We start from the raw sequence: 58037 nt of genomic DNA on the forward strand, positions 1-58037 counted from the left end.
ATACGGCTACCGTTGGTTAGGGATAAGTGCTTCCTAGAGAAAAGAATGTCGAAAATTGTGTTAGGCCGACTATTACTCTGGGAAAGTTGATCTGAAACGTGTTTGTGCATATATGCGAGGTTTTTCAAGTGCTATGAAAACCGAATTCTTCGGCTCCTTGGCGAAATTCTGAATGCACCGAACATTTACATCGGTTCTAAAATTTTTCTGCTAATGTATATAAAGCAGCTATTTAACAGCGCTGTTAGCGTTTGGTACGCAAATCCCTGTGTGAAACCTTCTGTTTGTTATCCCCTAGTACCACATGTGGATGCAGTAGAATACTTGCTTAATTAAACGCAAAAAAACGCCAAGAAAGATTGTTATAAAAAAACATGCAGGAATTTTCGTCATGTTATTTAACTGTGCCAGCAGACACACTTCAGTATGCGGCATACTGCATTAATCAATACGAGACCGAGCAAGTAACGTTGGGTTGCCCAATATTGAGCATAGTCCCCAACAGCCTCTAACAGTAAAACGTCGACTGTCATATGTGGTTGCCTCTAAGCTCTTATCCTTAATAATCTTGAAAGGCTTTCTCTGAGGTTCACGACGTTGAGCAAGACACGCTGCCTCTTGAAAATTTTGTTTTCGTAATAAGGCGCGCGGGAGACTGCCTTGGTATGGAGCGCATCTGCGTGTTAACGACCAGGAAAACGAGAGCGGAGCGATATGATGTGGACAGAAAGCTTATAAACAACCATCAAATGAAGAGGGACTCAGCGTTTTGTCCGGTATCTTTTGCAGGTGCCAGGCACACCAGTGGGAGCAGAGACAGGTGGAGCAAAGACGATGCAGCTGATGCGGGCGTCCGGTGTTTCGGCCGGCAGGCAGTAGCTGCTCTCCCGTGACCGCTGTCATTCTTGGCACTGACGGAATTCACAGATGGCGCCGAGATGCGTGGGTCCTCGAATGCCAGAGACGACGGGGAGCAGGTCCAGGAATCAGCATTCCGGCCTAGGACTTTCGCCATATCCTCAAAGGGAAGACTTTCGCGGTTCACACTGCTTCTGCTGAAAGGTCTGGGGGATGGACGAAGGGCCGAACGTCTCCCTCTATCGGTAAGAACAGTCTTCACTGAAATCTGAGTGTCACCACGGTGAAGCTACTGCTGGCAGAATAATCTCTATAGGCTAGTTCAACGGTTACAACGACCTCACCTCAACTCAGCCCACGGGCAAGGGCGATTTCGCTCACCAAGGTGCATTCGTTTTTTTTTTTGTCTGTCCCACTTGGCATCTTTTTCCTTCAATTATTTCACTGCTTCCGTTCTTTTAAACCGGCAGCTGTGTCAGGGAGGGCTTCCGGCGTCGGTGGCAATGGTGTCGAAAATCAGTGACGTCACAAGACCACGGGAGCAGCGGAGGCCACCGGTCGAACGCATGCGCAATAGTGGCACATTTGCCCGTAGCCACAGAATAATCTGACGTCACAGGACCGGCAGAAATGGTAGCATGCTTTGAAAACGTCATCTTGCCGTTCTCTGTGCGTCACTTCAGAGTAGCTTATAACTTTCCTGCGTTGAGTATTTATATTTTCGCGTTGCTGGCGTTATCTGCCTCCGGTGTCAGCTTTGAATCCAATTCTTTAGAAATCACCCCACAAAAATTTGCGACATTCCCGTATATAAAAAAAAAAACACGAACCAAACGAAATGCACAGAAATTCAGGATTAAGTAGAGGGAAACATCGCTTTAATATAATTAACATAACGCTGCCATCGAATGACACGCTTCTCTTCAGTGTTCCCTTCCCTGGTATGTGTCCGCCTCCGACTACAAAGCGACTGGCCTCCATCTACAGTGTGCTGGCGAACACGTGACTAACTTAATTATCACCATTTACGTTCAAAGCCTGCAGCTTTGGCTCTGGGGCACGCCATTGCAGAATTCGGGCTTTGTTCTTCTTTCCTTTCTTTTTGATTAGCGAGGCCCTCTTGACATACTATCAGTCATATGAAATCCCAAAAAGGTATCAAAACGACAATATTTTAATCGAGGGAGACAAAGCATTAGTGCATTTGATTTTTACTTCGGTGACATGAAGACCTCTGCCTAGAGGTGTTAGTGAACGCTGCCTGTATTTCTTCGCCAGCAGCTCATATTTTTTCGTTGCGTTCCCGTTGCAGTTATCATGTTCGCGTTTCATTTGCCGCTGACTGTAAATCGGATTCTTGGCACTTGAAAACTTCACCCCCCCCCCCCCCCTAATTACCCTTTATTTAAATAAGGTTGCCGCTGCCAGAAATCGTACCCATGATCTCGTGGTCGTTAGTAGGGCAACAAATTAGTTCGAGTGTCTAATGTCGGTATCTTTAGCAGGCAGGCCGCTGGGATGCCGGAGTGAAACTGGGCAAGTCCACGGGCCCTCCTTTCGGCGACAGCCAAGACCCGCACCTTCCGTTTTTTGGCACTAGCACATTTTTGTGTTTCGATGCTACGACAAAAATTGTGGTAGTGTCAAGCAATAGGAAGAGTTTACAATGCAGCGAGACTACGACGCCATCTACTCCCCGTTGGTTAGACCATCGCCTTCTTACCACGACCGCCCAAGGGTGAGGAGAAACTTCTTCCGCCTTTTCTTTTCCTTGTCTCTGTGCGGGTCCCATCAGCTCTGCAGAAATCCACAAGGTAAGGCGATGCTTATAATGAGATCTGCCTTCAGCCGTTCATGCCATTAGCGGAGCTTCCGGTGGGTTTTTAGTTTAGAATCACAATTATTGACCCAAAGCTGGAGGTTTTATGACTGTTTTTCAGATGTTTTCGCGTATTTATATAGATTGCAGATATTCATCATTGTTTGCTTTCCAGCATTTTTTATTAATGAGCAAGCTTTGCTACCCCCACTTTCTCAAAACATGTCCGTCAGTTCTTGTGTAATGCTTTCGCCCTTCAGAAGGCCTCACCCACTCCCCGCCCACCTTTGCCCATCACCCATCTCCACCCTCCGGGAGGCCACCACCCACTACCCACCAAACTTTAGCCTCCACCCAATAACTCTCCAGAAGCTTCCACCCACCACTAACTACCTACCTCCACTCTTTAAAAAGGCCTGTCCCACTACCCATACACTTGTCCACAAAAAGCCCACCTAACACTGGAATGTAAAAGTGACGGCGAAATACAATTCGACGCCACCACCGGAAGGCGACCATCGTAGAAGCGAAGTGTACAACCTGTGCTGCTAACGCAGATTTGTCGCATCACCTCGTATGATCGCCGGTGAACTTTATTTCGACTACACGACATTGCATGCCCTCAACCAACGCCGGATTCATATCAGTACCAGCCAGATTGACCTGTTTCAACTAATCGAGCCCTCCTTTGATGTCTGTCTTTTATCACCCTCTTTCCATAGCAAGACTTCGGGCCTGCATCGCACCGGCGAGAGGGAGAGAGAGCACCCCATCACTAGCGACATGGGAGAAGACATTGGCGAACATTCTTCTTCTTCCTGAGGCTAAGCATTCAGTAGTAACCCACCGCTTCATGTAAGTGCTGCCGCGTCGAGACTAGTAAAGGAACCGAGGTATCCAAACGGTTCAATGCCACCCATATCGCTTCGCTTCGCAAAAGTATTAATTAATTAATATAGATCGTCGAAATATTAATTAATTAATACAATTGAGGAGGGAGCGTGGGTTGCATTGAAAGAGAGAAAGCTTTGCCTTTTTCTATATGAACTGCTAATGTCTTCGAAAGCTGCAAGTCACCATGCTGGAACTCGATCCTGTACTGCCTACTACTCCATCAACAGGACTGATTCCCGAGCTTCAAATCAACGTTGCCTAAGTGAGCGCAGTCATGCGACAACGTAATAAGCACGTTTACTCCGATAGCAAACAAATTAGAAAATTTTGAGGCCTCTTTTTTTTTGTACTGTGCCTATCTGCAAGTGAAGCTTCAAGCGATAGGCAGGCGTCAAGTTCGAATGGCACTTCATAGACTTGCTTTATTTCAAGAGAAACCAACGATCACTGGAGACCTGATTGCATATGCTAAATACTCCCTGAGGAATCCGGTGGAGGCGTCTCCTCAGAATATTTTTTCTTCTCATTTCCTTCCTCAGCAATAGGCATAAGAAACGCCTGATAAGGCTCTCTTATGTGCGCAGTTAGTTTCGCTTTCACTCGTCATTATGACTGTCATCAACCAGGCATAGCATTATTCGCACCAGAGGTTTGAATTTAGATACAGCCAGCTATCGGATCGAACAGCGTGCGGGGAAGGTGGCTTTTTGTGCCACCAAAGATCCTACTTTCCAGTCCTTAACCCCTTTCCTTCCCCAAACCGGACGCATTCCATTGCCTTCTGAAATAATTTTTTTCTTACATTCATTCGTTACGCGGAACGAATTCCTTCACTGCTGGCAGAATGGCGATAAGTGGAGATATCCCATGCAGAAAATGCCCCCTTCCCTCTTAGGGGGAGAAACAGTGGCCATTCATTACTGCACGAAGCAATTTTCTCTCCGGGTGCAATACGCTTTCTTCACTTAGGGATGAATTAAGAAGGGTAAGAAAATAAATGAAGTAATTGAGAATAAAATTATCGCAAGAGAACGCAGCGCCCTCTAAGCGACTGCGCACCGCTCGCACAAAGAAAAAAAGAAGAGGACCATCAGGGACGCTCGCGGCATCGCCGGCTCCGGAGGCTCGTCGTAAAGGCCCAGTCATGTCAGGTGAGGCGCCATAGCCGGTTCTCGCAGCCCTGACAAATGCACTGATCGTTGCGTTGCGCGTCAGACAGCGCGGCAGACGACTGGCGATCCCCATCACTGCCGTATACACACGTGGATCGTCGTTGCCACTGTGCTGCAGCAGCAGCATACCAGCCGAGTTGTCATAGCCAACTGGCACAAAGGAGTGGAACCAATGCTGTGACGTGTGAGAGCTATGGCGAGTCGCGGTAAAAGGAACTGGATTTGGACTTTATTGTTTTTCATGACACGTTGGCTTCACAGAGAAACGAGTCAGCGGATGCAGTCTTGTACACTCTCGATAAAAGTGAAAGCAGTGGAATGATCACTAACGCAACCTCTGTTAATCACAAATATTCATTATAGGCACACACATTGAAGGAACACCGAGGGGAACACCGTCCAATTTTTGTGCCTGAAAAAAAAAACTTTAAAATATTCTTGTAAGTTCTGCATTACTTCGTCTTATGTCACATTTACTCCCTGCGTTGCAGTTAACGGCTACCTAGATAAATTAGTGTTCATCTCTGCAAGAGAAACGTTCTTAAACAGCATCAGGCCCAAGTGTTCAGAACCGCAGTGTGAGCTGAAAGCAGAAATTATGGGTTGTTCAGTGATTGTAGATATATGGCCGCTGAGATTGCCAACATCTGCTTTTGTCTCGAAGGCTTGATCACATTATCGGTAAGCTAAGCATTTAAGAGCACGAATCTCGTGTGAGGCCTGCCCACACGATTAAATGAAAGCCGACCAACAGCCGTGTTTTCGCCGTCACAAAGGAAGAAGCTGCTGAAAGTTAACGAAGCAGTGTTATCGTGTTTACTGAACAGTGATTCGCCTACTGCATTTACTCAACGCTAAATGACATTGGTTGTAATTAACATGCACCGCTTTCTATGCAGCGCAATAATTGTTCTGAGAGTTGGTACACAGTCCAGGCTAAAAGTTTTCGAGTCGCACAGTAGAGCACTTACGGCACCCCCAAAGACCAAAGGGCCTCTAAAATGAAGTTTACAGCTCGACGGGTGAAGTTTGCAGGTTACAGGTGCCTCGAATGCTCCACTACATGGCTGACAAAGCAAACCCTACGTCCTGAAGATTTTTGACGGAGCGTGTTCATAGTGATTCAATTTGGGGCATTTAAAAGGGAGAGACCAAAGCATAGAGTGTTCGCGTAAAGTTGAGTCAAGTAGCTCCGCTTGCGTTATTTACTGCGTCAAAACGGGCTTGGGAAAGTGTGCGCTCTCAGTCAACCATTTAAGCCTTCGATTTTCAAGAGCCAATCAAATCATTACCACCACATTATGCTAGTTAATGTGAAATAATGTGAATTCAAAAGAGAAATATCAGCATTTCGTTAGCGACGCTAAACTATGAGAGGTCGGTATGTTGAGCATTCGTGACAAAGGGCATTTGGCCAATTTTGTGCACTTAGTCCGAGTTGAGCGAAAGGCGAAATCAAAGGCTTCGGACTAAGTGGAAGGCCCAGCGACAATAGGCAATCTTTTATCAAACAAATGTCTTCGTGTTTTTCCTCACAAAACGAGAAAGGAGGAGTGATTCAACGCTGGCTGGTAGTTGCCCATTCCCAAACCTTTTTCTTCACAAAGCTTCCTCAAGGTGACGCCAGACATTCTGAACGGAGAGCGCTGACTGCTGATAACATTTTAGCATCAAACTTTGTACGTAAGCTGATTTTCGGGTAATGCCTTTCGGGTGAAGACATTTAGGCAAAAGGTTTTTACGTAAAGGCTCTTGTGTTAAAGGCCTTAAGTTCAAATGTCTCCGGGTCAAAGGCCTTTATGAGTAAGGCCTTCACGTCAAAGGACGCTTTCGCATTCACAGCACGGACCTTAAGTGCCCATCGTAACTTTTTTGTACAGTGAGGTAAAGACTGAGGTCACTTGGGAAGAGAGGAGAGAAGATCCTGTCTTATGTCAAAATGAAATTGAAATTGGTTTTTCGGGAAAGGAAATGGCGCAGTATCTGTCTCGTATATCGTTGGACACCTGAACTGCGCCGTAAGAGAAGGGATAAAGGAGGGACTGAGAGAAGAAAGGAAGAAATAGGTGCCGTAGTGGAGAGCTCTGAAATAATTTCGACCACCTGGGGATTGTTAACCTGCACTGACGTCGCACAGCACACGGGCGCCTTAGCGTTTCGCCTCCATCGAAACACAGCCGCCGCGGTCGGGTTCGAACCCGGGTACTCCGGATCAGTAGCCGAGCGCCCTAACCACTGAGCCACCGCGGCGGGTACGTCGTCTGTCGTCTAATTTCCATTTCTGCGCCACGCTATCTTTTCGACGTCAGTTTGCCCTTGAAGGGAATGCGAACACTGCAGGACCACTCGCTGGTGCATGAGAACCGCCGTTTTATGGCGCTGTTAGCGGCGAACACAGACTCCGTGGATGTGCAGCAACAGTCTACAGCGGTTTCTCAGTGAGCGCGAAAGAATTATTGTTTTGTTCGGGGCCTTCGCAGAGCCGTCCGAGCCGTCGGGGACGTTGACAACATCGTCGCGAGCCAAAGATGCGTCCGAAATGCGTAAGTATTTCCGTATCGATTGCTGTCGTGCAGGAAAGACAAATAAACGAGGCTGCATACAGATATTGAGTGCTATAGGGATGTGCGAACTGACGATAAGGTCCGCTCTGGTCACTACTTTCGTTGGAACCCGTTTTCCCGTGAAGCGTGTTCTGAATCAATTGAGAGGTACTAAGGGGGGCAGTTTTGACTAATTGTGCAGTCTGAACAGAAAGCAGTAAAAACGAAGTAGTCTGTCGTCTAGTCCACTCGCTTTTATGAAAGAAAGTGCACAGTAAGACAGACTACTTTCATTTTACTCTCATATTAGCGTGTTCGTGTTTAGAGTGTAGTTAGCTTGTAAGGATATATTGCCACGTTCTGACAAAAAACGCTGCTGTCACTGGAAACTGAGCTTTAATAAGGTCCGTTTGTTAATATCTGTTACACTGTCAAGCTTTGTTAAGCTCTCTTGATAAGGAAGAAAAAAGCAAAATACAGGTTGTCGCCACTACGAGCCGCTTTTGCAAGCAAGACTGCAGTTACGTTTAGTTAGTTTTTACACACATCCCGGAGGCTAGGCCACTCTGCCATCAATTCTAAACTGTGATCACTGAGCCCCTTTCAATTCAATTCGTTTATTCAACATTATGAGGATGTTGTGTGCGCTGGCAGAAAGCCAGAAGGAAGGCTTTGCAGAGGTCTACGCACCCTACAACGGCTTGACAACAGTATCATAGAATATCATACAGTATGTATCATACATTCATAAGTATCATTCAGATACACGAATACGGAAATAAAACATGTAAGCGCTAGAGGCAAAAAAAAAAGACTACAAATCACAATGACATAACAGTGTCGGCGGTACATAGGCGCACATCAATTCAGATGCATAACCTAATGAGTACGGAAGAACGTAGCACAGTATTTGGCAGCCGTAATTCGGATTTTAGGCACAAACCTTGTGAAACTAGGGCGAGTGGTGTACCTTAGTTCTTTGCACTGTAATGTGGACAGGTGTATCATAACTCAATTATTTTTTCTAATACTTCCTTTATACCACCTTAGTATATAAGTAGCTTCGTACAGCCGGGGAAGAAGGGCGGCGCCAAGTTACGCAAAGGTCGGTTAGGTATGCCAAACCGCCAAGTATTAACAAGATTTCGAGCAATTTACTTGTGAACTAATGCTACCGTTTGATATTAGTAAATGATGCTGTACCTCAGACAAAGAAACAGTAACTAAGAGCAGAAGAAAACAGTGCTGTGAAGGGATCGAATGGGCAGCTGCGTTGAATCACTGTGAGGTCGATCACGCGCCCAGTCCGTGGGCTGCCAGGACGCGTCCCCAACACACTCTCGCCACTTCCGGCACATTATGGTTCCTGCTGTCTCTGCGGCAGTGATGAACAGCCCTAATGGGGGCCCACTCGGCTTCGAAGGTCAGGCACCTGCGCTGCACAACGCTGCGCGGGGACCGAAAGGCCGACGCTGCCCTCGCGCAGAAGGTTTTCATTACGGGAAAACGGGGTCTCTTTCCGAGGCGGGAGCATTTAGCTGCTCGCCTTAAACAAACACAGCCGCGTCCACCGCCGATGGCTCGCGGCGCCGCGGCCCGCCGCCCTTGCCGACACCCGACACACTGTCGTTGCGTCTCGCGGGGGGGTCCCGTGCCGTGAGCTAATGGGGACGTCGGTTTCGGGGAATTGTCCCGGGCGGCGGACGTCCATTTTAACCCCCGTAAACAACAGATGCGGATCCCTCGTTGACGCCGCCGCGTGCATTAGTGGCACCGCGGACACGCCGGCGCCTCCTTGAAGCATCTGTCGAGAGACGACTCCCAGTTGTTTGGACCCTCCCGGAATGTTGTCGCGCCTCGTCCGTAACAGCGGCAAGCTAAGCCGCGTATGCGCACGAGAGGCGCCCCGCTGTGGCCCGATGACAGGACTAAGTGCGGAACAGCTGCGGGCCGGACGAGAGTCAAAGGAAAACGATTGCACCTGCGGGCACAATGGGAGGTTGTTTTTGCTTTTTCTTCTGGGGGCGAGAGTGTGAGCAATACTGTGAAGGCATGGGGCGTGCCACCTAAACCTGGTGGGCCAATCATTTCGAGTGTCTATTCCCGGAATGCCATGTTCGTATAGCTATTTTGATGTTCTTTTCGTGTTGGGCATTTTAGGGAAAGGGTTTTGAACCTTGCCGAAGCGGGAAGGCGTGCCATACAGTTTTTGAACCAATCAGGTGTTAGTTGTTTGTGATTGGGTGATGCAAGGGGTGGGCCAGTCTCCTAGGTCTTTAAAACCAGGTCCGGAGCCGGGAAAAGGCGTTCTGAGCTAGATTTAGATCCCTTGCATCTTTGGCGATGCCAAGGAGGGAAGATTTTCCCTTAGCCAGTTCCATGTAATCATGCTTGCCGTTTATTCTGTTGTAAATATGTGAATTCCTGTATAAAGTTTCAGTTTTCCTTCCTTCAGTCAAGTTTTGCCGGATCTCGTCTGTTATACCGTCTCGTCTCGGACGGTGGGGCACCCGGTGGTGGAGCCCGGTATACGAGTTATACGAAATCTCACCACGACCAAGAAGAACGAACCTATCTTTACTGGCGCAGTCGAGCAGGATCCTTTCGTTATCAGGAGATAGCAAAGGAGGAAGAGACGACGTTCCGGCAACGGGCCAAGCATCGGCGGCTGAGGAGGAGCAAGAGCTGAAGGCAGGAATCGGCAGCTTCCAAGGGAACCAGCAGCGGAGACTCCAAGGGTGGACCAGCAGCGCAAGGCGGTAGCCGGTCGGGAGAAGCTGCGTGGGGAAGCGGGCGGCGACAGAGAGACAGCGACAGCGACGAAAGTCGGACGCCAGCGAGGTGCATCTCATCAGTGGGTGAGTCCTCTTTGCCTTTCACCTTGGCGGGGGCATTGCTGTCTGGATAGGCGGTCTGGGAGTGCATGAACACCCGGTTCGCACACTTAAACCCGGACAGGCGGAAAGCGAGCACGATGAGTGAGGGAGAGGAAACGGTTGTTTCGGAGGACAGTTCGTCTGTGTCTGACGCTCAGATTAGCAAGATGGCTCTGGAAATTAAAAAAGAAGAGGCCAGAGCTGCTGAGGAGCACCGTCGAGCTCTCGAGGTCCAGCTTGAACTTGCAAAATTCCAAGCAAGCAACAAAGGAGTAAGCCTGGAGCAGAACGCCACGGCGTTGGAGAGAAGCGACTCGCGAGCGGAGTTCTGTCGGTACTCGAAATGGTTGTCGGGAGTGCTCCCGAAGTTCCCGGCAGAGGCAGAAGTGCCTGTCTGGTTCGAGTCGATTGAACACACCCTGGAGGCCTACGCGGTCCCGAAGGAACAGTGGGGCCAAATTGTATTTCCGCTAATAGTGGATAAGGTGCGGTTCTTGTCGACGCGCTTGACACCTTCGCAGCATAAGGAGTACGAAGTCCTGAAGAAAGTGGTGCTAGAAGAGCTTAAGCTCTCAGCGGGAGAATATCGCAGAAGGTTCATAACATCGAAAAAACTGCCTAATGAGAGCTGGAGGGCGTTTGCGACTCGCCTGCAGAGTTATCTCAATTTCTATGTGGAGGAAAGGGGGGTGAAAACGTTGGAGGAAATTGTTGAGTTGCTAGTGGCGGACCAACTAAAGAACACCCTGTCTGAGGACGCCCTTCGATACGTAACTTTGCAGGAGGGTGAGGGATGGAAGAAAGCGCCAACGTTGGCGGCATTACTGCAGACGTTCGAGGAAGCGCAGGGAAAGAACAGCGCAGTGAAAAAGCACGAGCAGAAAAAGGGGGAGAGCTCAAATGGTCGAGACGGAAAGCGAGATACGTACCAACCCAAACGGGAGGCGACAGGAATACAAAGGCCGGACACGAAGCAGAAGTATAAAGGGTGCTTTTCGTGTGGGTCGATGGGTCACAGGAGGGCCGAATGCCCGCATGGCTCGGGACGAACACCCACGAAAGCGCTTAACGCTAAAGAGGAAATCCTTACTGCACGGGTGGCGACACAGGCACGAGCGGCCGCACAAAGCGAACTAAGACCGATAACTCTGTCGTGTCAGAATAGGCAAATTAATGCAATTCTGGACACAGGCGCAGAAATCACGGTTGTGCGGGAGAGCATAGTACCCCCGGGACTGGTGGAGCCACATGGGTCCATCGAATTGGTGTCAGCCTTTGGTGAAAAGGTACGGGCTAAGCTTGCAGTTGTGCCCCTGATGTTAAACCGCGGGGCAGGCATTTTCTCCGAGATTAAAGAAGCGGTGCCAGTGGTATGCGCTCTGACCGACAAGCTAGCGTCGAGAACGGACTGTTTGCTTTCGGAGGAAGCATGGGAGTCACTGAGGGAGGAGTGTGATATGAAGGGGCTAGTAGAGGCGAACGACGGTCAGGTGGCAGACCACGTGGGGGTGGAACGGGACAAGTTACACGGGCCGCTAGAAGAGAAACCAGTCAAGGAGGGCGTAACTCCCCACGCGGAAGTGCACGCGGTGGTCGGCAGGGCAAGCGAGAGCGGCGCACTAATCGCCGAAGACACAGCTTGTAGTGTAACCGAGGAAAGCAGCGCTTCGGCGGTTTTCAGGGAGGAGCAGCGCAATGACGCCACATTGCAAGAAGTGTGGAAAAACGCCAGGGCTGGGAAAGGTGGCATAACTGAAGTAGACGGTCTCCTCTACCATAAGGAAAACTTGCTTGGGCAACCAGTAATGCAGCTGGTGCTCCCTAAATCCCGACGTCAAGAAGTACTTAGGTTAGCCCATGAATCAAACTGGGGCGGTCACCTTGGATTCAGGAAAACTAAGGCGCGAATCAAGTACACGTTTTATTGGCCAGGTATTGAAGGGGATGTAAGGGCATACTGTAACAGCTGCCATGGGTGCCAGACAAGGGCGGATCGCCGCCAGACGGACAGAGTGCCGATAGAACCGCTAACGAGGCCTCGATACCCGTTCGAACAGGTCAACGTCGACGTTATAGGTCCATTGGATCCACCCTCAGGAAGGGGTCACAGGTACGCGTTGTGCATCATCGATTTGTGCACACGATGGCCTGAGGTGGTGTGCTTGCGCTCCCTCAGTGCGAAGGCCACCTGTGACGCGCTCCTGACGGTGTTCAGCCGGACGGGAATTCCGGAAGTAGTCGCCTCAGACTGCGGGACAAACTTTACGGCCGAACTCACACAAGAGTTTCTGAAGAGGCTAGGCTGCTCGCCAAGGTTTTCAACGCCGGGGCACCCCGAAAGTAACGGCGCGGTCGAACGTTGGAACCGGACATTTAAGAACATGCTGTATCATATCATCCAGGAGGAAGGAAAGGAATGGGACAAGTTTGTGCCCTTCTTGTTATGGGCGTACCGCGAGGTACCACATGACACGACGGGCGTCGCCCCGTTCCAGATGCTGTACGGGCGAGAACCAACCGGTCCGCTGGTGGTTTTAAAGCGCAGCTGGGCGGGACAGATAAGTGTACCAGCTATGCTGGGGCCGTCCCCATCACAGTATATGCGGGAGCTGAAGAGGCGCCTAGAGCATGCAGCGGAAGTGGCACAATTAGTGAGCTCGAAGCAGCAGAACGCGTACGCGACCCAGTACAACAGGCGGGCGAAGGACAAAACTTTTCAGATAGGAGACAGTGTGCTGGTGTTTGACGAGCAACGTCCTGGAAAAATGTTCCCGCAGTGGAAAGGGCCGGGCAGCGTTGACGGAAAGTATCGCGAACACTCGTACTTCGTGCAGATGCCAGGAGGTGCCCGAAAATTAGTACACGCCAGCAAACTACGGCCGTATCAGAAGCGCGTAATGACAGTTGGGGTGATATTTGATGAGGACAGGGCGTTTGGCGAAGTAGAGTACGTGCCTCGATCGGTGTCAACGCGGGCTACAGTATCGGTCCTCCCCAAGGACATGACGGCCCATCTGAAGGCGGAGGAAGGCGACCTCATTAGCAAAGTGTTCACCGAACACCGAGGCCTATTCGACGACAAGCCGGGAGTAGCGAAAATAGGAGAACACAGGATCGTTTTAGAGGAGGGCTTCACACCGAGGTCAGGTTACCCTTATCGAATGCCCGCAAGCCTAAAAGGCGAAGTGGGCAAGCAAGTAGATGAGCTACTTGAGATGGGTCTGATTTTTCCCTGCGAAAGCCCCCACGCCCATCCCGTGGTCTGTGTCCCCAAAAAGGACGGGTCGATGAGAATGTGTGTGGACTTTAGAAAGCTCAATGCGGGGACAGTGGCAGATGCCTACCCGATGTCGTTGCAGCAGGAGCTCATTCTGAGCGTAGGAAGGGCTAAGTACATTACGCTCCTCGACCTTAGAAGAGGGTATTGGCAGGTGCCCCTGGCACAGTCGGCTCAGCTACTCACCGCTTTTGTCTGCCATCGGGGGCAGTTTGCGTGGACGGTAATGCCGTTTGGGCTGAAAAACGCGGCCCAGACGTTTCAAAGAGCCATGAACGAGCTTTTACTCCCGCATTCTGCCTACGCGTGTGCGTACTTAGACGACATCGCCGTGTTCAGCGAGGCGTTGCCTGACCACATACGACACTTGCACGCCGTCTTCGCAGCGTTAGAGAGGGCGAACCTGAAAGTTAAGCTGGAAAAGTGTCAGGTGGCGAGAGGGTCAATCCGTTACTTGGGACACATAGTGGGCTCGGGAAATCACGCACCCGATCCCGAAAAATTGAAAGCCATTAGGGGACTGAGGGCACCGAAAACGAAGAAAGAGCTCCGTAGCGTGCTCGGGCTGTGCGGTTATTACCGGGGCTATGTGCCCAACTATGCGGAGGTGGCAGCGCCGCTGACAGAGCTAACGGGGAAAAGGATTCCTAACAAAATTCCGTGGCCCGCGGAAGCTGAAAGTGCGTTTCAGCGACTCAAGGCGGCACTCTGTGAAGCTGCGGCTCTCGGGACGCCCGATGCTGGCAAGCCGTTTTGGCTGTACACGGACGCCTCAGCGGTTGCGGCGGGAGCCTGTCTCTCCCAGTGTGCCGCGGATGGCTCCGAGCGGCCGATTGCGTTCGCGAGTTGCAGATTTTCTCCAACGCAGGCTCGATGGTCAACCATAGAAAGAGAGGCGTTTGCAGTCATCTGGGGGCTGGGGAAGTTCGACCTCTGGTTGTTCGGCGCTCAGGTTACTGTGGTGTCTGACCACAACCCCCTCTCCTTTCTTACTCTCACCACGCCTCAGGGAGCGAAGCTGACGCGTTGGGCACTTGCCCTACAGAGATATAATGTGTCAATAAAACACAGGAAAGGGAGCGCTCACGGTAACGCTGACGCGCTGTCTAGGTTGCCGAACGACAGCTGGGAGGCAGACAGCAATGATCACGCCGGGGGGCAAGGGAGAGAGGACATGTGTACCAAAGAGCAAACCCAGTGACGTGTGCTGTGGCAGTAACTGGAACTGCGGTGTAATCCGCTCGTTTGGGTGTTTGCAGTGTCGCAATGTGTTTGCAGTGTCACAATGTGTTTGCAGTGTCACAATGTGTTTGCAGTGTCGCAATTTGTTTGCAGTGTCGCAATGTGTTTGCAGTGTCACAGTGTGTTTGCAGTGTCACAATGTGTTTGCAGTGTCGCAATTTGTTTGCAGTGTCGCAATTTGTTTGCAGCGTTGCGATGTGTTTGCAGTAGTATCCCCACTACTTAGGTCGCCCTCAGAGCGATTTTATAGGCGAAAAGGGATCCCTCGTTGTGTTATAATTCTACAAGGTGCCATTTGGGCCCCTGGTAGAATCTTAGGGGGGGCGTGTGAAGGGATCGAATGGGCAGCTGCGTTGAATCACTGTGAGGTCGATCACGCGCCCAGTCCGTGGGCTGCCAGGACGCGTCCCCAACACACTCTCGCCACTTCCGGCACATTATGGTTCCTGCTGTCTCTGCGGCAGTGATGAACAGCCCTAATGGGGGCCCACTCGGCTTCGAAGGTCAGGCACCTGCGCTGCACAACGCTGCGCGGGGACCGAAAGGCCGACGCTGCCCTCGCGCAGAAGGTTTTCATTACGGGAAAACGGGGTCTCTTTCCGAGGCGGGAGCATTTAGCTGCTCGCCTTAAACAAACACAGCCGCGTCCACCGCCGATGGCTCGCGGCGCCGCGGCCCGCCGCCCTTGCCGACACCCGACACACTGTCGTTGCGTCTCGCGGGGGGGTCCCGTGCCGTGAGCTAATGGGGACGTCGGTTTCGGGGAATTGTCCCGGGCGGCGGACGTCCATTTTAACCCCCGTAAACAACAGATGCGGATCCCTCGTTGACGCCGCCGCGTGCATTAGTGGCACCGCGGACACGCCGGCGCCTCCTTGAAGCATCTGTCGAGAGACGACTCCCAGTTGTTTGGACCCTCCCGGAATGTTGTCGCGCCTCGTCCGTAACAGCGGCAAGCTAAGCCGCGTATGCGCACGAGAGGCGCCCCGCTGTGGCCCGATGACAGGACTAAGTGCGGAACAGCTGCGGGCCGGACGAGAGTCAAAGGAAAACGATTGCACCTGCGGGCACAATGGGAGGTTGTTTTTGCTTTTTCTTCTGGGGGCGAGAGTGTGAGCAATACTGTGAAGGCATGGGGCGTGCCACCTAAACCTGGTGGGCCAATCATTTCGAGTGTCTATTCCCGGAATGCCATGTTCGTATAGCTATTTTGATGTTCTTTTCGTGTTGGGCATTTTAGGGAAAGGGTTTTGAACCTTGCCGAAGCGGGAAGGCGTGCCATACAGTTTTTGAACCAATCAGGTGTTAGTTGTTTGTGATTGGGTGATGCAAGGGGTGGGCCAGTCTCCTAGGTCTTTAAAACCAGGTCCGGAGCCGGGAAAAGGCGTTCTGAGCTAGATTTAGATCCCTTGCATCTTTGGCGATGCCAAGGAGGGAAGATTTTCCCTTAGCCAGTTCCATGTAATCATGCTTGCCGTTTATTCTGTTGTAAATATGTGAATTCCTGTATAAAGTTTCAGTTTTCCTTCCTTCAGTCAAGTTTTGCCGGATCTCGTCTGTTATACCGTCTCGTCTCGGACGGTGGGGCACCCGGTGGTGGAGCCCGGTATACGAGTTATACGAAATCTCACCACGACCAAGAAGAACGAACCTATCTTTACTAGTGCATTGTACAGCATCTGCGCAAAAAGCTTCCGCAAGAATTATCGCAGTCTGGACAAGATACCAGCAACCTCCGACCACTTGTCCCCTACCATTTAAACGTGTTCACCTCAAGAAAAATTTTTATTAAAAAAAGCACTCCTATAACTTTGACTGCAGGAGCAATTTGAATGAGTGAAGAACCCAGCTTTAGGCAAATTTGTGTTGTATAAGGAAACATTGTTGCTAGGCCTAAAATTACAGCTTCGCTTTCTTCCGTGTATACGATTAGTGAATTCGATTCAGACCATTCAGAAAGTATGTGCAAACAATCTGTCACTTGTTCTCCAAGTTCCCGTACATGTACGGCCCGGGGGAAAAGTTGGAATCCTACTAAAGCACAATATGTCATTGACATAAAGAAGGACGTTAAACCAAATAAACCAATAAACCAACCATAAAGAAGGAAAAGCAGTGGTCCCAAAACATTGCCCCGCGGAACGACAGAAGAGAGGCATTTAAAATTTGATAACTCGTTGTTTACTGTTGCTTGTTCCACACGGGAACAGACGTAGGATGCAATTATATCAAGAAATTTTCCGATAAAACCACAGTGCCTTCGAAAAGTCAATGAAGATATCAAGAGTGAAAAGCTTTTGTCCAAAGTACTCCGAAATTAGTTTTTGGGTTAGAAGTGCAGTGTCTGTAAGAAGATTTTTTCTAAAACCATGCTGGCCAGGCGTTAGTATGTTACATTTATGGCAGAAACTCGACATTCACCTTTATAGTACTTTTTGACGTCACTGCTTAGAATCGAGTGGTGGGGAAAATTGCTCTATTTTTAAATCCAATTTTTTCAGCAAACAATGAGTTTTTTTTTACTGCCAAACTAACATCACAGAGAACTAAAGAATCGTATTAGTTGCCCTCACTGTCAATTTAAACAGAGAAGGAGACGGTGCAAGATATCAAACCTATCCGAGTCGTCAGTCCTATACTAAGCGCTCAGTACTGCGTTATAGTCGAATCTCGATCTTTCGAATTCTTAGAGGGCCGGAAATTTGTTTAGTTGGGCAGAGTTCGAATTGAGGGTTCCTCCACTGGGCTACCCTTACAGTGTAATGATGAAGATATCAAACCGCCAGAATAAACCAAACTTTCGAATTAATCGAGTTAGAACTGACGAGATTCCACTATAATAAAGGGGGCTCACACACACGCACGCACACACTCGCTCAATCTCTCGAACATGTGCCTTAGGCCTATAGGCCAACCTCTGAGGTTGGAACGATCTCTGAAGATTGTTTTAATGTGCCGACTTAATAACCATCATTTGCAAGATTTTGGTCGCCTAGTGGTTTGAGCACCCGCCTCGCATGCGGAAGGCGCGGGGTTCGATTTCTAGTGGCCAGTACCGCTGGACACACACCGGTGATACAATGAGTACAAGCTTTCTCCTGGACTGATGCTCGGCTTAAATGGGGTGAAAGGCTTGGGAAGTGGGTCTTTGACGCCACCTTGTGTAGACGAAAATACCATTGTGCCATGGCTTTCTTTGGCTAAAGCTGCCATCGCACCACACACAAAATCATCTTAATCATAATCACTTGCAATATTTCCGCCACAAAACGGCCACCTTCCCTTGACGCCATTAAACACTACAGCAGGAAATTAAAGCCTCTGATGAGTGCGTTCCTGCATCTGCTCTCATCGACGCTGACGTGCATTGCATCATCTGCAAAGATATCAGCACCGGGCAGGCGTCAAGAGAATCATCAAAGCGATAAATAAAAACATGCAATGTCGTCTTTCCCGCCACACCGCTGAGATGAAAGAACTTGAAAACGTGTGATGTGGCGCACCGCGCCTAACGAGGTCTATGCAACCTCTCCCCCTAACCCTTTCCTTTTTTTGTTCCTCCTCCATAGCGACGAACACAAAAGGCTCCAGCGATGAATCATGTAAGCATGCCGCCACCGTCTATTGACCTGTCTTCCTTGTTCTGGCATGTCCTGCCGGACCTGGGAGTCTACGAGGATTGATAACGCTCGATCATCCTCACAACAATGTACATACTTGAACGAAAATGTGTTCTTGAATAGCAACCAACATATGTGGAAACATACGTGGCGCTTATAGCCTTCAGGCGTGCCGTGGCCTCGCCTTCACCACGCCTCCCTGTTTCGGGAATGCTTCCATTTTTCTTTCTTGGTATAGGCTCAGTTTTAACGCAGAAATGCATCAGCTAGAGCTCCGGATGTACAGGTGCGGACAGAAGTAAATGGAGCACAGCGCACGAAAAAAAAATTGGCTGAAGGCTTAGCTTGGTTAAGCCTGGAAGATTGCGAAAGCAATACCCTTGGCTACTCTCCGTAGCTCGCTGATGCTTCCTCTTTGCATTCTGCTGAGCTGCCGAGAGCCGAGGAGCGGAGCTGTTTTATACAGCTGGTGTGACGTCACTCTGACCGTAGCGCCCCTGGTGAGAGGAGCGGGATTTAGGCCGCCGTTGGTGGCTACCGCCTCGCCTCGCGAGGGCGTGAGATGGGGCCCCGTTTTTACACAGCTGGTGTGACGTCACTCTAGGTCACGTGGTGTGACGTCACGCCGCGAGGTCACGCTAAAGGTCAATGGTGCCTACCACCGCCTCGCCACGGAACGGGCTGAAGTGCGACCTAAAGTAGTATTGCTTCGCAATAAAAAAAAAATTGGCAGCGGTTTTACTGCTGAACCTCGTTAGACAGCGAAAGCTGTGGTGTATCGGGCAAAAGTAGACGCGGCTTGGCGTCTGTAACGTTGAGTGCGTTTCGCGCACTGGATATCAGGTGGCAGTTAAATTAATGGTTGATCGCGAGAGGTTGGCCACCCAGTGAATGCTACGACCTACTGCTGCAGTGCCGCGTGTCTGCCACAACGTTTTCAGCGCTAATGCATGTCGCCCACATCTCTCTCTCTCTCACCACCGCACCGTACCTCAAGGGATCCAGTTGCCTTTCATTTCCTCAAAATCATCGAAGTCAGGAACGTTGTGAACGGGAACACACTGAACACAATGAACGCCGACGGCGTGTAGAAGCAGGCGATAATAATAATTGGTTTTTGGGGAAAGGAAATGGCGCAGTATCTGTCTCATATATCGTTGCACACCTGAACCGCGCCGTAAGGGAATGGATAAAGGAGGGTTGAAAGAATAAAGGAAGGAAGAGGTACCGTAGTGGAGGGCTCTGGAATAATTTCGACGCCCTGGGGATTTTTAACGTGCTCTGACATCGCACAGCACACGGGTACCTTTAGCGTTTTTCTCCGTAAAAACGCATCCGCCGTGGTCGGGTTCGAACCCGGGAACTTCGGATCAGTAGCCGAGCGCCCTAACCACTGAGCCACCGCGGCGGGTTAGAAGCAGGAGAGCGCTCGGTATTGGCGGCGGCGGCGGCTGAGTGACGTCAAAGCTGTCACGTGGTTTCTCCTCGGTTCAAGGTCAAACGCGCGCATACGCCGCACAGGGCGGCGCCCACGACGAAGAAGCTACGCAGGGGAGTAGTAAAGCTTTTACTTTAAAAAACTAAATCCCCTCAATGAGCTATAAAAAAAAAACTGGGTGCCAGCGCCGCCTAGCTGAGCCGGACGGAAGCTCAAAATCACCGCGTGCAGGTGAGCGCCCCCAACCGGTGTGACCATCTCATTGCTCCGCTTGCCTCGCATTCGGCTGGCGTCATTGTCGTGCTGATGATGATTATGATCTGATGGTCGCCTTGCCCCCGCGAGGTGCTGACGCAGCATCTGGCGCATGCGCCCTGTCTGCCTCGTGCATCACACTGCTCCTGCACTTAAACTTGCTCTTATCGCCTTAGCTTATCGCCATCAAGGCAGCGGGCTGAGTATCGAGCGGTCGCATGCGGAGCAAACGTCGGGTAATCACTCTGCGGGCCCCTTCGGATCTTATAGGGTGGCTATAAGCAGCCGTAGTCTCACTTCGCGTGAATGCCGCGGCAGCGGTGCGTCACTGTTGTGTGCCTCGCGTGCGAAATTCTGCTTACGTGCCTGTGTTCGCCCACTAATTCGAGAGCGATCCACGACGCACAACAGCCAGCGCTTGTAACTCCTCTGTTCAAGGTAAACTGCTGCTTCACTGCTATCTTACATTCGGACATTGATCTGTTTTACAGCATACGCGTTGCGACCAAGCAGCAGCATCTTCGGGAGCAGCTTCACTATCCTTGCGACGTGGGTTCGCGCTGCAAAAAAGCGCGACGGTTTGCCGTTATTTCGAGCTGAGCAATTAGATGAGGTGCCGGGAACAATGTGCTGTAGACATGGGGCGAGCATGCATGCATTGCTGCTGCGTTGGCGCCTCGCAAGACCAAGGCGAAAATCAGCGGTAACTATATTAAACAAACCTGAAAACTGCGGTAGTGTATGGAGTGTTTAGAGCACGTTCGGTCGATAGCGAGACGCAAATGAGAGAGGCAACAAAAGTTCGAAGCACGCGGGTTATTTGCGGTGAAAACGCGCCTACGAAGCGGCACAAAGGTACACCGCAGCAACGCGGGCTAGGCGGTTTCAAGGCAGCGGTCTTCGCATTCCTAAATACCCGCTGGCCACATAGGGCGCAACCATCCGATCGTCATCTTTAGCGCGTAGCATAGCATAGAAAAACTTGAGTTCAGATCAAGTGTCAGTAGGGCGGATTTGCCCTCCTGTCCTTGTCAGACGGCCGACATGGCGGCTTCGAAGGCTTGTCTGATGATGGTCTTCGGCTCTTCCAGACCCTGGCTGCGTATCAAAGCCACCCATCACTCCTTACTGTCCATTTTCGAAGCCTGCCGCTCTGCATGGTGGCGCCATCTGACTAAGCCCCCCTGCGGTCGAGACTGGCTAGCTCATGTGCCACGAGTAGTAAAGAACATTGCTGTCTACTCAGCCAGCGAGCAGTAATTTAAGACGGAAGTTTGCTGATATTTTCTCGTCCCTGGCTTAAGTTCCGCGGCATATTAAAGCTTATCGGCTCCGAAACTAAAAGTCATTTCATTTCCGTAATTCACGGCTCTGCAGTCAAATTTTCTCTTTGCGCTAATGTAGGAAGGCTTCAAATATAAGGCAGAAAATATAGCGAAACGCATGTAAAATATTTTAAAAGAGAATAGACATAAGCAGCCGATATAGACGGTGTTACGTTCATCAGTGGCAAACCGTGTGCGTCAAAAGTGTGGGCGAATCTTTCACACTGGCTGGCGTTGTGTTGCGTAAGGATGTTGCCCCTGGAAAGAGCTTTTGAGATACTGAGATAGAGGCTCGGAACGGGGACAGAACTTTGGATATAAGGCCATGAACTCTTCAGGGAAGCGCTTGAAAGGGAATTGAGGGAGCAAGACCAATAAGTAAACTGCGTAGCAAAAATTTAATAGCCACGTGCTCCCCTCCTGCCAAAAACAAACAAGAAAATGCTGTATATATGCAGTATAACGCAAAGTGGTGCGCGAAACAGATAGACCCTAATTACATTTCATGTCCCGCAGACTTCCATAATGAAAGTGGGGCGTGGCATAACGTGCGAGCGTCATAATTTATGCACGTTTGAAAATTACTCCTCGCTTCATTACGCTGCTCGACGATTCCTCTGCTTTGTTTTCTTTTTCTTTTTTGCTGTATTCACCAAAGTTCATTAGTTTGTAAATAAGGCTATCATTTTCGGTTCTGTTCCTCACGGGATCGTATACTATGCATGCATGGTATGAATATTGAACAACGCCGATACCTTACCTTTTAAGGGCTGCTTGTATTCTTCATGCGGCGAGTTATAAATTGTGCTCTTGGCCTCTCTTCTGGTGGGAGGGGTGACCAGTTGCGTTTAGCAATGCTTCGAATGTCAGAATCCGCGTATTCTTTCTTTTTTTTTTTTGCTCAGTTTTCGTACAAGCTCTCCTGCTTGCGTGGAGTTTTGTGCTCTGTCCTGCACGCTTCTCTTTCCAGCCGTGGACCATACATTTATTTATTTTATTTATTTACGGACATACTGCAGGCCATGGCTAGATCCAAGCAGGAAGGGCACTTTAAGCAGTAATAAAAATAGCACATAAAAATTATACAAAATTAGAGCAATTCACACGGTAATTCACAACAAAAATTGCACTTACAACTTAGAGAATTTGAAAAGTAATCAAGCTCTGAGGTGTAATATAAAAGATGTACAAAATTTGCAAGGAGCCAATCAACATAGAAGGCACTTGAAACAATCGAGGAGCCCGAAGCTCAATGAGAAAATTGCGACTCAAAAGGATCTACAAGGCGTAGAACAGTTCAGGATTACAGGAGGACATGTTCTTATCATTCAGAAACCGCGAATGCGCACGACGTTTTTAGCCCGTTCAGGATACTTGGCTGGTAAAGAAGCTAAACATGCCCAGCAACTCTGGACAAGCGCATTCTTCAGCGGGGAAATAGTTTATTGCCGCTATTTTTTCATATAACTTAAATTCTAAATATAGCAAATCAATATGCCCCCAGATCTCCCGTCGGCAGGCTTGAATTTTTTTTTCTATTAAGGTTTTTGCTATCGTCAAAAACGTTCCCCATTGGTCTTCTATGGCAATCTCAACTGGTCGAAGCGAGCGACGGAAAAACTTTAAAATAATGATCTTGCTAGGCATCGGAGGAATGGGCCATTACCTTCAATATTTCCATAACAGTACTTTACAATATCCTTTGACGAATGCACGAGAGAGGAGCTCGGCCGTTCGAAGTTTGCAGCCGGGAAAGGGCTGCCGGAGAAGCGTCGGTTGCGGATCGAGCCGGCGCTGGCGAGAGGGCGAGGGCGGGGGGATTCCGCCGGGCGAACCTGGATGAATCATGCTGCAAGCCGCGACAAGTCGCAGTCTGGGCTTGCTTCGCGCAATGGTGGGAGCGTGGCGCTGGCTTCCACGGATGACATCGGAATGCGTGCTCGGGCATAAAAGCGGTTACGAGAACAAAATCTGCGAAATGTGTTACGTCTTGCTTCCTGAGGTGTACGATATGTTAAGGAAACATCAAAGCTGAAGTAAATAAATTAAACAGCCTACTGCATTAGTCACTTTTTCGTCAGGCACGGAGCTCGTAACCTTAAGAGTGGAGACCCCAAGTTTTTCGGAGTGTGTTTTTGCTCTGGAATCATGCGCACGAATTAGTAAAAAATGGATTGCCACGTGGAATTCTTCAGTGCTCAATAAGCAGTTTTTTTTAAAATTAAATTCTGGTTCCTCTGTAGTTTCAGTCTCAATTTCAGTCCCAATACGACCGTTGCGACGTGAGTATGAGAGTATATGATGCGTACAAAACTGCAATATAATCGCTGCTATTTGGTTTTCATTCATTCAAGCCCGAACTATAATCTGCACCAGAAATCGAAATCGCAGCAAGCGAACAAAAAGCTATTATTTTGCAGTTTTTGTGTGCCTCGGGTGATCTGGGACAAGCGACGTCCCAACCGTATTTCGACAGCTGAAACCGAAACCAAAACTACATTAAAAAAAATCAGTTATATATGTTAGGTACTAAGCGTAGGTGAATCTTAGGCGGTGATTCAAGTTTGCTGATGTCTTACGCATTATTCCAAAACGAGAATGCACTACGAAAATTTTGGTGTCTTACCTTCCATCTTGCAAAACGGCCAGCTGAATTTCAGTGACGCGAAGTATGACCTACAAGGTTCGTGAGGCAAGGTAGCCACTTTCATTTGTCCACGGCGACATGCAGAGACTAGTAGAGACCATTGCACAACTGGCGAAAATGCAGATCCGCTCGTAGAGACCATATGGAGATGTTGCACACTCCTGGGAAGAGGGTGCTCTAATGTGTCATTTGAGTGCAATACCTTCAAATTGCAAAGTTATACAGCCTAGCAGACAAAGCTTGCATAAATCCCCCGTGTTGCATCCAGCCAGCTCATTCGCCATAATTCCAGGTGTTCAGATGAACGCACGCACCAAAAGAAAGACAACTTCTAACAGATGTCCGCAAAGAGGAGACGGACGCACGCTGTGGGCGCGATGTATGACAGCAGGGCAGAAATTATGCACGTGGACGATTTGGCAGGCGAGAAGCAAGGGTTACCAAAGCGATTCTTTCTACTATTCAAAGGCTTAACGTCCCTTCTCGCTGATCAATCGCACCGGTCTCTGCGCAGCGTTACAGCGGAAGGCCAGCTTGGCGAGTAAGTACAGCGCAGTTCTATCTCTCTGTCTGTTGCCCTTTTTAAAATGCCTTACAAGGGCGTTCTAAGCGTTGCGCACCTCTGTCTTTTTTCGCCGCTCACTCAGGCGTCCAGAGCGAGTGAGTACTGCGTGAGTCATCGCGCCTGATCCATCGGTTATCTTCAGCATCCAGTGGTACACAAGACTAAACATACCATCGCGCCAGGGAGTATGCTTGCACTGAATCCCCTGTAAATCTTAAGGCTTTCCAAGCGTCCATAGAGATTATAATGGGTGCTGTACCTTCTCGTATCATGAACCCGAGTATGATAACGCTGTAATTAATTTAAATAACATTTTCGCTTCCATCTTATGTTCTCGTAAACCCATTAGAAGTGACCGCAGTTAACCCCTTGGTCGAGCGGCCTGTCAGGCCTCCACAGTGCTTGCCTTCTATTCATCCCTTGTGTCTTTCCGAAGAGATCTGCCGGTCGGCAAGGAACTGACAGCCAGGCGACGCATGTACATGGCCTCCGCGATCGGCGTCATGGTCGTCGCCGTGCTGCTGCTCTCGGTGCTCACGCTCGGCTTACCCACACGGCAAGCACAACAAGGTATCGTCGGTTCAAAGCGCGGCTCTCGACGTTCCCTGCGGGCGTTTATCGCGCGCGCAAAGCCCCGCGGACACCAGCTGCCTGGTCTCGAGTTATGGCAGGGTCTTCGACACTTCGTACTGGTAACTGGTATGCAGTGCAATAGGGAGAGACTTGTACAGTACTCACGGATTGAAATAGGACATTCGGAGCGCTAACCTTGCAGTGCCACGCAGGCATGTGGTAAACCACAGGCCGGCTCATTGGCTACTGGAAGGAACAATTCTGCTTTGTAGATGTTCTCCCTCTCGCGCCATACCACAATGCACCACCTTGGTTCCACGAGCGTCTACGGGCGGCGCTCCATGAAGCGACGGCCACGCGCTCCGAATGTCCTATTTCAATCCGTGAGTACTGTACGTCGCACATAGTGACCGCGCCGCGGCGCCACTTTGAATAGAGGGTGCAACATATATGGTATTATAATATAGCGATGCCATTCAAAACACTGACAGCCTTGGTCCTGAGAGTAACGGGTGGTTATCAGGAGGCCTCACCAAAATGGCTGCTGCCGCGGTTAACAGTTATGTGGGCGTAGTGTGTATGGTAGAGTGGCCGCCTAGTTCGCCCTAGTGTTTAGTTCTATGGCTTTTCTCCTTCTAATTGACACTGGCACCTCTTCTAGTGGCCGGTTCTCGTCAGATATTAAACTTCCGGTATAGTTTCATGGCCAGTAAAGCTTCCTAAATGCACTGCTCTTGGCATACACAATTCGGCTTTGAGCTCAGAGGAGGCCGCGCGACTGCCCGGCGTTGGGAAATGGGGTTGACAATTCTGAATCGGCTGCTTGTCATTTGGTTTCTCGTCAGAAAAAAAAATCTTGCTACTCAAAGGTCCTCGCGTCGCGGCGAGCGCCTTTTCCCACTGATGTGACCGCACATCCACTGATCCGCGCTGTTGAGAAAGAAAACAACAACAAATAAAAACTGAAGCATCCGAAAATTTTAAGAGCGATTTTTTAAATCCGACATGGTAACTAGCGCTAAAGAGAGACGGACACAGAAAGGAGCGACAGAACACATGCTGCGACTTGCGACAAGACAGGGCTATAGCATGTGTCCTGTCGCTCCTTTCTGTGTCCGTGTCTCTTTAGCGCTAGTTACCATATCGGAATTCGTAAACTAAGTAGTCCAACTAATATTATTAGTTTTTTCAGCTATTTTGTAGAGATTTCAAAAGACACATTGGTACGTGCTTGAGTTTCTCTCTTGCTTGATGTTTTTTTTTTTTTTTTAGTGAATGGGGGATGACTGGCTGCTACGATTATTCAATGGTTTTAGAGCCGACCCAAAACCTGACAGCGTGTCCGTACTGCCGGCAATGAAAATCTCCGGGACGCGGGAGTGGCAGTCGAAGCCGGTAACTGCGTTATTAGCCGGTGGTTGTTAGCTGGGTTATTACTGGGTTATTAGCGTTATTAGCCACAGTTGGGGAGGTGAACGTCACTTAGGTTGTATGACATGTGATAGTGAAATCATGTCATTGTTAGAATTCATGGCAGTTATGTTCCTACAGCGCTACTCGCGTGCTCTGGAGACTTTTGTCATCGAAAACAACGTGCTTCGCTGCGTAGCGGCGGATTTTTTCAAGATGTTCCGCCTGACGACGCCTGCTACTAACTGATGCTGGAATCAATTATCCGGTTAATTTCATGATTAAGCATACCTCTAGTTTTACCAATCGCCAGTACTGTCCTAGTCTCATCCTATAACTACAGGATGATTATCCAGGGCTTTTTCGCGTTTCACTAGGGTCTAACTTTCATCGCAACCTTGTATACAAACAGAAGATGGAAAAACAAAAGGAATTGGCCAGGCAATAAAAAAGTACGGTCCCTGTCGTAAGGCAGGCCACTGGCGAACCCCTGAGCGCAGTCGCTCGATTGAAACCTGTGTACTTTGATCGAACGGCAATTGTCTGGGCGGTTTAGGGACCCGCCCAGTTTGTACCGTCTGTTAGAGGAGCGTAGAATGGGCTACGCTACAGCATGGGTGTTACCTTTGCACCGAGGCGGAAATATGCCCATTATTTTTTTCTTCCATCACGCTCTCTATCCAAGCAGACACGCTTAAGTAAGGTACAAACGCATTCATGGAACAGTATGAACAAACCCTTTTACTAAAAAGGCTATTGACAGCTCCATCACTTAGATGGGAAAGGCTTTCCGGCTTTTCGTCCTTTGTTTGTTTTCAATACTTTTCACGCTTTTCTTTCTTTCTTTCTTTCTTTCTTTCTTTCTTTCTTTCTTTCTTTCTTTCTTTCTTTCTTTCTTTCTTTCTTTCTTTCTTTCTTTCTTTCTTTCTTTCTTCCTTTCTTTCTTTCTTTCTTTCTTTCGTTATTTTCCTTCTTTCTTTCGTTCTTTTCCTTCCTTCCTTCCTTCCTTCCTTCCTTCCTTCCTTCCTTCCTTCCTTCCTTCCTTCCTTCCTTCCTTCCTTCCTTCCTTCCTTCCTTCCTTCCTTTCAGTGTGTTGCTAATTATCCAGTCTCTCTCTACTTCACGACAGGAGAGGAAGACAGCTTGACGACTTTCAGCGTATACTACCTGCAGCCGACACCATCAGGTGAGTAAGCGCGCGTACTTCCGGTGCCACCCAGGTACTATACGCGCTTTGACTGCACATAAGTTTCAATCCTATGTGCAGTGAAAAGAAAACTTGGAAGAGGCGTGGCTACCTGAACAGACATTCAGGACCAATTCAAGCTGCCCGGTATAAACTGCCGTATTCTAATGACAAAGGACTTAATTTAACGAGAAGGGAGCCTTTATAATACAGAAAAGATAGCGCAAAGAAATACAGGTTGTGACGCCACTGTGGTTTTTCACAAGAAAAGTGCGGTGACTTCAATCTATTTTTTGCGGATCTCTGAGGTTAGATCTCGGTGCTCGCGTTTTCCTGCCACATGTCACGGAGTCGTCAATAGACTCGTCGGCGCTATAGCGTCTCCACTCAGAACCAAAGCGGCTGGGAAAATTATTCCAGCGATTAATTTCGTCTGTCGCTGCCGAACAAACTCCAAGGGCGCCAAAGAAATAGGAGCTGTCAGATTTTAACAGGAACACAAATTGCGTGGAGTTTGTCCTCAGTGCACCTTCAACAGAACGAAATACTCGCCGACAGAAAGTTGCATCCCTACAAGTGGCCTATTCAAGCGTCTGAGCTTCGAAGGCCGAAAAACAGCTTGATTAGACCTTTCAATACCGAAATTGAAAATAAAGGGAGTGGCAGCTTTTACCAGTTAAGGTTAATCGGGCTTTAAGCTAATTTAAAGTAAAACTAGAGGAAAATGAGAAAACAAAATATGGGGGAAAAATAGATACAGAAAAAACCATAGAATCAATCTTTAGCGCAAACAATAATTGTATCGACTTTTCTTCATTGTCTTAACGCGACAATGGGAATAAATTTTAAGTTGTCTTGTATCGGTAGACAAACACGTTCTAAAGACAGAGGCTCCCTTCACTGCAAACGTAGCCTTTAAAAACTAGGAAAGGTAAAAAAAAAATACAGGTGTCGCCACCAGCGGCCGTCTTTGCAAGCGAACTGCAGTGCGTCAAAGCAGTTCGGTGTTCTCGGATCCCTGAGGCTGTAGGCTACACTGCCATTGGTTTCCAAACGGCCCACAAGGAGTCATTTTCGGTAATGACGTCACGACATTGAATCAAGTGGTGAAAAAATAAACTAACCCTTTTATTTGCAACAAAAACATATTTCGCTGCCGGACAAACATCTGCCTTGCCTGAAAGAGACACTGAATCGATTTTTACTGAACAAAACTCGATAGATCTGTCCGTAGTATCTCTCTGAAGCCAACTAGACTGTCAATGAACCGGTCTGTTTTGTACACCGCGTATTGGAGTACGGGCAGGTTCTGTTCCGGGCCACAGGCCAGGGGTGCGGCGCCAGGCCACCGCCACCGCCACGGCTTCGACCAAGAGCACGACGCCGGACGATGCGGAGATGGAGACCGTTGGCTGTGAGTCCGCGCTGATAGCTTTGAAGCGAGAGCTTCACTACGCTGGGTAAAGCCGATTTCGCCGTGCGTTGCCGGTTGACCTTCAAGTGAGCCAGAGGTCAAGTGTGGCCATAGGCGTCACCATGTGTGGTCCACCATGGTGTCGCACCACTTGACCTATGACCTTTGACCTTTCGATTCGCCGGTAGAGGGCGGTAGAGTAGGCCGCAGCGTTCATTGGGTGACCAACCTTTCTCGGTGAACCATTAATTTAACTGCCGCCTACCAGGGTGGCAGGGTGGGCGCGCTGCCTATCCAGTGTGCGGAACGCACTCAACGTTACAGACGCCGAGCCGCGTCCAATTTCCCGATGCACCACAGCTTTCGCTCTCTAACCAGGTTCAGCAGTAGTTAAACAGCAGCTTATTTTTTTCATACTGAGCAGTGTTTGTCCGATTGCATTTGCGAGGTTGAACACCGAAGCTTATGGTTTATGCCTGAACCACGACTCTTCGCCGAAGCTTCAGCTCTCCCGATATAACTTAAATTCTGGCAGTTTTAAAGCAGAGTCTTGTCCAACATGGTCCATCTCCTGCCTTCATCGAATCAAGCAAACTGAGCGACCGCTGATTGATTCTTAAGCCGATATAAAATGTCGATGAAGTTTTGGTTACAGTGAGATTTTTCTTCATCAATTTTATTTCCCCTCTAAGCAGCTGCTGAACTTGAGCAAATGACGCAAACTCTATTACCTGACGGCCGGACGGACGCGAATACCAACGTGGCCCGTTTTATGCAGCGGGTAAGGATTACTGGGAGCCGCCAAGGAAGACAGCGGCTTCCACCGTTAGGACGGTGCGTCCCAGCACTGCGGTCAAGTCGACGACCAGCCCGGCCCCTGCAAAGAAAGATCGAGCGCCGCCTATAAGCAGCCAGGCGCCGCCCCCATTGGCTCCAAAGACCCCCTTGACAACGATAAAGAATGCTGGATCGTCAACAATCACCAGTGAGTGGTCCACAAACTGGGCACTGGTCATCGCAGGGAATGTTAGAGAAACATAGACGACACAGGACACAAGGGAACAGACAACGAGGCAGTGGCGTTGCATTAGGAAAATACTCCCTCTTTGAGGAATTTTGAGGGGTAGAATTTAGCGAAAAGGGAGTTTTTACGAAGTCTCTGCAGGGAGTTTTAAGAGCCTAAATTTTTTCACTTTTTCCAAATAGACGGAGTTTTCAGGCTGGTGGGGGAGAAAAAGTGACTGAAATGGGGAATTTCAGGTGAAAATGAGGGATTTTTTGGTTACCGCATGGAACGTCATTGCACTGGGATTGCAATTTGCTCGCTCTGGGTTGGTAAACTTAATCTGCTCCACACCGAAGCCGCAGCGGACAATGTTTCGAAAGGAGCCTCTGAATATCACAAGATGTCAAATCTTGTCGCCGGTACAATATAATCAGTATAACCGTAAATTAAAAGCAAGGTGCAGATTGTTTCCGCAACACCTTTGGCAACTGAGCGCCATGACTTAGTGCATGACTTAGTGCACCCATGACTGCACACAAAGTAAAAGTGATCTACTCGGAAACACTCAGCGCATGCGTGCGAATTCGCCGTGGCACCGTTAGACGACTACTGACGTATCGAAAGCCATGTGCTCCGTGTTCACGGTCACGGTGATCACCACTGCACATGGCGCCCGGTTACGGACAGCGTGACAGAACCTAACCTAGCCTAGCCTAACCTAAACTAAACTGACCTGACCAAACCTAACCTAACCAAACATAACCTAACCTAACCTAGCCTAATCTAAACTGACCTGACCAAACCTAACCTAACCTAACCGGTTACTATCCTCAGTTGAAATGGACTTTTCCAGCGTGTGCCTTCCCGCAGTGATAATGCGGAATGCGCCTATTTCTTGTTCCGCCAAATTTAATGATTAACATTTTTTATGGTGCAAGGGCAGCTTCGGCCAAACAGCGTCATGACACAATGTGTTTATCGTCTACTCACGGTCGGGTTAAGGACTCACTTCCCAAGCATTTAACACCAGAGAAGCCCCCTATATTTTAGTGAACGCATGCGAACGCACAGTACATTTTACGAGGAGAAAAATGCTAAAAGCACAGTGCGAGGTAAAAGGATAAAGTGATAAACACAAAAAAATAAAACCACCAGATTCATTTGTTAATTTGCAATTCCTGAGAAATTACGATCGCACTGACACATGTAGTTACGTTCTTTTCACGCAATTTCACCAGCCTACGGTATCTCTCTGGCAGACAAATTGGTTTTTGGGGAAAGGAAATGGTGCAGTATCTGTCACACATATCGGTGGACACCTGAACCGCACCGTAAGGGAAGGGATAAAAGAGGGACTGAGAGAAGGAAGGAAGAAAAAGGTGCCGTAGTGGAGGGCTCCGGAATAATTTCGACCACCTGGGGATCTTCAATGTAACTGTGAACTGTGCTTCTTCCTAAGAAGGGTCCATCCATGTTCTTTGCACTGCTTTCAAACACAGCAGTGTACACAGTGTACATTACACCAGCGTAAAGCATGGGTACTGTAGCTGACAAAAGTAACTCTCTCCCCCTTCAAGTTCGGAACCGTGCCGCGCTGCATGCTAGTCTCGACACCAGGAGTGTATCGTCAGGTGACACCCGCATGTAGTGCGGCAAGGTTCGGAACTTGGAGGAGGAGAGAGTTACTTTTGTCACCGAGAGTACATTTTGCACCTCGACGTACAGTTGCGTCACGCTAATCCAGAAATACATACACACACATACATGTGTCTCTCCCTGTGCGAGTGTCTTGCTCCTGTGTAAGTATGCAGCGTCTGCCCCACAGCAATTAAGTCCTTTCAAGGATGAGTGAACAATGGGGCCGATTTGGATATATTGCGTCATTTCATTGAAGCGCGTATAGCCTTGCGTAGTTTTGTGCGGAAAACAACGCAGCACAATGTATGAAGACAAAAGTGAAGTGTCCTTTTCACAAGGGGCTCACGAACCACTGCATCTAAAACGCAGAGGTGGAAACGAAGTCAACGGCAGCTGCCAAAAAGAGCAACGATCGAGCCCGCATTGGGGGTGGCAGTCCACCGTCCGCCCACGGCGTGCCGGAAGTCGGGGTTGGACCGAGACATCCTGCGCCGCCTTCCAAGCCAAACCATGATGAAAAGCCGACCGGGGTCCAGCCGCGCGAATTCCGCGGCGACCGTGGACAAGTGAGAGTGCATGTGGGACTGTATGCTGTCTCATAACTTATTTCGGGCCGAATTACGCAATCCTATGCAAGTGTTCAGGGACACTGCCCCTTCCCACTCTCACCCCCGAAAACACGATATTCTTAGCACGGATGTAGCGACAGTTAACATCCACAATGTTTCTGCTGTAGGGGAACCAGGAGGCGCTCAGAAACGATGACCGAAATTTCTTTATACAAAACAGATTCTGTCCAGTTTCACTTCCTATGGTCCTGCAGCGCAGAATTCCGGAGATCAAGAAAAGATTAACGAGCGTCGTAAAATAAACAATCACAGCGATCACCTTAAACTGTGAGCCGCCGTGGTGGTGGCGGTGCTCTGCTGCTGACCCGAAAGACGTGGGTTCGATCCCTGCCGCTGCGGTTGCATTTCGATGGAGGCGAAATGTTGGAGGCCCGTGCACTGTGCGAGGTCAATGGACGTTAAAGAACCTCAGGCGGGTGAAGTTTTCAGAGTACTCCCCTACGGCGTTCCTCATAGCCCGAGTCGGTTTGAGACGCTAAGTGTTATAAAACCAAACCGAACCAAACTTTAAGCTGTTTGCACCATGGCTGTTCGTAACTCTGTCGGCGAACATCAGATACAACTCTGTAAAATTCGCTTCTTTAGTGCGAGATAATATTCACGACAAATATGAACAAGGAATCTCACAGGCAAATTGTGCATTACCCTTCCCAATGTATAATAATAATAATAATAATAATAATAATAATAATAATAATAATAATAATAATAATAATAATAATAATAATAATAATAATAATTGGTTTTGGGGGAAAGGAAATGGCGCAGTATCTTTCTCACATCTCGGCGGACACCTGAACCGCGCCGTAAAGGAAGGGATAAATGAGGGAGTGAAAGAAGGAAGAAAAAGAGAGGTGCCGTAGTGGAGGGCTCCGGAATAATTTCGACCACCTGGGGATCTTTAACGTGCACGGACATTGTACAGCGCACGGGCAATAATTAGTTTTTGGGGAAAGGAAACGGCGCAGTATCTGTCTCACATATCGGCGGACACCTGAACCACGCCGTAAGGGAAGGGATTAATGAGGGAGTGAAAGAAGAAAGGAAGAAAGAGGTGCTGTAGTGGAGGGCTCCGGAATAATTTCGACCACCTGGGGGATCTTTAACGTGTACTGACATCGCACAGCACACGGGCGCCTTAGCGCTTAGCCTCCATCGAAATACAGCCGCCGTATGGAGTACAAAAAACGCAGCCAATGTATGGATTACAGAAAGATGGCACAATCCTAGCTGAGTCACTCGGGTAGAGCCGACGGTACGGCGAACACATATTCCGACCTCCACCTCGGTAGGGGCCTCCAGCCATCGCTTTTAAGTTGCTGTGCTATCGGTCAGTCGCCTCTGAGGCAAAGATGGATTGCAGGTGACCGGGCCAGCAACGGTACCGAGTCCCAAGCCTAAGCGCACGGTCGGGGCAAGTCCAGCAGGGCTTTATAGCAGCTCAGCCGAAGCTGGCGGTGCTGCCTCTGGAGGGCACCGAGCCCGGGAGCCAGAGAAGAAGCCCGAAGGCAAAGACGGCGACGAGGCCGAAGACGATGACGATGACGTCATGGACGTCGAAGAGCACGACCTGCCGCCCCGCCTCGAACGCGGTGACAAAGAGGGAGACCACGACGCCGAACACGGCGTCGAGCACGGGAAGATGTCCCGTCGACGCACTACGTCTAGTCGCGGGACGAAGTCCAGTCACGGGACGACGTCTAGCCGCGGGATGACTTCTAGTCGCAGGACGACTCCACAAGCGCCCCCTGTTACCCGCAAGACAAACCGGCCAAAGGATACCACTGTCCACACCATTGGTAGGCATCTGCTATTCTCTGCTCACTTTTTTTCAGGATCCATCTGTACGGTGCGTGCGTTTCAGTTGTTTCCGTGCGTCATATTCCACTCTTCACCCATTGTCACAATTAAGGTCTCTAGTTTTCCGTGGTTCAGCGGTTCAGCGAAAAAGTGTAGATTTGAACACTTTTTGCAGAATTGCAAGTTAGCAGCCGTACTCTTTTTTTTTTCATGATATTGTGTTTGTGGACGTCAGTAGGAATAGTACAATAATAGGAATGGAATTAATTTAATTTTATAAACGTTCTCCAAATGTAGAATGTCGTAATGAAGAAGCAATATTGCCGTATTTGCAGGGATAATATAATGCGGAGATTTTCTCTTCAAATCGCCTGCCTCACAACGTACCTCCCGTTACATGTGGAAGCAAGCTCTGTATACAGAGCGCACAATTCTCACAACACAGCGCTGCCGTTCTTTCGTGTTCCGTCTATGCGCGTTGGTTCCACTTCATATGAACTCGTACCAGCTAGCCCAGATAGCCATGATGTGAAGGCAGTGAAAGAGATACAGATAATTAGAAAAAAAGATGACCTACTGCACGTAAGGACCCATTCGTTAACGCACGAGAAACTTTGCAGTGGTCGATACTGTCGCCTCTCGAAAAACGTTGCCGAATCACGGAATACGGTGCACTGCTCGTGCATAACGCTCAGAGTTGGCTTGAACGTCCTGAAGTCGAGCTATATTCATTAAACTTTTTGAAGGCTGAGACTTCCAACATGGGCTACATTCGTGGCCGCGTTATATTCCTGCAAACGCGGCAATACAAGTCAGAATGTAGTAATTCAGTAGAACCAACCCCGCAAATATCCCCAGCAACATTCTGAAACATTAGTTTTGCCGTTTCTGAAACAGAGTAACTTTTGTTCTCTGTCCAGGTAAAATTTCATCGGCGAAAGCTACTACTACGACGGAAACTACTACTACCACCACAGGCAAGATTTTCTATCGTGATTTCATATCCACCGCCCAAGCTTCTGTCGGTGTCCAGGGCATAACGTAAAGCGCATACACGCCTCTGGCTATTTGCATTCTATCTGCGGCAGATGCGCTTGTAACAAGTGTAGGTACTAGGCAGCCCCCCCCCCCCCCCTTCCCCCCAGGCGCAGGTCCTTGCAGTGTACGCAAGACCAATGGGGAACATTACGGAATTTCAGTTTGAGAGGTGCGTCAAGTTGAGATTTATTCTGCTTGTAGAAATTTGGCGTTTGCCTCTCCTCGCTTGATGTTTTCATGAGTGAGGGAAACAATTTATTCGTAACGGTACTGGAGGGGGGGGGGGGGGGGAAGTTGTGAGGAATGGTGTTCTGGTGGGCTGCATAGGAGCAATGGCAGGTGAAGGGTCATTAACGTGGGCGGCTTGTCCCAGCTGCCAATGCCAAAAAGACGAGGCGTAGACTGGCTCAGCTCTCTCAAGCAGAAGGAAACTTGGGGAGAGAAGAGGTGTAGAAGGCGGAAGTTCGGTAGTGGTTGCACCCGAAGTCAAGTTCGCTACATGGGCTTTGCGTCAGGATAACCACCGCAGACCTCGCAATGGAGAAATGCAGGTCATTCAATAACTTGCTGTGTTATTTGGGCCCAATGGCGTTTGTGAACAGTGACCGTTTTGCATTCCTCAAAACATAAGTGCGTCGTCTAGTTTCTCTCACGAATCGCAAGTAATCTCTGACCATGACCGAGGTCTCGCAGCGTTTTATCGAGGTAGCAAAAATACTCGTTTCCGCCTTCGATTACAGAGGCGGAGACAACCACGCCTCAGGAAGCGGAGACCGACGGTGACTACGACGACGACCGGCCGGGCATTGTGGGAGGTGAGACTCTCCCCCCCCTCTCCATCCCTCCCCCCGAAGAGTAGCGGTAGCCACGCCAACGCCCGACGTGGAATTACAAATTTCGCTTTCATAAACTAAACGCTATACATTGGAAGTGTTATGTTGCTCGTATGGCTCTGCAACCCAACCACGAAATAAGATGGTGTTCCTATCTTCCTCTGCTCTCTTCTTTTCTTTTTCCTGAATGTTTCGGGGTCTAAAAAAAATGAATACCATGAACAGTTCCCCCCCTATACCCCCCCCCCCCCCCCCCCCCCAAGAAAAAAAAAGGCAGAAATACCTTACCGGCAGAGCACCTCTGTTGCAGCGGAAACATTGTTAGCCGTGACAAACTGAGGACAGTTATTCGCAGGTATTTGTTCTAGTTTCAGGCACTATCAACTAGTGGTACGCGGGCAATATAACATGAATGTAGCCGCCGTCGTAGCAACGTTACGTAATGCGCGATACCTCAGTAGCCTACTATGGCTGAAAGCCTTTAACACTGAATCAATCAAGGTGCCTTGAAGTGGGCCAGTTGGAATGTTAGCGACAGCTGACAGCGCTAATTAAGCGGGACACAAAACGCGTTTAGTTTATGGCGGCTGTGAAAAATCTGGATGCGTCATACATCAAGACAGGAGTTTCACTGCAACGGATACGCTTCACTTATTTGTTGTGAAGTAAGGCGCAATATTTGGCGGGATGTGAAGCTCGAGCAGAGATGCCTGTCGCGCTTACTATATTGCTGTCCACGTTGAATTTTTTTCTCCAATATTCCCCGCCAAATGCTTTGCAAGATTGCATTCTCTGCTTTGTGCTATACCTAAACGGGGCGCTCTTTCTCGCATGTGGCCAAGGTAGGAGATTCACTGCCTATATTCTGTCGTAGTTTAATTTTATTCGAGGTGCGCACACTATAAAAGAGCTCTTTGTAATTATTTGCTCGTTGTGAAGCATATACATTTGAAATTCGCGTCGACCATGTGCGAGAGCACTGTGCACATTAAATGAGAACTCCCCATTGGTGTTCTAGCCTGATCGCCGCCGAGATTTAGCATGGATTCCTGCAGCCTGACCTTTATTCAACAGATATGCATGCCGAACGCATAGGCCACTTCATCATCATCATCATCAGGCTTACTATGCCACTGCATAGCAAAGGGCTCTCCCATGTCTCTCCAATTAACCTTTGCCAGCTGCGGCCACCCTTTCCCCGCAGACTTCTTCATCTCCTCCGGCCACCTAACTTTCTGCCGCCCCCTGCTATGCTTGCCTTCTCTTGGAATACACTCCGTTACCCTTAAGGACCGTCGGTTATCTTGCCTCCGCATTACATGCCCTGCCCAAGCCCATTTCCTCCTCTTGATTTCGACTAGGATGTCATTAACCTGTGTTTGATGCCTGACACTCTGCACTCTTCCTGTCTCTTAAGGGTGCACTAAAGAGGCATCTGAATTCATTTTACCGCGGGAACTATATCTACACGCTCCGGGCATTCTTAAAAACTTTGAATTTTTGTCCTGTGCGGCCGATTGACCTATAATTAAATCAGATTAAACGTCCCGGCTCCCGCCCCCCTTTTTTTTAACTCAACGCGGTAGGTAGGAGGAGTCAACCAACGCGTCAGCCAGTCCCGTGGCGGCTTGCCGCCCTGCCCTCGGCGGAGTGATACGCAAATCAGAGTCCACGTGTATTTTTATTTCCGTGGGCCTAATGTGCGGCTCTATTGTCTGTGACTGAAACTGTTTATTCACTGAAACCTAAAAACAAAATAAAAGCGAAAGCGAAGCCGCCACTGGACTGGCTGAACGGCACTCCACGCGTTGGTTGGCTCCACCTATACCTACCGCGTTGAGTTAAAAAAAAAAAAAGGCGGGAGCCGGGACGTTTAATCCGATTTAATTAGGACAGTCGGCCGCACAGGACAATAATTCGAAGTTTCTAAGAATGCCCGGAAAGTGTAGATAGAGTTCCCGCGGTAAAAAGACGAGTTAAGATTCCTGTTTAGTGCACCTTTAACATTCCACATATAATTTTATTTGCTGTCCTTAACTGCGCTGTTTTTAACTAAGTTGAACCTTTTCCATAGCCACTTTCCCCTTGTTAATTATAATATAAATCCGGCAGTTATACTGGCTTAATTGTAAATCTTACGTTCCCTTTAAGTGTGCACCTTACCTTGAATGCTGCGTACTGCTTTTGCTTGTGGCCCAGACGTCTCTACTATTTCGCCAGGTTCCCGAAGCTTAACAAATACACAGGTGTCTCTTTCTCGCAGCTCTCAAGAAGGATGCTTCGGCACACAGTGACAGAAAAAAAGGTACCAGCTTCATTTCATGAAACTACCGTAATATTTTTGTTCTCACCCAGACTTCCAGTGCCCACACCATCAAGCTGCGCTAAAGAGGTACGCTCAATATATAAAGTGTGGAGCAATGCGATAGCAAGAAGCTTGATTACTCAATAGATCCCAGGTGGTTAGGAGGCACCGACATTAGAAGAGGAAACGCTAAACTGTATCTTCGCTGGGGGTCTCATCACGGTTGAAACACCCACATCCTGTGCCTTTTGATAATTGAGATCACGGAATAAAAAGTTGCTTGTACTACTAATTGTGACAAATCTCGAAACGCGGTGCAGACGAAGAGGAAGGAATACTCACTGCCATCTGTGTATGAGTTGGCTTCAGTCCAGGCCTACCGTCAAATTTGCGACAATCTGTCATATTCGATTAACAAGCGAACGCATTCAACCAGCCGTTGCGCATGTTATGCTTGGAAATATTTCGAACATTTTAAAGATTTTTCGATTCCCCTGTTTACTTTTGAGCCGTCTTCAGAATTCGTTACGAAACAAAAATCCACGCCATATTTATTACCCTTCGGGAGCGTTCTTTTAGACGCAAAGAATGTGAGCGCGTTGCTGGGAAAATTGCAAATAAAATCCCGCATTTACTTTCCCACGTACACCCTTCCTCAATGCCATGGAAACAAACGAAAACTAGCTGTCTTGTCCCTCCGATCGCAGCGTCCTTTGTTGCAACGTTAACAAACGGCGCCAGCAGACTGTTTACCGACCTGTGTGTTCTGAAGGAGTGAGGCCTTTCTCACTAAACAGTGCGTCTTTATCATTCGGGAAGAGCGAGAAATGACGTCGTGCTTGACTCGCGATTCCGAAATTGTAGCGCACGATCGAGAGATTCATGCACTCTTAAACGGAATACGCCTGTATGAGAGTAATAAGGGAGTAAACTCTTTTCTGGTGCAGTGCATTTAACTAAAGGGCGTGGCCCCAACCAGGTCATGTATATATAGGCAGGCATGAACATGAACACTTCCTTATCTCGCCTAGATGTCGCAGATCAGGGCCTAAATTCAGCCCAAATAAGGCCAGATATGAACCGTAACGGGCCCTTAGCTTGTCATATCAGGCCATATCTGATCTTTGTCTCCCATGTAATCGGAGAGGGCTAGTTGGTGGTTCGAACCAGAATGGATAATAGAACCGCGCGAAAGAAAATAGTGACGTAGGAAGGAAACAGGACAGAGCGCAGGATGACGAATCGGAGCTCTCACCCTGGAACTGGACTGTCTTGATCAGTGTTGTATCTAACCCTAGTCGTCCCATATCTTAAAAAGCCTGATCATTACGTATCCAGATGTGGCAATACAAATTGGTTCAGCTCAGGAGTGTCAACAAGAGGCGCGACAAATGAGTTGAGTGTGGCAGTTTCGTATAGTGCAGAGCATATTCACTGCAATTACGACGACGTGAAAACAATAGCGCCAATGCTCCGCACTGTGCGCGCAGCGCTTTTGATCTGCACGGTGGGCTCGACGCTGACCGACGAGGCTGTGTACCCCGTGAAGGAGCGCCTCTGCGACCACTACGTCTTCACGCACGTCACCGTGGTGGGCTCCGAGCTGGGCACAAACTACGGAATCAGCGCCTACATGACCTTCCGCAAGGTGCGCAGCTTTCTCAAGGTGCTGCCTTGATGCCCACAACTGAAATAACATCCAGGCGCCCAGTGTGCCATCTATGGTTTGATACTGACGAGTTGGTGTGCCACTGGCGCTCAAGCACACTGCTCGACCATTAACGCCGAAAACATGGACGCATGAAGTGTTTCCTTTTTGCGGTAATTGTGCTCATGCATTCTGCGTATAGATTAGCAATGGTAGAGAGGGAGAAGCGAGGATATGATTCTTGACAACCCAAAATTAACGACGGGCGGGATGGAATTTTCCCCCCGCTAGCCAAATCCAACCAAGAGAACTTATCCTCTGTCATAATTTTGGTTAGCAGACAAAGGCCTCCCCCTCACTCCTTAATATTTTTGTTTTGTCAGTGGTCGGTTTTTGGTTAGAAAAAATTTTATTTCGTCAAAAAGAGCTTGGTGATCGGAAGGCCATGACCGTTGGCGATCTGGTTGGCCCACTCGACGGCCCGGACTTGCGTCTTCGGGTCTGAGCTGACCAGCGCAGCCTCCCATCGCTCGAGAGAAGGGATTTGTACTAGCTCCGACGGAGCCGGTTCTTCCTTACGATGTGGTCGTAAGCAGTGCGTTCACCACAGCGGAAACATTGGTGCTCGTATTGCGAGGGGTAAATGAATGACAGATTTGCAAGATCTACGGAGAGCTCGTCGTTTAGTAGCTCTGCCCAGCGGGAAAAATGTTCACCGTAAAGTTTATATTGCGAGAACGCTGGTCATTGCCTACTAGTGTGACGTTGAGAACGGTACGTGCAATAGGTCAGGTGCGGCCATAAAATTCGCTGCGCGACTATAGCGTTTGCGCGCCCAGTACATGCGTCGCGTGATCGAGATCATGGATGCGCGCTATTTGCTTGCGTTAACGACCTAAGTTTACAATTTTTTAGCGCGCTAGCACTTAGAGTGGCTATGTGTGTGTGTGTGTGTGTGTGTGTGTGTGTGTGTGTGTGTGTGTGTGTGTGTGTGTGTGTGTGTGTGTGTGTGTGTGTGTGTGTGTGTGTGTGTGTGTGCGTGTGTGTGTGTGTGTGTGTGTGTGTGTGTGTGTGTGTGTGTGTGTGCGCGCTTGCGTGCGTGTGTGCGCGTGTGTGTGTGTGCGTGCGTGCGTGCGCGCTCTGGCCGCCGGGTTGTGGGCAACCTGCCCAGGCGTGTGCGTCTATATATATCTACATATGGGAGGTTGTGATGACGTCTTGAGGTCACGTGACCTAGGTAACAGATGGACGATAAACAATGCAAAATAATGGCCATACAGTGTTGGCGCACCTAATTTATATTTGGCCTAACTACGGAGATCAACCGCATTTTTTTACACTTCTACTTTGTGCTTTATGGCAGTTAGCAAATTTAATTTCTGAGGATTTAAATTTGGTGCACGCAAATGAAGGAAAAGTTAGTGCGCAAAGCCTCTCTTCTCGTAAAAAGCGCACAATCGATAAAGCTGCTGCTCAGGCTACAGCTGCATGGAAGAAGGCGTATGGCCGATGACTGTCAGGGACATGATTGTGACCATCAGTGCAAAAGTGCGACGCGAAATCTTCGAAGCTTTCCGCATTTACAAAAGGTGGGATTCCGTGTTAGTGCTGCTTCAGTAACTCTCACTAAAAAAACACTCTATCTAAACGCACAAAAAAAACCTACATACACCAGGAACTTAGACATATGGGGGGTATCGTTCACGGGTTTCGCTGAAAGGCGCTCTCTGGCGCTTTCCGCTCAAAGTAAAAAAAAAAAAAATATGGCTGCGGTTCCACCCGGCTGAACGTAGTTTACAAAGCGGAAGCTCGATTAAGCGTGGTCAGATACGGTTTGCTGTGGTTCAACGTTTCCTGGCTCTGTATCTTTCGCCAACGCGCCCTGTCGACGTTCTTGATCATAAGAATCATCAGATTCAATCAGCCGTCTACGTTACACAGCCGAAGCACTGGTTCCAGCGCGCGACTCCTCCATGGCTATCTGCGAACGCCAAGCAACGCTTCGCGCTTTTTATTCTCAGATGAACGGCGAGTCATGTGGTTCAGCGCAACTGGGAGGTGAGCGTTGAAGCACGTTGTTCAACGTAGTCGCGAACGCCGCCGGCTCCGCACACTGCCGCTGCGATTGACCTCCAAAAAGAGGTGGCTACGTCGATAAGCCATTGGCTTATCTGGCGAGTCACATGGCATGACGTCATAGCCACACCCCCCCCGGTCCGGAACTCTTAAGGGTCAGTTTAGTCTATGGGGGTTTTACGTCCAAAAGCGATTAAGGCTATGAGGGACTTCGTAGTGATGGGCTGCAGAAATTTCGACCACCTGGGGTTCTTTGACGTGCACTGACATGCACAGTACAGGGGCTTCTAGGATTTCGCCTTCATCGAAATTCCACCGCCGCGGCCGGGACCGAACCCGCGTCTTTCGGGCCAGTAGCCGGACGCTATAACCACTGAGCCACTGCGGCGGCTCTTAAAGGTCATTTTAAGGAGCGACGTGGCCTTGACTTTTTGCATGGCAGGAGTTTTACTAAAAAGGAAAACGGTCTGCGCACGCTCCTGTCATTCTTGTACTGTACTTAGATTATATATTCTGTTCAGGTCCAGCGGTTGTGTCGTTCGTGTCTTTCCGCTCGTGTTCATTTCTCGCAAGAAAATGTCTCCAATTACGAATTGTAAACAAAGATCCCCAGGTGGTCGAAATTATTCCGGAGCCCTCCACTACGGCACCTCATTCTTCCTTTTATCTTTCACTCCCTCCCTTATCCCTTCCCTTACGGCGCGGTTCAGGTGTCCAACGATATACGAGACAGATACTGCGCCATTTCCTTTCCCCCAAAACCAATTATTAAACAACTAGCCCAACATTCTGCTCTTAGTGTTTTCGGTTAAGTGGTACGCAGGCCATCAAAACCTGCACGTATACCTAGCAGCGGCGCAGTCGCGCGTTTTTGCCAACGTAGCGCGAACCGTATCGCGCCTCGTACCGCGCCTCGCCACTGCGCACGCGCTGATTGGCCCTGACGCGGCAGACGAACGCGCTGTGTACAGGAACTTGGCGCCATCTGCCGCTCTCACGGAGATCTGCGGTGCGCAGTCGCGGCTCGCGGGAGCGTCACGCACTATGCAGTAAATGCATCCAATAAACACATCTCCCGAGGTGTCCTGCGACTCCTGCCACGCAGGACAAAAGACACTGCTGCACTATGCAGTGTGACCGAATATTACAGCTGCACGCACGTAATCACCGCCTACGAAGAACAGATCTCTCCCAAGAACCGCAACAAAACCAAACAATGTCCCTGTTGTACTTCGCCACAGAAGCCAAAGTCCCCGACTTAAATCTTTTCCCGCGACCCTTCATTCCAATTAGAGCGCCGCTGGATACCCTGTTTTTAAATATGATGCTTTTTGGACTTAGTGGCTGACGTTGCATCCACTGTACTTTGCCTTTTATTCGCCGATCACTAATGGCTTGCAACCGCCGTGCTGGCGTAGTGGTTATGGCGCTCGGCTGCTGATGGGAAATACCCGCGTTCGATCCCGGACGCGGTGGTCAAATTTTTATGGAGGCGATATTCTAGAGGCCCGTGCACTGTGCGATGTCAGTGCACTTAAAGAACTCTAGGTGGTCGAAATTTCCGGAGCCCTTCAATACGGCGTCCCTCAGAGCCGGAGTCTCTTTGGAAAGTTAAACCCCACAAAACCAAAACTAATGTCATGCAAAACTGTTTCGTTTTTACAGTTCTGGTTTCGGTTCTTCGTTTTTTTTTTTGGGGCGTTTCGGAATTTGTTTAATGTACTCGAGGCATTTATAAGTCACACACATGCATTTCAAGATGACCTCAGTATAATAAAACACCCGTCTACTCCGTGCTGTAATAAACTACCTGCGTCACCTAGTACTGCACAGTCAACAACCGGCCAAACTACCGTACGCAGAAGCTTGTTAGCGTTCCTGTCAGATATCTGTTATTCTCTAGATATGTGAAAAAAAAGACGAAGATCTTTGTAGATAAGAATAACTCACGCGATTTACGTGGGTTAAATACTGTTTTTCTTGCGTTTATTTTGGTGGCATTTTTTTTTTCCTGTAAGGCGGGAAATCTCCCGCTTTGCCCGCGTCCGGCAACATTGGTCAGAAGCGAAGAAGAAAGCACGAGCATAGAACACGAGCTCGTGCTGCGATCTCCATCACGTTCGGTGCCCAGTCGCCGCACTTCGCGTATCGTTTGGCCTTGAAATCCGTGCAGCAGACTACAAGCGTCGCAATGCTGAAGCTCTTCTCGCTCAAGCAGCAGCAGCAGCAGAAGCAGCAGCAGCACAAAGAAGGCGAAGGGTCAGCGGGGGACAAGTCTGCGGCGGGTCGCCGCAAACATGCCTCGGCGGCGCAGCTCCGCGTCACAAAGGACATCAATGAATTGGACCTGCCCAAGACCTGCCAGGTTCAGTTCCCGGACCCGGACAACCTGCTCGACTTCAAATTGACCATCTGCCCGGACGAAGGCTTCTACCGCAACGGCCAGTTCGAGTTTAGCTTCAGCGTGGGGCCCAACTACCCGCACGACCCGCCGAAAGTGAAGTGCGAAACGAGGGTCTACCACCCCAACGTCGACTTCGAGGGCAACATCTGCCTCAACATCTTGCGTGAAGACTGGAAGCCGGTCTTGACGGTGAGCACTGTCGTCTACGGGCTGCTCTTCCTCTTCCTCGAGCCGAACACGGATGACCCGCTCAACAAGGAGGCGGCCGATGTTCTGCGCAGCAACCGCAAACTGTTCGAGCAGAACGTCAGGAAGGCCATGCTGGGTGGCAACGTCGGCGGGGTGTACTTCGAATCGTGCCTCAAGTAGACGTCGTGCGGCGCTGCCTCTGCTCTTGGAAGAGGGAGCTGCGAGGAGATGACGAATAAAGTGTGTGCCCTCTGCAAACCACTCTCTCTCTCTCTCACCTTGTGTTTTTGATCGCTTGAGGAATCTGCTCTGGTGTCCGCGGCTCCGAAAACGGGCTTCGTTTGAGGGCTGTTGGTGCCCGCGTCGGTTGCGAGGCTTGCAAGTCGGCGCCACAGCGCGACGCGGCTGCGCGTCACCTTCGCGCTTTTTGGAACGCCAGCATGCGCTTTTTGAGACGCCGTCCCATGCCAGCTGCTTTTAGTGACTGGGCTGGTACAGTAAGTGAAAAGCGATTTATGAAGTACGTTATGTTTTTATTATTTTTAGCAGCGAGGAAGTCGAAGAAATGCGGAACGCGGGGAGAGGTTCGCGATTTGTCTCGTTCGCGTCCTGTTCGCAGGGTGCCGAAAGAAAATTGCTGGCTCAAGAAGAAATGATCTGAACGAGTTTTCCAGGGCCAAGACGCATTAGCCGTAGCTACCTTTCACGCTTATCATAGATGAGACAGGCATGTGGCAAAAGGCTGTTTCAGTACTTTTGCGCGAACAGCTGCCAACCGATTTATTCTGAACTGAAAAGTTTCAGACTGTCCGACGTAGATATAGCGGAAACCTTTCAGATTTCTCAATAGATATCAGATAGCCCTTATTCGCTGCCGCATCAAAAAGGTGCGGTAGTGTGCAGAGGAATGTATTAATTGTTAGTTCGGCTGTGGCCTGCCTCCAGAAAGAAGATGTATGCGTCGGGTCATGCGCAGACCTCTAAGCGACGTTTTGAAGCTTAACGTGGCAAGGTTGCGGTCAGCCGCTTGAAGGGGATGGACGTAATCAAGGTGTTTATACCCCTGTCACACGGGCACTTTCGATCCTCATTGAGCTCGATCTGCATCGAGATTTTCGAGCACGCTCGAAACATCCGGTGCTACACGGGCATTTTCAATGCTCATTGAGAAGTTTCTCTCATGTGTGTTAGGTGGCGCCAAATGTTCCGCCGACAGCCATAACATGGCGATGTCCGGCAACACTGTGCAGTCGGGGGCAGCGGCAGCCAAATCCGTAGCCAAATCTGTACATTGCGTATCTGCGCCAGGTTTTTGTGGCGCACCTCTGCTGCTGTGCGATGCAACCCAAGGGCCCGCAACGCCTCCGCGATTTCTGCATAGACTGCGGCGTTTCTCTTCTGGCGCCGCAAATCATTTAGGCGGTACTGTCAGCAGTCGATGAGAGCGGCTGTCTCGCGCTCGCTCCACAGTTTCCGCTCCGACGAGCAGGAGGACGCCATCTTTGTTTACACTGACGGCGAAGCGTGGTGTCGAGATTACTTTCAAATGTTTGCATATAAGTGTTGGTAGTAGTAGCTCTATGCATATAAGCAGGTGTAGTACCTGAAAAATGTTCTGTATTACATTTTAATCGATCACAACAACAACAGTTGTGGTTTGGTTTTGTTAACCTGTGTTTATTTTTATAGCTTCATGAGAGCGAGAGTTCTCGATTGTGCTTGGAACCTCAAGCACTCTTGAGGAATCGGCATCGAGTCAAGCAGGATCGAGCTCGATTGCGCTTGAAAGTGGCCGTGTGACAACCGTCGATCTGCATTGAGTTCGATGAGCATTGACTCAATGAGGATCGAAAGTGCCCGTGTGACAGGGGTATTAGATTTATAGATGATTTCTTAACATTTGTTATCAACCACTCGAGCTCCCTCGAGTCAAACATTTTAAGCATTTTAGCCATCATGAAAGATTAACAGCCCTCTTGTAACAAGTAAGCTGTGTTTTTATGGAGGAAAAAAGCTAAGGCGCCCATGTGCTGTGCGATGCCAGTGCACGTTAAAGATCCCCAGGTGGTCGAAATTACTCCGGAGCCCTCCACTACGGCACCTCTTTCTTCCTTTCTTCTTTCACTCCCTCCCTTGTCCCTTCCCTTGCGGCGCGGTTCGGGTGTCCAACGATATATGAGACAGATACTGCGCCATTTCCTTTCCCCAAAAACCAATTATTATTATTATTATTATTACGCTGTGCAAAGTAGGGAAAGCAGCAGCACGTTCGTGGAAGCGAAAAAAAAGTACGTCACGTGCGATGTGTTCTATACCACGTTACCTTATGCGGAAGCCAGTATGTCGGCCGAAACGGTGGATGTTTAAATGATTTACCGAAGGAGCATGCGTGCAACTTGGATGACGTACCTGTACGAATTTTTCTTCAAATACAAGGTTTCTGTGAAAGTGTTTTCTAATCGTACGGTCGCGCTTGGGTGGATGCCAATGAGTAATTACCCCCTTACAACAAATCTGCTCTACTTTGGGGGGACTCCTCTGAACAGTGAACCAACTTGCAGAGCAGGCCAGAAGGATTGCTTGTCCATCATTGTAAACTGTGCAGAGTCACGTAACTGTGAACCACTTGTTGCGAATTGCTTAATGATAGGCAGTAGAAAAATTAGGATAACGATTGGAAATGACGGAGGCTGATAAGTAGTACATAGAGGGCCTGCAATCGCGGACAGAAAAATCTAGGAATCGCGCTTCCGAAGTGAAACACTTCTGTCGTTTTACCTAGCAAAAATGAGGGAGCTTGATACTTTGGCAATTAAATTAAATCAATTACATGCATCGAGTGCGCTCGCACGTAAAGGCAGCAGGTCTTTCCATTTCTGTTATGCAACGTGAGGAAAGAGTTTGTATACCTAAACGTAGTTTATACTATTTTGTCTGCGAGTGCACGTGCCTCGTATTGGTTAAATTCGCGCATGTGACGTGATGTTATATCCTGCTGTTAGTGTTTTTTGGGAGCTACTTTGTTATACGCGCGAACACAATGTCCGGAATGACAAGGGAGTTTATTTTTCTTTCCTTTTTTTTCGACGTCTGTGATATACTAGGCATGGTCTAGAAGGGGAATAGGGTTGACGCGCGTCTGTTCGGTGAAAGCTCGGTGACGACGTGGCGAGAAAAAATGGAAGCTCTTGTTCGGGCTTGACAACTGCAACTTTCCGCGACTGTAGTGACCACGCTCTTCTGCTACCTAATGGGAAGAGGAGGACCAGTGAGCAACATACACACACACTCAAGGTATCCAATCGGCAGCGCTTCAGTACCGCGCATTCTGGCAGAGATTGACACACCATGTGCCGACATCCCTCTTAGGATCTTTGTTCGCTGCCGTGAATCACCGCTTGAACTGCACTGAAATTTGGGTGCAACACGACTTGCTTCCGTGGGGCGGGAGGATCCCTGGGACACCCACGTGTTCAGACGCGCTTGGATTTGGGACAATGCGTCGTTATGCACAGCTGAAAAGAACTGAGGTTATTTAGGATGACATCTAAGGTTAGGTTGTTCAGATTGTAATTGGCCATTGTACCGACGTACGAGCATCACCTGGCTACCAGTAATCTGATAAAGACGATGACAAGTGGGGCGACGTAAATCACCGGTGGCCATGAACGGTCGAACAGCTATTGGTTATATCGCATCCATAAAACTACTTGTTGACAGCAAGGGTCGCAATATCGCTTTATAGTTTCGCAATATAGCCTTGCCCCTGAAGTGAGGAATAAAACCGCTCATTAGTTTGTTTTAATTAATTGTCTGATTACTGAGCTCTATCACGAACATAAAGTCCGCCTTGCTGTACAGTCCACCTGATGATACTTTAATGGCGCATCTCGGACAGCTTTTAAAATACAAATCTGTAAACGTTAAAAAAATCATCGTCTGTACGTGTGGTGGCGTTGTTAATTCTTGGGAAAGCTTCCGTCCTCGTAGGGGTCGACTGCGCTGTCTTGCGTCCCTGTCTTGTGTCTTCGGTGGCAGGAGAGGTGTTTGATGTTGACCGTGTCTGTGTCGTCGTCAACCAGGGCACTATACCTCATTCCGCTGGCGACAGATGGCGCAGGAGAATGAGCACCGCGGCAGCGTCCGGTTCGGCGTCAGCCTGTCGCCGCAGTACGTGGAGTCGCATGCCGAGTACCGGCCCGCCTTCGGGGGCATGATGCAGCGGCTGGGAGACGAGTACGCGGTCGACTCGTTCGGCGTGATGGGCGTCCGGCTGTCGCACATGGGCATGCGGCCGGGACTGCCCGCCACCAACTGGATCTCGGTACGGAGACGCCCTTGAGTGCGCTTTGTCGTGCGTTTCCGGCTTTTGGCCGTCGTTTATGAACATCAATTCGTTGGATAGTTTTTCATGAAGAATATTGAATGGACATCCGGAACAAGTGGATGTGTGTGTGTTTGGGGGGGGGGGGGGGGGGGCGTCGCTCCGATCAGTTTTGCCCTCAGGTACAGAAATGTCAGTTCCGCCCCCCCACCCCCTCCCGCCCTCTTGCCCCAGCTCATTATTTCTAAGAATCGCTAGTGTGAGGGTGAAGCGAGCGGAGCCTGTAGTTGCGGTTAGCGGCTCTAACGTTGTGCTACTGAGCATGAATTCACGGGTTCGATCCGACCGCGGCAGCCAAATTTTGATTGCGACGAAATGTGAAAACGTGCATGTACTAAGATTTCGGTCGCGCTCGAAACAATGCCAAGGAATCTAACTTTTCCGGAGCCCTTCGATGCGCAATATCTCTCACTGCAACATGAAATGTCGACTACTAACAGTCACTAGAGGAGCGGGAATTACAATCCGCTTCCTCAAGGAGCTTCGTTCTTCCACTTTAGCCTCGATCTAGCCTAATTTAATCTAATGCAATATCTTCGTGCTAATGTACAGGGCATGTCGGCCAGCATGGAGAACCTGCCCGTCCACAACTACCTGTTCGTGGGCGTGGTGCTGGAGGCCCACTACCCGTCCCTGCGGCTGGACGGCGTCCGACAGCGGACCCTGGCCGAGACCCTGAGGGCCCAGATGGAGACGCTCAGGCGAGAACGACGCGCCGCTGAGACAGAGTGGAGGCACCTCTGTAGAAAGAGCAGCGAAAGCTGTTATTCGACTCGAGCGCTTATGTAACACACGGGACGGAACGAAAAAAGTCACACGCGATCAACGCGATTCTTACGCCACAGTATGCGTTAGCATTGGTGTTCTCTTCGGAGAGGAACGGGTGGCGTGATCCAGCCCATCAGTGTGACACGCCGTACCCCACGCCGTTGTCCTCACCTCTCCCCTCTGCATGGCACCGCGCTTTCCCTAGCCACCCGTCACCGACTCGCCCTCTCTCCACTTCCCTTTGTCCCTTCCCTATTCATTTTGCACCCCCTCCCTCGAGTATTCGCACGCCGGACGCCAACGGCGGATCTTTTTCCGCAAACGGGGGTTCTAATGCTAACGCATTAAAAGCAGGCACGTCATTCGCTAGCGTTCGCGTCTGTATTTATTCTCTGTTAGTAACAAAAAGAAACATTGGCGAACACTAGATCCCGTAACGGGAGAGCACGTCGTGCTCAGAGCCGGCGGAACAAGCCCGCAGTAGCGAAACCCTCGTGTTGGTGGTGGTCCGAGTGGACGCGTCTTGTACAGAGCTGTACGGAGCCTCCGGGGTGGCTTAGTGGCTATGGTGCTCGGCTGCTGATCCGAAAGACGCGGGTTCGATCCCGTCCGCTGCGGCTGGTTATAGACCAACCAACCTTGTGCAGAGCTGCGGACAGTGCGAGAAAAAGAGTCGTCTGGTGGAATGGAGCTGCAGCGGAGAGTCTGCAGACGTCAGGATTTCTTCTCAGCTTTCCTTCATGTTTGTCAGACACAGGTCGCTGTCGATGGCCTCTTCCATCGCAGTCTATGCTGCGCAGGGTGAACGCGCTGGTTCTGGTCACGCACCTGTGGGACACGGGAGCGCTGCAGAACTCGCAGACGTGCCTCACGCAGCCGCCGTCGCTGTGGATGAGGGCGGCCTCTAGCGACGACTCCAGTAAGGCCACCACGCCCGACCTGGTGAGGACACCGAGTTGTCGTTGGAGCTGTGCCGAGAGCAAACGCGCTTTTTGGCCAAAATTTATTTGTTTGCACATTGTTGCGCAACATCAGGCGAGACAAATAAAGGCGCTTAGCATCGCTAGTGATACTATTGATAGTGCGATTTACCGTTGACTAAAAAGTGCCCCATATGTACCCGTTAAGTTTTGTTAGTATGCGCTTGCACTCTTGCTATCTTGTCACCGTACTTGCTCGGATATGGAAGAGCAGTTTCGCACTCGATGTAAATACATAATTTTCGTGACTACCACTGTGGCCATTGCCTCCGTCATTTCTGGTCGCGCCATTAATTACTGCATTACCTCGGGTGCAGAGGGGTAGCATACGGCCTTAAAGTACAGCCTCGTGATGAGAATTGGTCGCTTCTGCAGTATGTACGCTAATCACATATAGAAACGTGTCGTCATACCTGACATTGAATGGAAAGGCCAAAATACAGTAGCCGGTGTACAGTGAGGTACTACAGTCAGATCCTAAATTCAGTCATGCTGTCGCAACTGCCATCTAACTGCTGAAACTTTCTATAGTCGGATACAATTCAAGAATGAAGCGGCTTTTCCCCATCAAAGGACCCCATTCCAGCCAATGGCGTAGGCCGATTCTCATGAACTTGCTAACCTGAAAATGCAGGGACTGGCAGATGATAAAGGATAGTCCACTCCCGGGACTGTCACGGCTATCAGGCTCATGATAATCGCTAGACGCTTGTGGCTGGAAAGGTCCCTTGTCAGGGAAAAGCCGCTTCTTCTTGAATTGTCCCCGACTTTAGCTGCTGTTTGGAACTGTGTGACATGAATGCTGGTGGGCAAAGTTGAAAGAGACGCGGAGTTTAAAATGTAAATTAGCAAGCCGACTCCCAATAGCTGCTTGTATACTCAGACCATGATTTCATTATCTACAGGAAACTTCTGCACGCATCTTGGGTTTCTTCAAGTCCAACGTTACACGGACTTTCTTATCCATGACTATGGCGGTCCTCAGGTGAGTCGTTGAATGTAGTGTTTTCGCATATCGAAGGCTTCGTGAGAAAGCTTGAGGGAGACTCAAGTTCGCCTTAAGAGTATGTGGCACGATTGCGTTAAAGGGTACCTACAGTCGCTTGGGTGCCCCTGGCACGCTCTTTCACAGGCATCACGTGCTGCTTTGTTAAATATAAGCGTCCAAGTTAGCTGATGACGCTAATAAGTGACTCCAATTAAATAAATGTCTCTAATGTAATTCCCCTACTGTGCGATTTGAGGTGCTCGTACAATACCTCCATTTATCCCACAGAACGAATGTTCCTCAGCGGTGTATAGAGGCAGCGAGCCCGGCTCCCGACCCAAAGCACAGCTGTTCGGTTCCGCATGACCACCTCTTTTTCTTTGCAGCGAAACTACTTTCCTACATCGCTACCCTCCTGACCAATCAGGATTATCTTTAGTCACACCGACGGCGGGTTTTCCGCCGAACGGGACCTTTAATGCTATCGCATTAATGTTCGTAACCGTGAGCGCGAAGAGGCACCAGGGCTTTTATCCTGAATTCTTTTTATACTTCAACGTAGTGTTGGTCGTGGTGCCGAGAGGAAGAGATAAGTTCAATGAAAAGAAGGCAAAGAGGTCGACCGGAGTGGTGGATATGGCATGCTCGTTTATAATGAAGGCCGTCTTTATACGACGCAGGTACCGTTTAGAGGATAGCCACTCCCCGCCCGCAAGAATCATGGGCGCCTCGTGCATCGAGGGACACCCCACGTCGTTCACCGAGACCTGCTCGAGCGTCGTGCGGCGCGGCACTCGCGGCGGCTTCGACGGCCGCAGCCTGACCCCGTGGTTCGCCAAGAATGGCGCCCTGTTCGCGTACGAGGACCGCAGCTCCATCGCGGCCAAGGTGGGTCCCTTGCATCTTTGTGAGGCGGGCGTGCGCTCGTCGCAGCGTCTCATAAGTGCAACGCTGATGTAAGAATAGGCAAACTTTCCAGACGCAGTGGGCGTCGTTCATGGTGTACTTACAAGCCTTTTTTCCGAAAACTTCGTTGTGCTGCTTTCGTGAACGGGGGCCGTTTGGTCCGAGCGAAGCTGTCCGGAAGCCGCTCGAAAGCCCGTAAGCCCTTTTGCGTTCAAACGTCGCGAAGGTGTGCGCGAAAAGAAAACGAAAAAGTATACCACATTTATAGGTGCACACACGGACTATTGAGCTTTCCATCAGGTACGCCCAAATGTCAAAACACCTGTTCTTTCATTCCACTAGCTCTTGTACGGTATTATGTACAATGGGCCAATACCAACGACTCTCTCGGACGTTAACCGGGCAGAAACTCTTAAATCGACTACAAATTCACCTCCCTTGTCAAATCACTGCTCTGTATTACCCTCCTGAAACCATCAACGCAAATATTTACGTTCCGCCGCTCCCGAAAAACACTCCACCGGAGTACAATCGCGAGCGACGCATTGCCAGGGCCAAGGGCCTTGGCAAGCGTTACCCCCATCCACCTCTGCCGTCTATGTGGACGCCGCTGCATATCCTCAGCAGTACGCATTCGCCGCTGCAGTGACGGACAATGCTGAAATTATTTACATGTGCCACCATTCGGAACTCGACCCACTCCATCGAAGCGTAAGAGGTGGAAATAGCCCTTACGGTTACCCACTCCTCCTTAGAATACATTTTCTCCGGTTTAAAGACAGCCATCTGCAATTTTGCAAAGCGAAAAATTCACGCCCCGGCCGCTAAGATCCTCCAATCTGCTCCCCCTCCCAATCGCCACATCACCCTCCTGCACCGCCGTGGTGGCTCAGTGGTCATGGCGCTCGGCTGCTGACCCAAAAGACGCGGGTTCGACCCCGGCCGCGGCGGTCGAATTTCGATGGAGGCGAAACTCTAGAGACCCGTGTGCTGTGCTATGCCAGTGCATGTTAAAGAACCCCAGATGGTCGAAATTTCCGGAGCCCTTCACTACGGCGTCCCTCATAGCCTGAGTCGCTTTGGGACGTTAAGCCCTCATAAACCATAAACCAAACGTCACCCTCCTCCTGGTTCCAGCGCACTGCGCACAGACGGGTAGCATGGCCTCCCACGAGCAAGACCGAGCTCTCGTCAAGCGGGCAGTGAACGGCCTGCCCTCGTTCGAAAGTGCGAGGGACCGCCTCTTCACCTATCACGACATCACTATGCATTATAGAAACTCCCGGCAAATCTACCCCCTCCTCACTTTTCTCTGACCAAAACCGAGCAGGTGGTATGGCGTAGATTACAAACCGCCACCATGACAACGCCTTTCCTCGTCCTTCCTCATACACAGAGGGGAGAAAGATCCAACCTGTCACTTATGCCCAAGCGCCAGGGCAGGTTTCAAACATACGTATCAAATTTACCCAAACAAACTGAAACCTCCGTTCCAAGGGATGGAATCACAGGAGCGATGGGAGGCTTCTCTGTGCAGCTCACAGGCGGAGCTACAGCTTCGCATCGTGGGTTGGGCCTTGAAGGTCATCATTAACTAAAAGATTAGCGCATATAACTAGGACACAGACATAGAAGAAGACAGGACGAGCGCTAATGATGGCACACCAACTATAGCCCAGCTTTCCGCCTTGATCGCCTTGAAGGTCGCCGCGGCCCAACAGTGCCCGATCACCTAGAGCGGCCCGAGGGCCCGTCGCCGTCCTTCTCAACACCCCTCCCCCTTCACCCACCCTCACCTGATTCACTGAAGCGATTCAATCAACCTGTTCGTTGGACAGTTGCAACAGTCCAGCGGCAATATGGCGGCGCCCAGGGAGTGGCCCTTAATGCAAGCGTTCCCCGAGCGTCGCCAAATTGTTCGCTGGACTGTTACGACGCGGGCAAACTGGTGAGAAGCGATAGCGCAAGCTCTTGGGAGCTCTTCGCAACCGTCGAAAGAACAGGTGTTCTGACATCTAGATGCTCCCGATGGAGAAGTCAATCATAGTATACCTGCGCCTGTTGGTCGGCGGCCAACGTGTGCTCGGGGCTGTGGTGCGCACTCTCTGCCGGCGCAGATGAAAGGCTGCCTGCACGTGCTGCGGAGCCTCGGCGAGCAGCGCGCCGGCTGGGCGCTGTTCGACATCGAGCAGGAGCTGCTCCACGCCGACGACTGCGACTTGGACCTGGTGCGGCCGGCGGCCCACGGTCGCATCCGGGCCGTGCGGAACATCCTGGACGCCCACGGTGCTGCCACCGGCGCCCACCGGCACAGGAGAAGATGATGATGGCGTGAAGGCCACCGCCTTGACTCTCGCGGCCTCTCATGAGTGTTCTTCTTCAGCAGTATGAACCAGCGTAGTAGGCACGGAGGGAGAGGAAGGCTGGGTGACAACCGGTTGATAGTCGTCTTTAGTTCCGTGTCTTGCGCTGGTTTATGTCGCTATGAAGTACCAACCCGGCAATTATCGGATGTTGTCTGCCCTCCTTCTTCTTGAGTGGTCACGTTTCCGTGATTTTATGCGGTCGCACGCACAGCGTGATGAAAACTGCGCAAAAGCGAGAAGAAGATTAGCTCACAACATTAGCTTGGTACATACTACACGTGAAATGCGCTACCAATGGGCATAGTGGGTGCAGACGAAGCTATTGTCTGCGTCGCAAGTTGAAGCGACTGTTTCAAAAGAGCACAGGTTCCTAATTGGACCCAGCGGGCAGAGTTTCACTCGAGATCTGTGATCCCCCTTTTTATCGTGGCCTAATGGCAGGACATGTACTGGTCGACGTACAACAATATTACAGCTCTACCTGTCGGTATGGTCGATCAGCTCCATGGAAAAAAATAATTAAGATTGACGGCTACTAAAAGGTGAGGCCTAGGCCGTCAGCCAGAAGACTGCCTTTTGGCAAGACGCTTTACGCAGAGAAATTGCGTCTTCCCTTTAACTGGTAGGTATGAATATTAATAAGCGATCGTAATGACAAGAAACCTAAGTAATCATGAGAAATTTTGAAGAATATTATTCTCCCGATTAGGCTTCGTGGTGTAGTATTGTTTTTGTCAGAATACTGCGCTGAGTATGTGCTTAGAGTTGAGTAGTATTTAAATATGCATTCAGTATTTTTTCATGTAAAAAAAAAATCTCACTAGCCCTCACATACTGGGCCTTCGAGAAGAGGTATATGGCTAGAACGCCAGAAAAATGAATTTCTTTGTATTTTTACCACAATTCAGCTTCTCATTGTCATGCGGTAGCATACCATTAAGAGTTTAATGACGTTCCTGGCTGCTGGCAGGACTGACTTTTCAACAAGAGCACTCGGAATAATAAATATTGCTTTCCAGTACTGTCTGTTTTCTGAACTCATTGAACTTACGCCGTTTAAGCATGGAATATTTGTTTGCATGAATCACCCTCAATATTCTTCTATCGACAGGAGCACACGCCTCTGGAGCAACGAAAACTTCGACGACAAGCTTGATCCGAGTCGTCGATTTAAGGTGCGGAGTTAATCAGGCTGAAATTTGAGGCGGTATATGGTGGCTACTCAACACGTGGATGATGTCGACCATAGCGTTGAACGGAGTTCAGTAGGTGGAGCGTCTCAGTTAGGGGAAGCTGTGGTGGACGGTTCTGTCTGGTGACACTTGTGCTGGGTTGCGACCACTATGGCCACACGTTGACTTCGTGCTGTGCTGAACTGGAGGAACGTGGATGAGTAAACTATAGTCTGAGAAATGCACCTGGTCTGCACAGGTAGTGTGTGGCGTATAGCAACACCTCTCGAGACGAGCTGAAGGACACCAGGTAAGAGTCTGAGCTTGCTCGGGCTCATGCATGTGAATACTGGAGTCTAGTACAGAAGTCACGCACTCAAGCCACGGTGGTCGCCATTTTGGCGCCTGTGCAGGACGGCAAAAGGCTACGGAAAGTGTCTGATTGGCTTATCCCTCCTTCACTCCACGGGCGTTGGACGCCAAAATGGCGCCGTTGACGTTACGTGAATACCTCCTCCAGTCTTAAATATATATGACACTGCGTTATAGTGGCTGTGAACTATAATGGGATGGAGTTTTCCTTGGTGTCTGTAATTTAGGTGGTATCGAAATTGTTCGAATTAAAAAGGGTTTGTAACCTATGGTCCCCTGGGGTAATAGCGGCCAAGAGTTGGGAAGGATACTACGGCGTGATAGAAATTTGACTACGAACAAAGACCAATCAGTCGGCACACTCGCGCCGTTGCTGCGATACCACAGCTGGCGCTGGACAGGCATCGTCATCATTATCATCATGATCTGCTTAATGATGACAGTTGCGATTATGATGTGACCATGTTTGTAGCGGGAGAGTAGGGGGGGGGGGGGGCGTTGAGCATGGAGACAGTGGCAACGACGTACACTCGTGCGTTTACGGCGCATGGTTCAGCGTTGCTTCGGGAACGTGTCGCGAGCGAAGGAATGAGCTCTTCCGCTCCATTTATGCCCCTGTGGCAGAGACCCATTCAGGAAGAATGTACAATCCTTGTGCTTGTGCAGGTATACGTATACAGGCGTTCTAGGGCATGGTCCCGATTACAGTGAACTAGAAATAGGGTCAGTGTGGAAAAGGGGGAGTTGCAATGTGAAGCTCCGAAGTGTCAACTGCCAACAGCGACACTAGCATAGAGTTAATGGCACTGTGTGCTATTCCCGATAAGCGTGAAGCGCGATATTTAATTCCGAAATTACCGCATATTGTTCTTTACGAGAAGGTCCACTAAAGACAATAGCGCTTTCGAAATAAACCAAACACTGCAACCAACCTTCGTGCATTGATTAGCTGTGGTCTCAGACGGCCACTTACCTGGCCGTTTCCAAGCCGCAAACGGCCTTCAAGGTTCGCGACCACCGAAGCTGACGTAGCGATATCGGTGGCAACGGCGTATACATCGTCTTATCGTCTGCTCTGGAATAGCACAGCATCGCCATTAACTCTGCATGAGTGTCTCTGTCGACAGTCGACATTGCCGGCTTCACACCGCCTATTCCCCACAGCTCCCGCTACTTGCGTTGCCCCTACTTTTGGTTCACTGTAGTCCCGCGAGCGTATTCACGTCAAAATCGGGAAAAGCACCCTGCCATCCTACGTGGTAGCAAGACGAATAAGACAATTACCACAGACACGTCGTTATCTTTATGTGGCGAAAGGCTTTAGAAGTCTTGCCAGCGTGGCTCATAACAAGCCACCTCAGTCGAAGAGCAACCAGTGTACTTAGCTGTTAGCCGGCTAGCGCTGGGTTCACATCCCTTCA

General features: G+C 49.6%; 1 protein-coding gene, 1 long non-coding RNA gene and 1 pseudogene across 2 annotated transcripts; all 3 read left to right on the forward strand.

Moving 5' to 3' along the window:
- The first annotated feature begins 4646 nt into the window (after positions 1–4646).
- On the forward strand, positions 4647–24508 carry LOC144106647 (uncharacterized). Its single transcript, XR_013309080.1, has 4 exons — positions 4647–4722; positions 7224–7286; positions 18251–18283; positions 24481–24508. It is a non-coding gene; the product is annotated as an uncharacterized LOC144106647 (long non-coding RNA).
- Positions 24509–24973: 465 nt separating this feature from the next.
- LOC144107380 (uncharacterized) lies at positions 24974–55118 on the forward strand. The gene is made up of 16 exons (XM_077640371.1): positions 24974–25101; positions 27644–27700; positions 28998–29114; positions 29893–30099; positions 32128–32324; positions 33751–34186; positions 35108–35164; positions 35966–36040; positions 38322–38363; positions 39854–40011; positions 48792–49004; positions 49617–49765; positions 50633–50774; positions 51718–51797; positions 52481–52688; positions 54824–55118. The coding sequence occupies exons 1-16, from the start codon at positions 25008–25010 to the stop codon at positions 55028–55030; spliced, it is 2439 nt and encodes an 812-aa protein (XP_077496497.1). The 5' UTR covers positions 24974–25007; the 3' UTR covers positions 55031–55118.
- LOC144106553 (NEDD8-conjugating enzyme Ubc12 pseudogene) lies at positions 44160–44925 on the forward strand (annotated as a pseudogene).
- Positions 55119–58037: the final 2919 nt, after the last annotated feature.

This window comes from Amblyomma americanum, chromosome 10, assembly GCF_052857255.1.
Source record: "Amblyomma americanum isolate KBUSLIRL-KWMA chromosome 10, ASM5285725v1, whole genome shotgun sequence".
Classification (NCBI taxonomy): Eukaryota; Metazoa; Arthropoda; class Arachnida; order Ixodida; family Ixodidae; genus Amblyomma; species Amblyomma americanum.

What these genes read in the sequence shown, in the direction of transcription:
- LOC144107380 (XM_077640371.1), top strand. Translation starts at nt 25,008, where the DNA reads ATGTACATGGCCTCCGCGATCGGCGTCATGGTCGTCGCCGTGCTGCTG. An exon ending in TACCACTGTCCACACCATTG is followed by an intron (nt 34,187 to 35,107) that starts GTAGGCATCTGC and finishes TTCTCTGTCCAG; the next exon opens with GTAAAATTTCATCGGCGAAA. An exon ending in CCGGCCGGGCATTGTGGGAG is followed by an intron (nt 36,041 to 38,321) that starts GTGAGACTCTCC and finishes TCTTTCTCGCAG; the next exon opens with CTCTCAAGAAGGATGCTTCG.